This window comes from Ahaetulla prasina, chromosome 2, assembly GCF_028640845.1.
Source record: "Ahaetulla prasina isolate Xishuangbanna chromosome 2, ASM2864084v1, whole genome shotgun sequence".
Taxonomy (NCBI): Eukaryota; Metazoa; Chordata; class Lepidosauria; order Squamata; family Colubridae; genus Ahaetulla; species Ahaetulla prasina.
In genome coordinates, this window is record NC_080540.1 from 10,386,500 (window position 1) to 10,458,143 (window position 71,644).

A 71,644-nucleotide genomic window follows, 5' to 3' on the forward strand; every position below is an offset into this window, starting at 1 on the left:
GAACAGATGTTGGCACCGTCATTTGAAATCATGCTTCATGATCGGGCTGCTTAGTGACACAGATGCTAGTCCCAATTGCAGTCAGTAAGTGAGGACTACTTCAATTGGGATGTCACCAAAGGGGTTGTGGAAAGTATTTTCTGCCTTCACTGCAGCTCAGTGCTTCCATGGGCAAAACTGGTGCTTCAAATCTTGCAGAGGCTAAAGGCATCATTTCATCAGTTAAAACCCCAAATCTGTAAATCTAGTGCCATGCAGATTGACAGGTTTGGCTCGATAAAATAAAAGAGAGTCCAAGCGTGTGTGTTGATAAGCCAATGCATTTATTGGTCTGAATAAAGATGGGTCCCTCCTAAGAAGAAAGGAACCCAGAACATAGTGCTAGACAGATACTTATAATTTGTTTGCTTTCACTTCATTACATACAGTAAGAGGCAGCTGGCACATGACAGGCAAGATACAGAAATTCTAAAAATAGTCAAGCATGCCTTCTGTGGTTTTGGTCACTTGCCTAACCCACAGGCTGGTGGTTTCCTGTGAAAGTTTCCATGTCCTCAGAAGCCTGTTGGGGCCTGAACTTCAGCCTTGCCATCTCAACCTATGAGCAATCATCCAATTCATCCAATTCCTGGTTAACAATAGTACAGAAGGTTTGATATGTTTTTCAGTCTTGAAAGACATGGATTTTCTCCATATTGTAGGTTTGTGTATTTTTATTTCTCTCTGAATGTATCTATCGCCAAATGTATAATCTCTCCCCAGGACTTCCAGATATACAGTCATGTGAAAAAGAAAGTACACTCTCCTTGATTTCTATGATTTTATACATCAGGACGTAGTAAAAATCAGTTGGTCGTTAGAAGTTCTTAAAAGTTGGTAAATGCAACCGCAGATGAACAAAAACACATGACATATTACATCAGGTCATCTTTTATTTTGTAAAAAGAAAGTCAAAACGGAGAAGTCACGTGTAAAACATCGTATGATTCAATATTTTGTAGAACTATCTTTCGCAGCAACAACTACAAGTAATTCTTTTCTGTATGACTTTATCAGTCTCTTATAGTGTTGTGGAGGAATTTTGGCTCACCCTTCATTACAACATTGCTTCAGTTCATTGAGGTTTGTGGGTATTTTTTTATGCACAACTCTCTTGAGGTCCTGCCAGTCGGGTTGAGGTCTGGACTTTGATTGCCATGGCAACACCTTGATTCTTTTCTTTTCCAGCCATTTTTTTTGAATCAATTTTTTTTTATTTTTTTCCCCACCCACCCACCCACCCACATATTTTATGAACAGAGTATTGACCATATCGTATTTTATACAACTTAACATATCCAAATACATTTTACTTAGTTACAATTTCTGCCAAAATGTTCTTTTTCCATATTTTTAATCATATCTTAATATTTCTATGCTTGTTTACAGAAACCACATCTTTCGCCCTAAAGTTCTAATTTCTCCATTTTTACTAATATATATTCTCTTTTATTATTTTTTAGATAATTCAGTTTTTATCCTGATATATTCAAACACGTTTGGGGTTGCCTTTCTTCCATTTCATCTTTTTCGTTTTACAGCAATCTTTCTTCTCTTTCTCTTTCCTCTCCCTCTCCTTTTTTGTCCTTCCTACTTTCTTCCCTCCTCTCCTACTCCTTCTCTACTTCCCCTTCCTTTCTCCCCCTCCTCCTGTCTTCCTCCCTAACCTTTTCTCTTACTCTTATTTCCCCTCCCTTTCTTCCTCTCCTCTTCCCTTTCTTCTTTTCTTCTCCCTCTTTCTCCCTTTCTTCTCTCTGCTCCTTCTTATCTCTCTCTCTTGCTGTATTCATTTTCAATTCAGTATTTTTCACTTTGGTGTCCAGACAACCCTGGTTTTTTCTCCATTTATTGAGTGTATTTCTCAGGATTCCCCTCAGTTTAGGTTTTAACAATGTCTTTCAACTTGTTCTATTTTTACCTTACAACCTTTTAGTTAATTCAACTTTCCACCTCTTTTTTTCTTTAAATTCTTATTTCCAGTTCAATAATTAGTTTTCTCTTTCATTAGCATACATCATTTACTAACATTTCAATTTTGTTCAATTTTATGTCTCGCTTTCAATTATTATTTTCACCTATAAACCATTCTATCTTTCATATTTCATCTGCTGGTCTATTTTTCTTAAACAGTATATGTCTTCCTTTTTTACTTCTTGCATATATTTTATTTCATTCTTGTATCATTTACTAACTTTTCAGTTTTATATTTTAATTTCAATTAATTTTTTTCCAATATTTAAAACATATTTCTTTACCATCCACTATAGTTCTCTCCAATCCATGCATCCTCAGACAACAAAACATAACCCATTTTATCTTTCACATTTCATCTACTTCTCCATTTTACATTAAACAGTATATTTCTTCTTTTTTGCTTCTTACATACACTTCATTTCATTTTTTCTTACTTCCGTTTTATAATAATCTATATATTTCTTCTAATTTACTTCTTACATACAATTTCTACTACTACTATCCTTCCCTTAAATCAACCTATTGATGTTTTAATTTCCTTTCTGCTATCCATTTTTCTTCCCCTTTTAACCATTTTCTTTCGGTCTCTCCAAAATTCCAATTCTTAATGTTTTCCTCCCTTTCTCCCATTCTCTTATCTTTTTCTTTTTCTTGTATCTTCCTTTCTGCCTCCTTTCTCTAATTTTTACTCTAATAATAATAATAATAATAATAATAATAATAATAATAATAATAATAATAATAATAATAATAATAATAATAATAATAATAATATTTTAATTTTTATACCGCCCTTCTCCCTGCTCGGAAGAATAGGTACGTCTTCAGCTCGCGGCGAAAAGTCCGGAGGTCAGGAAGTTGTCGAAGTCCTGGGGAAAGCTCGTTCCAGAGGGTAGGTGCCCCCACAGAGAAGGCTCTCCCCCTGGGGGTCGCCAGCCAACACTGTTTGGCTGACGGCACCCTGAGGAGACCCTCTCTATGGGAGCGTACCGGTCGGTGGGAGGCATGTGGTAGCAGAAGTCGGTCCCGAAGATATCCTGGTCCTATGCCATGGAGCGCTTTAAAGGTGCTGTTGTGACCCAGGTTCCTGGACCCGGACTCCTGGACTCGGATGATTCAGAAAGTGAGGGAGAAGACCTGGCCAGCCCTGCTTCTCTTGAGCCCTTTCCCTCCCTGGCACCCACTCAAAGGGAGGAGGAGGGGCCGGCAAAGCCTGATTCCCTGGAGCCTCCTCCTGATTTGGCAACGCCCCAAGAACAGTTTTGGAGTGATGCAAGATTACGCAGACGTGACCGGCGTGCACAGCAGCGGAAGAGTTGGGACAAAGCCAAGTCATAATTGTCATGCAGTGACATCTGCAGAGACTATAAATAGGAGGCGGGACTTCCTGGTTTTTTGTCTTGGACAAAGCAATGAATTGGCGCGAGCTAACTGTCTCAATGGAGGGAAGAATATATTCGTGAGTAATTCTGGCCTTATCTATAATTTCCTCGTTATCTCCAGAAACTTGGCAGGCCCGTGGGTAGACGTGGCCAGGACATGTATCTATGTAAATAAAAGGAGAAAAGAAGGCCTCTGACTGATTCTTTGCTGGGAGTATTAGGGGGAGGGAAACAGAACAGGTGATAACCAACACCTTGAAGTGCACCTGGAAGACCACAGGTAGCCAGTGCAGCCTGCGCAGGATTGGTGTTATATGGGAGCTACGAGTGGCTCCCTCTATCACCCGCGCAGCTGCATTCTGGACCAACTGAAGCCTCCGGGTGCTCCTCAAGGGGAGCCCCATGTAGAGAGCATTGCAGTAGTCCAGGCGAGAAGTGACGAGGGCGTGAGTGACCGTGCATAAGGCATCCCGGTATAGAAAGGGGCGCAATTGGCGCACAGGCGAACCTGGTAAAAAGCTCTCCTGGAGACGGTCGCCAAATGATCTTCAAAGGACAACCGTTCATCCAGGAGAACACCCAGATTGCGCGCACCCTCTCCATTGGGGCCAATAATTTGCCTCCAACAGTCAGCTGCGGTTGCAACTGGCTGTACCGGGATGCCGGCATCCACAGCCACTCAGTCTTGGAGGGGTTGAGCTTGAGCCTGTTTCTCCCCATCCAGACCCGCACGGCTTCCAAACACCGAGACAGCATTTTGACAGCTTCATTGGGGTGGTCAGGGGTGGAAATGTACAGCTGGGTGTCATCCGCGTACAGTTGATAACTCACCCCAAAACCACTGATGAATTTTCCCCCTCAATCTTTTCCCCCTCCTCTCTTCTTCATTGAGAGATATTTTCCCCTAACCATTTTTATTCTGCCACTGTCAATCCCAGTGTAATCGTCTATCTTTTTATCTTCAATTATTTCCTTTTCAACATTGTATTCTTGCTCCTCCCATCTCTCACTCATATTTCCTTTTCAGCAGTGTATTCTTGTTCCTCTTGTTTCTTCCTCATAATTTCTTCATCTTTTTTTTTTTACTTTTTAGAGTAGAGTAGAATAGAATAGAATAGAATAGAATAGAATAGAATAGAATAGAATAGAATAGAATTTTTATTGGCCAAGTGTGATTGGACACACAAGGAATTTGTCTTGGTGCATATGCTCTCAGTGTACATAAAAGAACATTGTTTCCCTTAAATGATTCTCTCACCATTTGAAGCATCTCCCTTAATTCCTCATCCTCATCCTCCCAACTCTCCATATTCTCAATTTAAGGAGAAATGATTTTTAAATTTATTATTTTAACTTATATATAGTTCAAATCCAAATCCAAATATTGTCTCTTTTTTTCCTTTTCTATTTCCAAATAATGTCCAGTTCAGATGTTTCTTTAAGTCATTCCAATTCATATCTTTAATCTTCCCAGTTCTTTTTTGAAGTTATACTTCAGCTGTTTAAACAAACACTCCTCCAACCTTTCCCATGATAGCCTAAGCAATGCAATGTTTTCTCTCTCCTCCAGCCAATGTCTGTCTCCAATACACAAAGCCCTGGCAACAAAATGTCGCTTTTTAATCCACAAAAATAGTTACTCCGTCTTTCTCAATTAAGCCCTTTTGTTAATAAAAGATGCTTTCCCTCAATTTTCTTCTCCTTTTAGTATTTTTAATTTCTTCCAAATCCACTTTTAAATCCAGATGGAAAGTTATTTATTTTAGGGCTTTAGTCTTTTGAGTTCCTCTTTGCTTTTTGTTTCCCTTGACTTTGAATTTCCGTGTGCCCATTAGCCGCTAATTTCAGGTTGGAAAGTCTTTTCAGCTTTAACAATGTTTTCTTCTTACCTGTGAGTTGGCCAATCACTCATCCGGTAACAATACTCCATTCAAATCACCGCTCCTTATCAATTCTTTTGTGTGGCCACCCTGACTTTGACAGCTCCTAATGGCTGTCTTTCCTAGCCGCTGGGTCAGAGGCTAATGCCGGTGCTCCAGGGAATTTGCAACTTCCCAGTTCGCATTGGCTAATGCCTTCTTTCTTCGCTGTCCCTCCAGGACAGCTATGGTCCATAAAGGACCCCCAAAACAACTGGAATTTCGGCGTTGTCTCTGGAGCACCGGGACACACCGTCCCGTCGCGACGCTGGCCAACTTATGCATGATGGTTTGTATGAGATATTTGTGCTGATATGCTGTGTTTGGTTTTCGTCAAACGTGTCACTGTGCATTACGGCCAACCATCTCACTTTGGTCTGGTCTGTGCAAAGGACACTGTTCCAGAAGTCCTGTGATTTGTTCAGATGCAACTTTGCAAACCTCAGCCGTGCTGCTATGATTTTTTCAGAGAGAAGAGGGTTTCTCCTTGTTGAGTTTGGGCAATGAAGAGGCAGGAGACGATGCAAGTGACAACAGCTCTTTAGTTTATTGTGAATCCCAACAAAAGCCAACAGGCAAAAACCTCTCTTTATATAGTATTTAGGCTGAGGCATCAACCAATCAGCAACGTGCATTTTCCTACCCAATTTTCCCTCCTAAAATTCAAATATATTACACTCCTCCCCTCCCAGAACACATTTAGCCATATTTACATAAAATTTGCATGTTATTTTTCCATGTAGTCACGCAGGTAGACAGGGCGTCTCCTAACTCTTTCTGACCTGCGCAAATCATTCCCTGGGAGTGAGTCGAGCTGGTCGGAGGGACTGTTTGTTCCTCCCAGCTCCTCCTCTGGGCCCTCCGCCCCTGGATTATTGGCAGAGTCGTCCCTGTTGTCCTCTGGAGGAGCCGGTTGGCGTCACTGGACTTCCTCTGAATCAGCTAAGTCCTCCGATCGCCTTGGGATTGAGCTAGCTGTTGGTTCAAATATTTGGAAGTCAGGGTCTGGCTGTTTGGTTTCTGGATTGTTTTGCATTCTTTTTCGTAATTGATCTATGTGGCGTCTCCACACTCGGCCATCCCCCAGGTCCACTAAGTATGACTTTGGGCCCGTCACTCCTACAATTGTTCCCCTTAGCCACGCTGGGCCCTCACTATAGTTATGTGCCCATACCGGGTCACCTGTTGTCATTGTTCTGGTTTTTCCTTTTGTGCTCTGGTACCCATCAGGGGAGTATATTGGGTTTAACCGATCTAGGGGGCACCGGAGTCTTCTACCCATTAATAACTCCGATGGGCTGCGGTCGGTGGTCACACAGAGAGTTCTATGTTGGACTGCCAGGAAGGTGTCAATTTTGGATTGCCAATCTCCTGGGCTAATTCTAGATAGCGCTTCCTTGGCACTGCGTACGAAACGTTCTGCAAGTCTATTCGTCGCCGGGTGGAAAGGTGCCGAGAGGACATGCTGGATGCCCTGTCCGGCCAAGTACCCCTCAAACTGGGTGGCCGTGAATTGTGGGCCGTTATCAGACACTATGGTATCGGGCAACCCGTGAGTCACAAATAAACGCCTCAAAACTGTAATTACAGCTTCAGCTGTTGTGGTTTTCATGAGTATAATTTCTAACCACTTCGAGTAGGCATCTACCACAATTAAGAAGGTCTGCCCATGGAACGGCCCGGCAAAATCTATGTGGATCCTGGACCAAGGACCCTGGGGTTTTTCCCAATCCCTTATGGGGGCTGTTGGGGGTAGTGGCCTTGATTCCTGGCAAGCTTGGCATTTCCCTACCCGGTCGCTAATGTCTTTATCCATTTGTGGCCACCACACATAACTTCTCGCTAGGCTTTTCATCCTCACAATCCCTGGGTGGCCCACATGCAATAGTTCCAAAACATGCCCTTGTAATTTCTCCGGAATAACCACTCTATCCCCCCATAACAGACAACCCCCTTGTACCGACAGTTCCGAATGCTTCTTTGTAAACTCTTTAAAACGATCCCCTGGTGCAGTGGGCCATCCCCTCTGCACCCAACCGATCACAGTCCTTACAATAATATCTTTGTAGGATGCCCTAGTCACTTCCGTGGATGTGACCGGGCCAGAGTCCAAAGAGTCAATTAACAAGACAGGTGTCCCTGGGGTCAGGTCTTCAATAGTCTCTGGCAATGGGCATCTACTTAAAGCGTCCACATGTCCCAAGTCCTTGCCCGGTCAGTGATACAGTTGGTACGAATATGCTGCCAGGAAAATAGTCCAACGGGTCAGCCTGGGTGATAATGCAACCGGTGTTGGACGGTCCCCCGCCAAGAGTCCCAATAAAGGTCTGTGGTCTGTGACTATTTCAAATCGCCGCCCAAACAGATACTCGTGGAATTTTTTAACCCCAGAGACTATAGCAAGCGCTTCCCGGTCTAGTTGGCTATAGTTCCTTTCTGTTGCGGACATTGTGCGGGAAAAATATGCGATAGGGGCTTCCGAACCATTCGGTAACTTGTGGCTGAGGACAGCCCCTACCCAGTAGGGTGATGCATCACAAACTAGTACTAATGGCAACGTCCCATTATACTGAATTAAAAGGCTATCGCTAGACAAAAGTTTCTTAACGCCTTCAAATGCCTTAGCCTCAACCCTGTCCCAAGCCCATACAGATTTTTTTGCTAGCAGTTTATGTAGTGGTTCGGCTACCGTTGCCTTATTTTTTAAAAATAGAATAGAATAGAATAGAATAGAATTTTATTGGCCAAGTGTGATTGGACACACAAGGAATTTGTCTTGGTGCATATGCTCTCAGTGTACATAAAAGAAAAGATACCTTCATCAAGGTACAACATTTACAACACAATTGATGTTCAATATATCAATATAAATCATAAGGATTGCCAGCAACAAGTTATAGTCATATAGTCATAAGTGGAAAGAGATTGGTAATGGGAACTATGAAACGATTAATAGTAGTGCAGATTCAGTAAATAGTCTGACAGTGTTGAGGGAATTATTTGTTTAGCAGAGTGATGGCCTTCAGGAAAAAACTGTTCTTGTGTCTAGTTGTTCTGGTGTGCAGTGCTCTATAGCGTCGTTTTGAGGGTAGGAGTTGAAACAGTTTATGTCCAGGATGCGAGGGATCTGCAAATATTTTCACGGCCCTCTTCTTGATTCGTGCAGTATACAGGTCCTCAATGGAAGGCAAGTTGGTAGCAATTAATTTTTCTGCAGTTCTAATTATCCTCTGAAGTCTGTGTTTTTCTTGTTGGGTTGCAGAACCGAACCAGACAGTTATAGAGGTGCAAATGACAGACTCAATAATTCCTCTGTAGAATTGGATCAGCAGCTCCTTGGGCAGTTTGAGCTTACTGAGTTGGCGCAGAAAGAACATTCTTTGTTGTCCTTTTATGATGTTTTTGATGTTAGCTGTCCATTTGAGATCTTGCGATATGATAGAACCCAGAAATTTGAAGGTTTACCGCATAGAAGTTTACAAGCCCCAAAAATGCTTGTAATTCTGCTTTGTTTTTTGGGGGTGGAGCCTTTCTAATGGCTCGCACTTTGCTCTCCGTTGGGTGGATGCCTTCCTTATCTATCCTGTAACCCAGGAATTCTACAGATTCAACTTCTATCTGGCATTTGTTGTGTTTAAGCCCTGCAGACCTGAAAATGCCCAAAACCTTCTGCAATTTGACCCCTAATTCTTCCAAGTTTTCTGCTGATATCAGTACATCGTCAAAATATGGGACTACTCCCGGTAGACCCTGTAGGAGCCGTTCCATGAGGTTTTGGAATAACCCAGGGGCTACACTAACTCCGAACTGAAGTCGAGTGCATTTATTTATTTATTTATTTTTTTTATAAAATAGAATAGAATAGAATAGAATAGAATAGAATAGAATAGAATAGAATAGAATAGAATAGAATAGAATAGAATAGAATAGAATAGAATAGAATAGAATAGAATAGAATAGAATAGAATAGAATAGAATAGAATAGAATAGAATAGAATAGAATAGAATAGAATAGAATAGAATAGAATAGAATAGAATAGAATAGAATAGAATAGAATAGAATAGAATAGAATAGAATAGAATAGAATAGAATAGAATAGAATAGAATAGAATAGAATAGAATAGAATAGAATAGAATAGAATAGAATAGAATAGAATAGAATAGAATAGAATAGAATAGAATAGAATAGAATAGAATTTTATTGGCCAAGTGTGATTGGACACACAAGGAATTTGTCTTGGTGCATATGCTCTCAGTGTACATAAAAGAAAAGATACCTTCATCAAGGTACAACATTTACAACACAATTGATGGTCAATATATCAATATAAATCATAAGGATTGCCAGCAACAAGTTATAGTCATATAGTCATAAGTGGAAAGAGATTGGTGATGGGAACTATGAAACGATTAATAGTAGTGCAGATTCAGTAAATAGTCTGACAGTGTTGAGGGAATTATTTGTTTAGCAGAGTGATGGCCTTCAGGAAAAAACTGTTCTTGTGTCTAGTTGTTCTGGTGTGCAGTGCTCTATAGCGTCGTTTTGAGGGTAGGAGTTGAAACAGTTTATGTCCAGGATGCGAGGATCTGCAATATTTTCACGGCCCTCTTCTTGATTCGTGCAGTATACAGGTCCTCAATGGAAGGCAAGTTGGTAGCAATTAATTTTTCTGCAGTTCTAATTATCCTCTGAAGTCTGTGTTTTTCTTGTTGGGTTGCAGAACCGAACCAGACAGTTATAGAGGTGCAAATGACAGACTCAATAATTCCTCTGTAGAATTGGATCAGCAGCTCCTTGGGCAGTTTGAGCTTACTGAGTTGGCGCAGAAAGAACATTCTTTGTTGTCCTTTTTTATGATGTTTTTGATGTTAGCTGTCCATTTGAGATCTTGCGATATGATAGAACCCAGAAATTTGAAGGTTTACCGCATAGAAGTTTACAAGCCCCAAAAATGCTTGTAATTCTGCTTTGTTTTTTGGGGGTGGAGCCTTTCTAATGGCTCGCACTTTGCTCTCCGTTGGGTGGATGCCTTCCTTATCTATCCTGTAACCCAGGAATTCTACAGATTCAACTCCTATCTGGCATTTGTTGTGTTTAAGCCCTGCAGACCTGAAAATGCCCAAAACCTTCCGCAATTTGACCCCTAATTCTTCCAAGTTTTCTGCTGATATCAGTACATCGTCAAAATATGGGACTACTCCCGGTAGACCCTGTAGGAGCCGTTCCATGAGGTTTTGGAATAACCCAGGGGCTACACTAACTCCGAACTGAAGTCGAGTGCATTTATTTATTTATTTATTTTTTTTATAAAAAAGTTTTATTTTTACAATCTTATCAAATAATTCATCCAATGTACAGTTATATACAATTAGTCGGGCCTGCCCAGTCACCCCCTTTTAACCATTTTCTTCCCTTTTAACCATTTTCTTCCCTTTTAACCATTTTCTTCCCTTTTAACCATTTTCTTCCCTTTTAACCATTTTCTTCCCTTTTAACCATTTTCTTCCCTTTTAACCATTTTCTTCCCTTTTAACCATTTTCTTCCCTTTTAACCATTTTCTTCCCTTTTAACCATTTTCTTCGGTCTCTCCAAAATTCCAATTCTTAATGTTTTCCTCCTTTCTCTAATTTTTATTCTTTTAATTTTCCCCTCAATCTTTTCCCATTTGTTCCTCCTCTCCTCCCTCCCCGACTTCCCAGAACAAAATGCAGGGTATCAAAACTAACAATCATAATCTAAAATAATTCCTAAATTATAATCTCTAGTCTCTCCACGCTTAGAGTTGAGTGCATTTAAAAGCGCCCCGGTGTGTGACAATCGTCTGTGCTTCGCCTGTTTCGTTGTCAACTGGTAATTGTTGGTAGGCTTGAGCCAGGTCGAGTTTGGGAAAGACCTGTCCTTGCCCTAACGAGTGCAACAAATGTTGCACAATGGGGACGGGGTAAGCACTCTTTTGCAATGCTTTGTTAAGCGTTGCCTTATAGTCAGCACAAATACGGACTGATCCTTCCGGTTTGACTGGGGTCACTATTGGTGTCTCCCATTTTGCATGGTCGACGGAGACTAATATTCCCTGGCTTACTAATTTATCTAGTTCCCTGTCAATCTTGGGTTTGAGAGCGAACGGAACCCTCCTAGATTTTAATCTAATGGGAGCTACCTGGGGGTCTAAATTGAATGAAATGGGGGTCCCCACGTACTTGCCCAGGCTGTTTTGAAAAACGTCCTTGAATTCCCTCAGCAATTCATCATTCAGGTTGACGCCACTTCTGTGAACTCCGGTTATGTCCATTCCCAAGGCTCGGAACCAGTCCAGACCCAGTAAGCTGGGCAGGTTTCCATCTACGATGGTGATCGGCAGGGTTTTCTTGAAATGTCCATATCTCACTTTGACCGACGTGACTCCTCGAACAGGGATTCGGTTTCCTTGGTAGTCTTGCACTCTCAGCTTTTGGGGTTGCAGCTGGCGTTTTGCGACTTCCGGCAGGTCCCTCGCAATTGTGTCCCAAGACATAATCGTGATTGATGAGCCGGTATCCACCTCCATTTTACACTGCACTCCTTCGATGTAGGTCTTAGTGAATATTTTCTTTTCTAGCTGTGTCGATGCGTGGCCCACTCACATAGTGGTGTGATTCGACTTCGCGCCTTTTTTGAACTGGCCAATCCCTGGCAGCTTCGCGGAACCAGCGCCCTGTTGATTGGCCGATTTGAATTTTTGGCGGGAAAGTTGGGAGGCTCGGCAGGCCTGAGCTATATGTCCTTTCTTTTCATTCTTGTATCATTTACTAACTTTTCAGTTTTATACCTTAATTTCAATTAATTTCTTTATTTTTTCAATATTTAAAACATATTTTCTTTACCATCCAGTATAGTTCTTCCTTGTTTGCTTCTTGCATATATTTCTTCTTTTTGCTTCTTGCATATATTTTCTTTACCATCCAGTATAGTTCTTCCTTGTTTGCTTCTTGCATATATTTTCTTTACCATCCAGTATAGTTCTTCCTTGTTTGCTTCTTGCATATATTTCTTCTTTTTGCTTCTTGCATATATTTCTTCTTTTTGCTTCTTGCATATATTTCTTCTTTTTCTTTTCTTTTGTTATTTTTAATTTCTTCCCAGTCCAATTTTAAATCCAGATGGAAAGTTTCCTTTTAGGGCTTTGATCTTAAAGGTCCTCTTTGTTTTTTATTTTCCTTCACTTTGAGTTTCCGCGTGCCAATTAGCCACTAATTTCAGGTTGGAACTTCTTTCAAGTTTTAAGAATGTTTCCTTCTTAGCTGTGAATTGGCCAATCACTCACCTGATAACAATACTCTGTTCAATCACCACTCCTGCTCAAATCTTCCATGTGGCGCCTGTAGCACTGGCCATGGCACCGACTGGACAGGCGTTGGTTCCGACAGCAGCCGCCTGTAGCACTGGCCATGGCACCGACTGGACAGGCGTTGGTTCCGACAGCAGCCGCCTGTAGTCGGATGTCCCTGACCCCACAAATGAGTTGTTCTAATAAGGTGTCCTCCAAGTTCCTATACTCACAGTGGGTTGCGGCTTTCCTTAATGTACACGCTTATCGATTCGCCCTCTCGCTGAACTCTTTGCCTTAGCTCGAAATGTTGTACGAACTTCGATGGCACCGGCGCATAGTGTGCTCGTAGCGTCGTCTGTAGCACTGGCCATGGCACCGACTGGACAGGCGTTGGTTCCGACAGCAATTCAGCGGTATCGAAGACTTCTGGCCCACAGTGACTCAGGAAGTAAGCGCGCTTCCGATTATCCGATACTCCTTGCAGTTCGTTGGCTTCGAGAAAACACTCGAAACGAGCCATGTACGACCCCCATTTCTCCTTGGCTGGGTCGAATGGCGCTGGTGGCGTATAGCTAGACATCGCTATGTATCCGCTCAGGATGACTGGCTGGGTTTGAAACTAAGTTGCTCCTTCAGCTCTTTTCCTAGTCTCACTGCCTTCAATATCCCACCTTCGTCGCCAATGTTGAGTTTGGGCAATGAAGAGGCAGGAGACGATGCAAGTGACAACAGCTCTTTAGTTTATTGTGAATCCCAACAAAAGCCAACAGGTAAAAACCTCTCTTTATGTTATCTTCAATTATTTCCTCTTCTTCAATTAAATCCTTTTATTAAAAATACTTTTCCTCAGTTTTCTTTTCTTTTATGTACATTGAGAGCATATGCACCAAGACAAATTCCTTGTGACAATTTAAATTTCTGAAAATATACTATTTGTATTGTCCACGCATAAGATTAGTTCACAGTACGTAAGTGAAACTAAATGGTGCTATAGTGCGACCGCAAACAAAAGAGCCTCGTCCCAGAATAGCTCGCATATCTGCCCCCAAACCACCCAGCTGTAACAGACAAGCAGAGGCATACACGACGCATTACTGTGGAACCGGTGGGTGGTTAGAAAATTTTACTACTAACAGAGATACAAAAGTGGGTGGTAGGTATAAAAAGGTTGACTACCCCTGGTATAGGGTCTCCTGCTTGAGCAGAGGCTGGATTAGAAGACCTGCAAGGTCCCTTCCAATTGTGTTATTCTCTTCTGTTCTGGTCTGCTGATATTTATGATACCCTGATAAGTAAAACCATAGAAATGATAAAGGGTTTAGTTTCTTTTTCACTTTACTGTATGTGAAAACAACCCTTTGCACTGCTAAGAATTTGTGATTGACCCAGTCAACAAGTGAATTTCATCATTGAATGGATATTCAAACTTGGATCTGGGTAGTCTTCCATGTGGCCGCCCTGGCTTTTGACAGCTCCTAATGACTGTCTTCCCATGCCACTGGGTCAGAGGCTAATGGCGGCGTTCCAGGGAATTTGCAACTTCCCTGTTTGCACCGGCCGATGCTTCCTTTCTTCGCTGTCCCTCCAGGACACCTATGGTCCAGAAAGGACCCCCAAAACGACTGGAATTTTGGCGTTCTCTCCAGAGCACTGGGACACACCGTCCCGTTGCGACGCTGGCCAACTTACGCATGATGGTTTGTATGAGATGTTTGTGCTGATATGCTGTGTTTGGTTTTCATCAAACGTGTCACTGCACTATGGCCAACCATCTCACTTTGGTCTGGTCTGTGCAAAGGACAATGTTCCAGAATTCCTGTGATTTGTTCAGTCTTTTTCTAATTGCACTGTCATGAATCTTAACATTTAACATGCTGACTGAAACCTTGAGAGTCTGAGATAAAAGTCTTTGTTTTTATTTTCCTTCACTTTGAGTTTCCGCATGCCAATTAGCCACTAATTTCAAGTTGGAACTTCTTTCAAGTTTTAAGAATGTCTCCTTCTTAGCTGTGAATTGGCCAATCACTCACCTGATAACAATACTCTGTTCAATCACTACTCCTGCTCAAATCTTCCATGTGGCCGCCCTGGCTTTTGACAGCTCCTAATGACTGTCTTCCCATGCCACTGGGTCAGAGGCTAATGCCGGCGCTCCAGGGAATTTAGAACTTCCCTGTTTGCACCGGCCGATGCTTCCTTTCTTCACTGTCCCTCCAGGACAGCTATGGTCCAGAAAGGACCCCCAAAATGACTGGAATTTTGGCGTTCTCTCCAGAGCACCGGGACACACCGTCCCGTTGCGACGCTGGCCAACTTACGCATGATGGTTTGTATGAGATGTTTGTGCTGATATGCTGTGTTTGGTTTTCGTCAAACGTGTCACTGCATTATGGCCAACCATCTCACTTTGGTCTGGTCTGTGCAAAGGACAATGTTCCAGAATTCCTGTGATTTATTCAGTCTTTTTCTAATTGCACTGTCATGACTCTTAACATTTAACATGCTAACTGAAACCTTGAGAGTCTGAGATAAAAGTCTTCATTTTTTAGCAATTTCCCTGCCCGTTGCATTGTCTGACCCTGGGGTGCATTTTCTTGGATGTCTATTCCTGGGAAGATTGGCAACTGTCTGGTATGTTTCCCACTTATGAATAATCTTCCTCACTGTAGAATGATGGATTTTAAATTGTTTAGAAATGGCCGTTTAAACTTTCCCAAATTGATTGGCACCTCAATGCCAAAGACCAGGAAACTCCTACAACTTCAGCTTTTATAGATGTAGTCATACTAGCTAATGTTCAATTGATCAAGGGCACTTTATTAGCAGTACTTGGCTGCTAGTTCACCTCTTTATACAATGGAGGCAGTGATAAATTTCTTAATAGTGAGAACAATTAACCAGCAGAATGGCTTGCCTTCAGACATTGTGGTGCTCCATCACTGGAGGCTTTTCAGAAGAGACGTAATAGCCATTTCTCCAAAATGGAATAAGGTCTCCCGGTTGACCAGGGCTTGCATTAGAAGTCCTGCAAGGTCCCTTCCAATTCTGTTATTCTCTTCTTTTCTGTTGTGATATTTAGAATAGAATAGAATAGAATTTTTTATTGGCCAAGTGTGATTGGACACACAAGGAATTTGTCTTGGTGCATATGCTCTCAGTGTACATAAAAGAAAAGATACATTCATCAATGTACAACATTTACAACACAATTGATGGTCATTTGTGTTGTTATCAGGGTATCAGATACCCTGATAAGTAAAACCCTAGAAATCAAAGAGGGTGTAGTATCTTTTTCATTTGAATGTATGTGAAAACAACCCGTTGCCCTGCGAAGAATTTGTGATTGAATTTCATCATTGAATGGATATTCAAACTTGGATCTGGGTAGTCTTCCATGTGTCGTGAGTAATGTAAGAGGTTCTTTGAGTATTGTGGCATGTTTGCTTTTTCATTGTAATGTAAATGTTTTTCTTTTTTCTTTTCATTTGAATGTCCTGATTGTGAGAAAATTGAATGTCCTGATTGTGAGAAAAGTTTGTCTCAGAATTCCCAGCTCATGAAACACCAGAGGACTCACACAGGAGAGAAACCATTTGAATGTATTTGAAAAAAACCTTTGCACTGCTAAGATTTTGTGAGTGACCCAGTCAACAAGTGAATTTTATCATTGAATGGATATTCAAACTTGGATCTGGGTAGTCTTCCATGTGTCCTGAGTAATGTAAGAGCTTCTTTGAGTATTGTGGCATGTTTGCTTTTTCATTGTAATGTAAATGTTTTTCTTTTTTTCCCCATCTTCTGCAACCATTTTATGCACAATTAAAAATACATTTTTATTTGAATCTTATAGACAAAGAGGACGGCAATAAGAGCGCTTTGGACAACTGAGGATAACAAGCAACATTGAATAGGAAAGCAAGTCAGTCCCGAAATCAAAATATTTTCCATTTCCTTCACAGAGCCTACAGTTCTTCACCTTCCTCAGCAAGTGAGAGAGAAACGAGAGAAAATCAGGAAGAGATTTCTAGCTCGGAAAAGAAGAGTGTGAAATTCAAGCATACATTACATGAAAAGTCAAGGGAGATTATTCTTCCATTAGGCAAAAGACAGAAATATCTGGGGAGGAAAAGGTCAATTGGAAAGCCACGTAGAGCAGACAGTCCTGATTGTGAGAAAATTGAATATCCTGATTGTGAAAAAATTCACTACCAATTCCAACCTGGTGATACACCAGAGGATTCACACAGGTGAGAAACCCTTTGAATGTCCTGATTGTGAGAAAATTGAATGTCCTGATTGTGAGAAAATTGAATGTCCTGATTGTGGGAAAAGTTTCAGTCAGAATTCCCAGCTCATGAAACACCAGAGGATTCACACAGCAGAGAAACCCTTTGAATGTTCTGATTGTGGAAAAGTTTCAGTACCAATTCCAACCTTATTAGCCACCAGATGATTCACACAGGAGAAACCCTTTGAATGTCCTGATTGTGGGAAAAGTTTCAGTCAATTCCAGCCTGGAGAGACACCAGAGGACTCACAGGAGAGAAACCCTTTAAATGTCCTGATTGTGGGAAAAGTTTCAGTCAATTCCAGCCTGGAGAGACACCAGAGGACTCACACCAAGGAGAAACCGTTTAAATGTCATGAGTGTGGGAAATATTTCAATAGAAATTCCAACCTCATTAGACACCAGAGAATTCACAGAGGCGAGAAACCCTTTGAATGTCCTGACTGTGGTAAAAGTTTCGCTCAGAATTCTCAGCTTATGAGACACCAGAGGACTCACACTGGTGAGAAACCCTTTGAATGTCCTGATTGTGAGAAAAGTTTCTCTCAGAATTCCCAACTCATGAGACACCAGAGGACTCACACAGGTGAGAAACCCTTTGAATGTCCTGATTGTGAAAAAAAATTCACTACCAATTCCAACCTTATTAGCCACCAGATGATTCACACAGGTGAGAAACTCTGTAAATGTCTTGAATGTGGGAATAGTTTTAGTCGGAATTCTGACCTTATTGCACACCAGAGGACTCACACAGGAGAGAAACCATTCGAATGTCCTGTTTGTGGGAAAAGTTTTAGTCGTAATTCCAGCCTGGTGATACACCAGAGAACTCACACAGGAGAGAAACCCTTTGAATGTCCTGATTGTGAGAAAAGTTTCAGTACCAGTTCCAGCCTGGTGAAACACCAGAGGACTCACACCGGTGAGAAACCGTTTCAATGTCCTGTTTGTGGGAAAAGTTTCAGTGAGAATTCCAGCCTAGTGATACACCAGAGAACTCACACAGGCGAGAAACCCTTTGAATGTCCTGATTGTCAGAAAAGTTTCAGTACCAATTCCAGCCTGGTGAAACATCAAAGAACTCACACAGGAGAGAAACCCTTTGAATGTCTTCACTGTGGGAAAAGTTTCAGTGAGATTTCCAGTCTGGTTAAACACCAGAGGACTCACAGGAGAGAAACCGTTTAAATGTCCAATCTGTAGGAAAAGTTTCAGTGAAAATTCCAGCCTAGTAATACACCAGAGGATTCATACAGGAGAGAAACCCTTTCAATGTCCTGATTGTGGGAAAAGCTTCAGTAAGAGTTCCCACCTCACTAGCCACAAGAGGATTCACACAGGAGAGAAACCCTTTAAATGCCCTGACTGTGGGAAATGTTTCAGTCAGAATTCCCACCTTATTAGTCACCAGAGGATTCATACAGGAGAGAAACCCTTTGAATGTCCTGATTGTGGGAAAAGTTGCAGTAAAAGTTCCAATCTCATTAGCCACCAGAGGATTCACACAGCAGAGAAACCCTTTGAATGTTCTGATTGTGGTAAAAGTTTCACTCAGAGGTCCCAACTCATGATACATCAGAGGACTCATACAGGAGAGAAACCCTTTAAATGTCCTGATTGTGGGAGAAGTTTCAGTCAGAATTCCAGCCTGGTGAGACACCAGAGGATTCACACAGGAGAGAAACCCTTTGAATGTCCTGATTGTGGGAAAAGTTTCAGTCAGATTTCCAGTCTGGTTAAACACCAGAGGACTCACACAGGAGAGAAACTGTATGAGTGTCCAGACTGTGGGAAAGATCTCAGTACTAGGTTTAACCTTCTAAATCATATGCTTATACACATAGGGGAGAAACCATTTAAGTGTCCCAAGTGTGGACGGTCCTTCAGGCAACATTCCACCCTTATTGCACACAGGAAAATTCACCTCACATGATGAGTGTAGAGAAGGCTTGAATTTCATTTCTAATGTCCCGTTTTAAGTCCAGCTGAAAAACTGACTATTTAATTTGACTACAAAGAATTTATAATGGTATTGGGCTGATTTTTATTTTTGCAAATATGTAATGATATTAGATAGGAGAAATAAATTGCAACATAGCGTGATAATGGTTATCTGGCCATCAGCAGAAGTGGTTGCTGGATATTTATTTTTGCAGAAATTGTGCAATTTTGTAAAAATATTTTGGGAGCGTTTTTTTGCATTTTTATCATGGGAGATGATAGAAATGCCACCTACAGAGTCCCAGCCTTTTTCTTCCTTGCCTATCCTAAGATTTTCAGCCTCCAAATTCCCCAGCCAGTATCTCTTGGGGATTGGAGAACTCGGACTATAGTTAGAGCTTGTGGCTCCTCATATAAGGAGAAAGCGAGAGAAGAGAAGTAGAGGAGTTTCAACCTTCATTTTTTCCTAACAGTTCCAGGAATTCAATCACGACTGTTCAGATTGTGTCACGAATGAGGCACGCAAGTGGAAGAAACCATATGAATAGCAAATATATTGGGGAGTTTGGGGCAATGACTAAATCAGTGTAAAATTTCAGATGTAAATGCCGTTGTGCCTTGCAGGTGACTGTCAAAGGTATGGTATGGGGAAAGTAGGATACATGGTTACTTTCAAAGACACTATATAAGAAATGTTTTTTTGTTCATTTGGGAGAAAATTAGAGAACAGCATTATTTGAAGATACCACTTTGGCTTTCAACAATGGAAGCACTTGTTCATCCAAATTTATATATATAAAAGCAAAAAGCACTCACGCCATAATCATGAAATCTCCAGAACGTAAAAGCCTACAAACTTGAAATTTACCATGTATGTTCCTCTTGGGTTCTAGGTGCTCATTAAGAAAGGATTTTTTGAAATGATCATCAGATCATTAGTATTTCCTATATTATTATAACACACACTGATGTTATATGTTAAATGTTCTACTCCCCCTCCCAACTTGAAAATAACTCTGGAGAGAAGGAGATAGTATAGGACAGGCTTCCGTCGGGCAAAGCTGAGGGAGAGAAGGCTAGAAAGCCTGAGGGAGAGAAGAGGTGTCAGGGAATGTAGATTTAATAGCTGTAAGCTGATGGAAAGTTGTAAGCGGAAGCAACTGAAAGCTGATGCAATGGGAATGATTCAGCAATTGGAATCGCTGGTTTAAAACTCTGATGGGGTCCACACAAGACTGTTACCATTTTAAGAGGTGTCTATATATAGAATAGAATAGAATAGAATAGAATAGAATAGAATAGAATAGAATAGAATTTTATTGGCCAAGTGTGATTGGACACACAAGGAGTTTGTCTTGGTGCATATGCTCTCAGTGTACATAAAAGAAAAGATACATTTATCAAGGTACAACATTTACAACACAATTGATGTTCAATATATCAATATAAATCATAAGGATTGCCAGCAACGAGTTATAGTCATACAGTCATAAGTGGAAAGAGATTGGTGATGGGAACTATGAAACGATTAATAGTAGTGCAGATTCAGTAAATAGTCTGACAGTGTTGAGGGAATTATTTGTTTAGCAGAGCGATGGCCTTCGGGAAAAAACTGTTCTTGTGTCTAGTTGTTCTGGTGTGCAGTGCTCTATAGCGTCGTTTTGAGGGTAGGAGTTGAAACAGTTTATGTCCAGGATGCGAGGGATCTGTAAATATTTTCACGGCCCTCTTCTTGATTCGTGCAGTATACAGGTCCTCAATGGAAGGCAGGTTGGTAGCAATTATTTTTTCTGCAGTTCTAATTATCCTCTGAAGTCTGTGTTTTTCTTGTTGGTGACCATTAGAGGGCATATCTCTCTCTCATCGTGTATCTCATTGCTCTCCTTGTGTCCGTAGCTGTATGATAAGGTATCTTCCACATATAAGTATGTATATATTTCGTTATATATAAACCACTGTTAATTATCTAAAGGCTCTGTGTTCTGTGTGCTGTGTTTTGCTCCTGGGTTTATCTCATAATGCTAGTCACAGCAAAACTCTGATAAGGTGATAGGATAGGAGATGTTTCTGTGTGGCAAGCCTGAGGGAGAGAAGAGGTGTCAGGGAATGTAGATTTAATAGCTGTAAGCTGATGGAAGGTTGTAAGCGGAAGCAACTGAAAGCTGATGCAATGGGAATGATTCATCATTTGGAATCGCTGGTTTAAAACTCTGATGGGGTCCACACAAGACTGTTACCATTTTAAGAGGTGTCTATATATAGAATAGAATAGAATAGAATAGAATAGAATAGAATTTTATTGGCCAAGTGTGATTGGACACACAAGGAGTTTGTCTTGGTGCATATGCTCTCAGTGTACATAAAAGAAAAGATACATTTATCAAGGTACAACATTTACAACACAATTGATGTTCAGTATATCGATATAAATCATAAGGATTGCCAGCAACGAGTTATAGTCATACAGTCATAAGTGGAAAGAGATTGGTGATGGGAACTATGAAACGATTAATAGTAGTGCAGATTCAGTAAATAGTCTGACAGTGTTGAGGGAATTATTTGTTTAGCAGAGCGATGGCCTTCGGGAAAAAACTGTTCTTGTGTCTAGTTGTTCTGGTGTGCAGTGCTCTATAGCGTCGTTTTGAGGGTAGGAGTTGAAACAGTTTATGTCCAGGATGCGAGGGATCTGTAAATATTTTCACGGCCCTCTTCTTGATTCGTGCAGTATACAGGTCCTCAATGGAAGGCAGGTTGGTAGCAATTATTTTTTCTGCAGTTCTAATTATCCTCTGAAGTCTGTGTTTTTCTTGTTGGTGACCATTAGAGGGCATCTCTCTCTCTTGTGTATCTTATTGCTCTCCTTGTGTTCGTAGCTGTATGATAAGGTATCTACCATGTATATGTATGTATATATTTAGTTGTATATAAACTACTGTTAATTATCTAAAGGCTCTGTGTTCTGTGTGCTGTGTTTTGCTCCTGGGTTTATCTCATAATACTAGTCACTGTGCAAAACTCTTATAAGGTGATAGGATAGGGGAGGATTCTGTGGGGCAAGGCTGAGGGAGAGAAGGTGATAGTATAGGACAGGCTTTTGTGGGGCAAGGCTGAGGGAGAGAAGGAGATAGGATAGGAGATGTTTCTGTGTGGCAAGCCTGAGGGAGACAAGGCTAGAAAGCCTGAGGGAGAGAAGGAGATAGTATAGGACAGGCTTCCGTCGGGTAAGGCTGAGGGAGACAAGGGGAGAGGAGAGGCTGATTGTAACTACTCATTAATTTTCAAGCTGTAAGGCACATAGTTTCATAACGAAGCACAGATATCCATCTAATATCACTAGTATGGGAAATATCATTAGATATAAAGACATTCTGAATGAAATGGGTAAGCTCAAAAATAAACAAGAATTGAAAGAGCAAGGGATTGATAAGGTTTGCAAATACAATTGCAAATACAATCTAGATATGAAAAAGTTACTAAATTATATGGTTCTTATATGGATTTGACAGAATTGGGTAAGATATTAACAGGAACAGAAGAGAGGGTGATAAAGGAACTATAGCTATTTATTGGGTATCAAATTAGAAGAAGAACAAGTGAAGAATGATAGCATGGGCAAAAAAAATTTGGTTATACAATAGAATTAGAAAAATGGCAACAACTATGGGATAGAAACTACAAATCAACGTCAACCGCATATAAAGAAAACTTGTATAAGATGTTTTGTAGAGGGCATTTTCCGCCAACAAGATTGGCAAAGATGTTTGAAGATAAATCAGCTAAATGTTGGAAATGTCCCCAGACACCTGGGTCTCATTATATGTGGTGGATATGCACAGAAGGCAAAAAATACCGGGCAGAAATATGTGATTGGAGAAGATGATACAACAACATATTCATTTGAAACCCGAAATATTTTTGTTGAGGATTTTACCAGAAGCTTATAGTAAAGAAAATGTAATAACTGAAGCTAGAATTATATTTGTACAAAATTGGAAAAGTGAAGAAATTCCTACGGATGAGAATGTGATTAGGAAAATATTTGAATGTGCAGAAATGAATAGGTTAACACTTGCAATTAAAGAGAAGGAACAAACTAAATAATATTGTATGGGAGCTATTTTACCGACGGTTAGAGAATAAATATGAAAGCTAGAAGCAAAAGTAGATTAGTGAAATATAGAAAATATATTCATGAATATGGCTGTAAATTTTAATTGTTATTGCACAAGATATTTGTACCCAGACGACACACTGTTTAATGGAAGATGGATTGTTTGTATTAAAATAAAATAAAAAAAATTATTGAAAAAAAAAGTTGTGATGCTCCATCACTTGAAGCTTTTCAGAAGAAATGATAGAGCCACTTGTCTGAAGTGGTATAGGGCAGTGATGGCTAACCATTTTGCTATCATGTGCCAGGAGGGGGTGGGTGGGAGGGTCACGTGCATGAGTGGGAAGTTGGCAAACGGGCCATTTTCAGCCTCTAGAGGACCTCCGGGGGGGAGGTCGGGAAGGCCATTTTCACCCTCCCCAGACTCCTAGAGAGGCTCTGGAGCCAGGTGAGAGAGAAAAATGGGCCTTCCCCACCACCCCCCAGAGGCCCTCCGGAGGCAGGAAACAGTCTGTTTCCCTACTTCTGGTGGGCCCAGAAGGCCCGAAAATCAGCTGGCCGGCACGTATATGCGCACCAGAGCTGAGCTCGCGTACCCACTGATATGGCTACGCGTGCCACCTGTGGCATGCGTGCCATATGTTCGCCATCACGGATATAGGGCATCCTGCTGAAGCATAGGTTGGAATAGAAGACCTGCAATTCTGTTATACTCTCCTGTTCTGTTGCGATGATATTTATGATACCCTGAGAAGTAAAACCATAGAAATCAAAGAGAATGTAGTTTCTTTTTCACTGGACTATATTTGAAAAAAACCTTTGCACTGCTAAGATTTTGTGATTGACCCAGTCAACAAGTGAATTTCAACACTGAATGGATATTGGAACTTTGATCTGGGTAGTCTTCCATGTGTCAAATGAATGAATCATGATTAATGTAAGAGCTTATTGGAGCATTGTGGCATGTTTGCTTTTTCATTGAAATGTAAATGTTTCTGTGATAATTCCAGCCTGGTGAAACACCAGAGGACTCACACAAGAGAGAAACCCTTTAAATGTCCTGATTGTGGCAAAAGTTTCAGTCAGAATTCCTACCTGATGACACACAGAAGGAATCACAGAGAAGAGAAACCGTTTGAATGTGGTGATTGCGAGAAAAGTTTCAGTCAGAATTCCAGCCTGGTGAAACACCAGAGGACTCATACAGGAGAGAAACCATTTGAATGTCCTGATTGTGAGAAAAGTTTCAGTCAGAATTCCAGCCTGGTTAGACACCAGAGGATTCACACAGGAGAGAACCCTTTGAATGTCCTGATTGTGAGAAAAGTTTCAGTCACAATTCCAGGTTGGTGACACACCAGAGGAGTCCCACAGGAGAGAAACCTTATGAGTGTCCTGATTGTGAGAAAAGTTTCAGTCAGAATTCCAGCCTAGTGATACACCAGAGGAATCACACGCGAGATAGACCTTTTCAATGTCCTGATTGTGGGAAAAGTTTCAGAGATAATTCCAGCCTGGGGGTACACCAGAGGACTCATACAGGAGAGAAACCCTTTGAATGTCCTGATTGTGAGAAAAGTTTCAGTCAGAATTCCAGCCTGGTTAGACACCAGAGGACTCACACAGTAGAGAAAGACTTTGAATGTCCTGATTGTGGAAAATGTTTCAGTGAGAATTTCAGCCTGTTGAAACACCAGAGGACTCACACAGCAAAGAAATGCTTTGAATGCCCTGATTGTGGGAAACGTTTCAGTTGGAATTCCAGCCTGGTGAAACATCAAAGGACTCACACAGGAAAAAAACAGTTTGAATGTTCTGATTGTAGAAAAAGTTTCAATCACAGTTCCCAGCTTGTGATACACCAGAGGACTCACACAGTAGAGAAAGACTTTGAATGTCCTGATTGTGGGATACATTTCAGTCGGAATTCCAGCCTGGTGATACACCAGAGGACTCACACAGTAGAGAAAGACTTTGAATGTCCTGATTGTGGGATACATTTCAGTCGGAATTCCAGCCTGGTGATACACCGAAGAACTCACATAGGAGATAAACCCCTTGAATGTCCTGATTGCGGGAAAAGTTTCAGTCATAGCTCCCACCTTGTGAGGCACCACAGAACTCATACAGGAGAGAAACCGTTTAAATGTCCAATCTGTAGGAAAAGTTTCAGTGAAAATTCCAGCCTAGTGATACACCAGAGGAATCACACGCGAGATAGACCCTTTCAATGTCCTGATTGTGGGAAAAGTTTCAGAGATAATTCCAGCCTGGTGATACACCAGAGGATTCACACAGGAGAGAAACCGTTTGAATGTCCTGATTGTGGAAAATGTTTCAGTCAGCATTCCAACATGGTGACACACCAGAGCATTCACACAGGAGAGAAACCATTTGAATGTCCTATTTGTGGGAAAAGTTTCAGTAAGAATTTCAGCCTTATTGGCCACCAGAGGACTCACACAGGAGAAAAACCCTTTGAATGTCCTGATTGTGGAAAACATTTCAGTCAGCATTCCAACATGGTGGCACACCAGAGCACTCACACAGGAGAGAAACCATTTGAATGTCCTATTTGTGGGAAAAGTTTCCGTAGGAATTCCAGCCTTATTGGCCACCAGAGAACTCACACAGGAGAAAAACCTTTTGAATGTCCTGATTGTAGAAAAAGTTTCAGTCAGCATTCTAACCTGGTGACGCACCAGAGGACTCACACAGGAGAGAAACCCTTTAAATGTCCTGAATGTGAAAAAAGTTTCAGTCAGCATTCCAGCCTGGTGAAACACCAGAGGACTCACACAGGAGAGAAATCCTTTAAAAGACCTGACTGTGGGAAAAGTTTCAGTCTGAATTCCAGCCTTATTGGCCACCAGAGGAATCACACAGGAGAGAAACCCTTTAAATGCCCTGACTGTGGGAAATGTTTCAGTACCAATTCCAGCCTGGTTAGACACCAGAGGATTCACACAGGAGAGAAACCCTTTGAATGTTCTGAGTGTGGAAGACGTTTCAGTCTGAATTCCAGTCTGGTTAAACACCAGAGGACTCATACAGGAGAGAAACCTTTTGAATGTCCTGACTGTGGAAGAAATTTTAGTCTGAATTCCAGTCTGGTTAAACACCAGAGAACTCACACAGGAGAGAAACCCTTTAGATGTCCTGACTGTGGGAAACGTTTCAGTCAGAATTCCAACCTCATTTGCCACCAGAGGATTCACACCGGAGAGAAACCCTTTGAATGTCCGGACTGTGGGAAAGATCTCAGTACTAGGGTTAACCTTATAAATCATGTCCTTATACACACAGAAAGTTCATTCCTTGGACAGTGCTTCAGGCAACAATCCACCCTTATCGCACACAGGAAAATCCACATGAGGCCTCAAGTAAGAAGTGTAGAGAAGTGTAATTTGACTACAAAGAATTTGTAATGGGGAAAAGAAAAAATTGGAACATATTACTTTGATAATGGTTATCTGGCCTTCAGCGTAAGTAATTGCTGGATATTTATTTTTGTAGAAATTGAGCAATTATGTAAAAATCTTTTTGGGTGTGTTTGCATTTTTGTGATGGTAGATGATAGAATTTCCATGTTCCAGGAGTCCCAACCTTTTTCTTCCTGGGTGCCCCAAAGATTTTCAACCTCAGAATTTTCCAGCCAGCATCTCTTGGGGATTGGAGCTGTGAGACTATAGTTAAGAGATCGTAGCTTCTCATATAGGGAGAAAGCAAGAGGAGAAGAACGGGGGTTCAAAGTTTATCTTTTCCTAACAGTTTCAGGAATTCAGTGCACCAAGTATGTATGTTCAGATTGTGTCAAGAATGAGGCACACAACTGGAAGAAACCATATGAACAGCAAATACGTTGGGGAGGTTGGGACAGTGACAAAAGCAGTGTAAAATTTCAGATGTAAAGGCTGTTCTGCCCTGCAGGTGACCTTCATGGTTCAAGAGCCATAAGAAGCAATTAGATTGAAACATGTCAGTTTCTACATTCTCCTCAGATTTTATTCCATTGGTGGTACTTGCTTTAAAATGGGTTCTCCTTCATATTATGGTTGACTTGTGATTTTATGGACTTTTTCTTTTCTTGGAAACAATACGGAACTGATAATGCCACTGTTGTCTTCTGTGATTTTTTTTAACTTCTATACCTAGAAAACAAACACAAGGTTTCCTAGTGTGGTGCACCATCCATTTATTATCCTGGACCTAGTAAAGGAATGTACCTGACCACCCAGGTACAATAGCGTGTTTCCCTCCTTCGGGGCAAAAGTTTCTTACCTGGGCCAGTGCACTGGGTTACCTGGTCCTGGGCCTTCAGTTGTTGACTCTCCCTCCTCCTTTGATTTTGTGGACCAGAGTTGTCAATTTAGTTTGGCTGGGAGCTTGCAATTGGAAGCTAGGTCTCAGATAACTCTAAATCAACCGGCACCCCTCCAGAATTTACTGAGAAAAGCAACCCCTTGAGGCCCTTGAGCTCCACATTGGATGCTGTGATTGTGAGATATAAAACCCCCAAATGGTATACTCACAATGTGAAGACAGATCTGGTTCACAATTCAAAGGTTTATTTCAAAAAGCGTTTGCGAAGGCGGCCTCCAAGTCTCTTCCCAAGCGGATTGAGTACAAGGAGAGCAAAGCACAATTTTCAATCCATACATTTTATAACCTCCCCACAATGCACACCATGCCTAAGAAACTCCCCCTAAACCCCCCTATTCTACTAAGTCACTCTTTTAAGTCATATATTCTAAAGGGTCATCATGACAATTTCTCCAGAGGAACAGATATTTTATCTTTTTTACCAGTATTTTCGTCCTGGGCGGATGTTCCTATCTAACTGAATTGTGGCCTTGCCTTGGGTGTATCTTCCTGTTTTCCAAGAAACATTTTTAGCAAGTCATCCTGTACCGTTTCACTGATTACAATTTGTGGTTAGTTTGCAACAGGAAGAGTGTCATAGCTTTTTAATACATTAAACACTTTTATAAAAGTGTAATTTATTATTCATTTCCTTCACACTGGTGCTGAAAAAGTAGACTTACAAGTGTTCCTCAAAGTTGTGGCTATCATAGTTATTTGGGGCTGGCCCGATAGTTGCGGTGTTCCACAGTCATGGACTCACTATTTGGAACCTTCACAATTGACTTTCAACAAATGAAATTCACAGGAAGTTGCAAGTCACACTCATGGTACATTGCACTGAACAGAAAATGGTGATTCGCTTAATGACCACAGCTAGAACAGATATCGTAAGGTGGCATGGTTAAATGAAGAGATATTTAATGACCACACCAGTCAGGAATGGACTTGCTGATCCCAATGGCTGTCGTTAAGTGAGGACTACGTTAATCAGCATGGTTGTGCACAGTATTTGTTGCCTTTTTTCTTACAGTCAGTCCTCAACTTACAACAGTTCATATAGTGACCACTCAACAGCACTGTTTTTTACATGACCATTGCAGCATCCCCATAGTGAGATGATCAAAATTCAGATGCTTGGCAAAACACCCATATGTCATCTCTGAAGCCTTTTCGGAGCATCTTCAGGGCTGACACAGCAAGGCTTGTTGGAGCTCTGGGAATGGGAGGGGAGAGTAGAGATAGCTGGGGACTTGTAGCCAAAATAAAATTCTTTCTCCTGGGAACCAAGGACAGTCTCACCAGGTGCTGGGGAGGCGTGGACTGAAACCAACTGGAGTTGAGACTGTGACCTGGTTGGACCATTTGATGGACATGTGGACTGGGAGAAAGAACTTTGAATTTCAATTTGGGTGGGGAAAACCTCTGGGCCTTCAGAGTCTGGTTTTCACGAGATGTACCAATATGACATACCTAATAAATTTGGACTTTGAGGAACATCTTGGCCTTGGAGTTTTGATTGCATTGGGTCTGTTACTTGGAACCCTGACACCATATTTATGATGGTTGCCGTGTCCCGGAGTCATGGGATCCTCTTTTGTGACCTTCAGCAAAGTCAACAGGGAAGCCAGATTAGTTTAACAACCATGTGACTAATTTAACAACTGCAATGATTCACTTAACAACTGTGGCAAGAAAAGTCGTAAAATGGGACAAGACTTACTTAACAGATGTCTCACTTAGCAACAGTGAAAATTTAGGCCCAATTGTGGTTGTAAATTGAGGACTACCTATATTTACACAAAGCATCAGAGTTGGAAGGGACCTTAGAGGTCTTCTGATCAAGACAGGAGACCCTATTCCATTTCAGACAAGAGATTATCCAGTCTCTTCTTAAAAGCCTCCAACTCGAACCCTGTCCTTTAATCTTTCTGAAACTTTTGGGATTATTTCATCAATTAACATCCTACCCTTGCTCTAAAGTTAGATCAAAAAGTGAGAGAGAAACCGGAAGCGTTGAGGCGAGACCAGCTGGAAAAATAGCAGACTCTGACAAGCTCCACGAAAATCCAGTCAAATAAACACTGTCGGAGATCTTCGGACCAGAACTGTCCTGTAGAGACGGTGAAGGAGGAGAGATGTCTCGGAAGACCAAGAGGAACAGATAAGTTCCTCGAAAGTTTGGAGGCAGCTCTTTTAACCAGCAGCGAGGGTGGTGGCCATTGTAAAATGACCGCTCTGAAGCTGGGGCAACCAGACTAAGGTTTCTGTGCAGGAGTGGTGTTTAAAGGGAGTGATGGTACGGATGAGTGATTGGTCAACTCACAGGTAAAAAAGAAAAAAGCAGTTAGATGATTTCACTGGGATTTACAGTGGCAAAAAAAGAGTGGACAGGGGGGAATATCCCCCCAAAAAGAATCAATCAAAGGGTAAAGAGAGAAATAATGGAGATTAGGAGAACGCTTGGGGAGAACTACCCGAGTAATATAGCTAAAAGTGAGGCTGCCTGTGGTCTTTCGGGTGCACTTCAAGGTGTTGGTTACCACCTTTAAGGCGTTCCATGGCTTAGGACCGGGTTATTTACGGGACCGCCTACTCCTACCACTTGCCTCCCACCGACCTGTGCTTTCTCATAGGGAGGGCCTCCTCAGGGTGCCGTCAGCCAAACAATGTCGGCTGGCGACCCCCAGGGGGAGAGCCTTCTCTGTGGGGGCACCCACCCTCTGGAATGATCTTCCACCAGGACTTCGACAACTTCCTGACCTCCGGACCTTCCGCCGCGAGCTGAAGACATATTTATTCTTCCGCGCAGGACTGGCATAAAATTATTATTATTGCTAATTTTAATGGGGTTTTTTAATGATAGTAATGTATTTTAATTATGGGCCAAATTGAATAAGCTTCTTAACATTGGTTTTAACTGTATTGTATTTATTTATTGTTGTTTTTACCTGGCTGTAAACCGCCCTGAGTCCTTATATAACAAATATAAAAAGAAAAAACGAAAAGGAAGAAGTTAAGAGGATAAAAAAAGAAAATTATTAAGAAGTGGAATTTTGGAGAGACCAAGAGAAAATGGTTAAAGAGGGGAAGAATAATGGAAAGGAGGAAGGGAAATGAGGTATACATAAGTAGATTTAATGGAAGTATTAATATTATTAATTGTGGATGGTCAATTAAGTTAAAGGGTTTTAATGTAAGAATTGAATATGATGATGTATATTGCTTATAGTAAAACAGAATATCAGATGAAATATGAAATGGCAATTTGGTTTAATTATGAAGACAATTTAAATTAAACAAAATTGAAATGTTAAAAAGTGGGGTGGGGATTTTGAGAAATATATTTTGTACATGGAGAAATAAGATAATTGATATTATTGAAAGAGATTAGGAATTAAGGGTGAATAGTGATAATGTATTATGTTTTAAGAAGAGATTAAGATAAGATAAAAAGTATGGAAAAAATATGGCTGAAATTGAACATGTAAAATGTATTTGGGGAAAAAAAGAATAATATGATAGAAACTGAAATAACAAGATATGGTAAAAAATGATTAATTTGTGATAAAGAATTATATAAAAGAGATGAAAATGGAAAAAGTAGGAAGATTGGAATATCTTCCTCACATATAAGATGTCATCCAGTCAACACTGTTCATAAAATATGTAGGATGGAAGAAAAACTCTAATAAAACTTGTTTACAAAAAAAAAGTTTGAGTGTACTGTAAGAAGTAATCATGCTCCACCCACCCCCGAATGAAATATTTTGGGAAATTTTCAAAGAGGTAGAATATTAAATTCCCCAAAAGAGGAATGGAGAAAAAAAATCTTAACAAAGGCAGAAAGCAGCCCCAACAGCTTCCTGAAATCTTTAGAGGTGGATATTTTGTGCCCATTAAGATATCCAGGCCAGGTATTCAGAAACAAAAAACCTTCAACTCCAATTATGGGATTAAAATTTGCATTCCCCCACCCAAATTCTAAGGACAGGACATGACCTTTTAGGGTTAGGATTAACCCACCACCACTGAAATCACAAAACACAAAAGCCCCTTCATAGCACAAGTGTCCTGAGAACACTTCATACTTCAAAGTCACAGAAACCTATAAAGCTCCATCCACTCATTCAGCCATTTTGTCAGCTTTCTCAGAACTACATGATGATGTTGGTTCTGCTCATCAATAAACAGAATCTTTTTCAATCGGCCTCCATTTTATTTCCAGTGTCCTTCTCCTGGCTTGTAACCGGACCAAATTTTTCTTCCAACAGTAGCCACATTTATGGGTGTATGTATAATCTCTCTCCAGGATTTACAGATACATAACTCTACCAGTAAAAGAGGGGAATTGGGTTTTTTTTTGACATGTTTTCAACAACAACATGTTGAAAAATGAAAACCCTTAAAACGGGAGAAGAAAGCTAGGACATGGATCCTCCTACTCAGCACAACACATTCTCCACAGAATTGTGAAGAGACCCTGTAAGTCTACGATGAGCAAACCTCAGAAGGCATTGAATTGCTCCTTTGCAAACTAAGACATTTTGTGAAAAGTCTTGCAGGAGTTGTGTCTTTTGATACAATGGGCTAGAAAAGGTGCTACCAGACTCCTCCTGACACGCTTTATAAGGTTTAGTTATTGACAAAAAGGCAGCATCTCCAGCCAGGAATTGCATGGGTGAAAGATGGTGGGCCTTGTAGTCCAATGGCATCTACAGGTCTGCCTCATTCCTCTTCAACATCAATGCATTGCTAATTTGCCATTACTGCAGATGGATTAGCGGATGCACATGCAAGTTTCTTTTACTATTGCAGTGATTTTCAGTCTATTTTTTTAAAATCTGGGTGCTTACTTTTCAAACCTTGGCTTTTCTTGGGGTTGATATGGGTGACTCTCTCTTGCGGGACCCAGATGGAGGACTTTAGTGTTGTCCAGTGGCACCCCAGTCGGCCCCTCTCTGCAACGGCTTCAGCGAATGGGTTAAACGCAGGGACCTTTCCTCTTGCGCCTAGAGAGAAGGCAGGAAAAGGAAGCTGGGAGCCCAGATTCCACTTCCACCCATTCCTTTGCCAGGTTATGCCAGGATATGCTGAGGTGATCCCCTCACAGGGAGAGTCAAACAAAGCTATCTATATAAACAATCTAGACAAGGGGATAGAAGGGGAACTTATCAAATTTTCAGATGACATTAAGCTGGCAGGAATTGCCAATGCCTCAAAAGACAAGCTCAAGATCCAAAAAAGACTTGACAGACTTGAACAGTGGCCCCATCTAACAAAATGATATGACACAGATAAAAGTTTTACACTTAGACCAGAAAAGCAACTGCATAGGTATAAACTAGGTGAATTGAGCCAGTATAAACTGGTTTAATGCCGGTAACTGTGAGGGGGATCTTGGGAATCCCAGTGGACGATCACTTAAATGTGATCCAACAATAAGTGATAACAGCCAAAATAACCAGTACAATCCTAGGCTGCATTAATACTTGGCTCAGTTGCAAAGGTCGGTTGCTAGGAGTCGAAAAGGACCTGCTGCCACGTAATTACTGAAAATATTTTCCAAACGACTTGGTGGAGACTGGACAAACGTGTTTTTCCACTTCAGGTCGCTAGATGGCGATCAGGCAACATCTTTGCCTAGAAAGCCACACATACTTTAGTGCCACCCGCGTTTGAGCTTGCTTGAAAGAGGAGTTTTTTAAACCATCGAGTACTGCATTGCTAGAAAGGATGGGAAGAGAGAAGTGCAGAGAAACTTCCTCTTCCGGATGACTCGTGGGAGAAAAGTGGTGTGCAGAGCGGCTTTTCTGCTCTTGCGAGGGTCGAAGCAGCAGCTGGCAGGTGAGTTGAGGGCAGCAGGTGGGAGGAAAGTCCGGGAGCAAGTCGGGCTGTTCGGTTCCCTCCACGGCCTGGAAGCAGAGAAGCAACTGGGCTGAAGCAGGTCAGCTGCTGCTGCTGCAGGTTCCTTCCCTCCCCAAATGGAAGCCCACTGGGGCTGCAGGCTGTGAAACTGGTGGCTGGAATTTTCTGCTGCTGGGAAGATTGAAAAAGTCTCTTTTAAATTAAAGTTGATTCTTTGGGAATGGCTTCCCTCCAGAGGTTGTGGCTGCTCCGTCACTGGAGGGTTTTAAGGGGAGATTGGACAGCCATTTGTTCAGAATCGAATAGGGTCTCCTGCCAGAACAGGGGATGGACTAGAAGACCTCCAAGGTCCCCCCCCAACTCCATTATTCTGCTTTGGACCTGATTTCTCAGGGCAACAAGTTCAGACTGATGTGCCTCTGGTTTTTTTAGGTTGTTGACAAAATGAGGTTGGGATAGGAGGGTCTTTATACAGTCTTTGGGGTTCTGTGATTGAAATGCTCCATTTTAATGGTGGTGGGTTAATCCTATTATGTCCTAAAAGTCTTGTCCCCGTACCTCTTAATCCCATCAACTGGAGCTGAAGGTGTTTTGTTTGTGAATAGATTAGCCCGCTCTTTCTAAATGGGCACAAAATCTCTACTTCTTCAGGCATCTGTTGGAAACTGTTGGGACTGCTTTCTGCCTTTGTTAAGATTTTTTTTCCTCCATTTCTCCTTTGGGTAAATACAATATTCTGCCTCTTTTAACATCTCCCAAAATATTTCATTCTTGGGGAGGGGGCTTCCCATAAAATTAATACCGAAGATTAAAATCAAGGACCTATGGGAAAGGCAGGAATTGAATGGGGGGAGGGTAGAGGTGGGATCTACTACTTGATCAAGGACAAACATAGGTAGTCCTCACTTACCATTGGCTCACTGAGCCTTTCAAGTTACAATGTCATAGAAGCAGATGTATTTATGAAGGTGCAGGAAAAGGAATTGTACCAATTCGGATTCTGGCAACTGATGCACTTTTATGATGACTTCAGCATCCCAGACTCATAATCCCAATATGGGACCTTCCCAGCTGGCTTCTGACAAGCAAACTCAATGGGGATGCCAGCAGAAAGGTGGAAGCCAGAGTAATGTGAAATTGCCTTTAACAACCCACAGTGATTTGTTTAAGAACTGCAGAGGAACAGATGCAAGTTGGCACTGTCATGTGACTTCATGATTGGGCCACTTAGTGACACAGATGCTAGTCCCAATTGCACTCAGTAAGTGAGGACTACTTCAATTGGGATGTCACCAAAGGAGTTGTGGAAAGTATTTTCTGCCCTTACTGCAGCTCAGTGCTTCCATGGGCAAAACTGGTGCTTCAAATCTTGCAGAGGCTAAAGGCATCATTTCATCAGTTAAAACCCCAAATCTGTAAATCTAGTGCCAGCAGATTGACAGGTGTGGCTCGATAAAATAAAAGACAGTCCAAGCGTGTGTGTTGATAAGCCAATGCATTTATTCGTCTGAATAAAGATGGGTCCCTCTTAAGAAGGAAGGAACCCAGAAGATAGTGCTGGGCAGATATTTATAAATTTTTTACTTTTACTTTACATACAGTAAAAGGCAGCTGGCAGATGAAAGATAAGATATAGAAATTCTAAAAATAGTCAAGCATGCCTTCTGTGGTTTTGGTCACTTGCCTAACCCACAGGCTGGTGGTTTCCTGTGAAAGTTTCCATGTCCTCAGAAGCCTGTTGGGGCCTGAACTTCAGCCTTGCCATCTCAACCTATGAGCAATCATCCAATTCATCCAATTCCTGGTTAAGAATAGCACAGAAAGTTTGACATGTTTTTCAGACTTGAAAGACATGGATTTTCTCCATATTGTAGGTTTGTGTATTTTTATTTCTCTCTGAATGTATCTATCGCCAAATGTATAATCTCTCCCCAGGACTTCCAGATATAGTCACGTGAAAAAGAAAGTACACTCTCCTTGATTTCTATGATTTTATACATCAGGACTTAGTAAAAATCAATTGGTCGTTAGAAATTCTTAAAAGCCAGTAAATACAACCACAGATGAACAAGAACACATGACATATTACATCAGGTCACCATTTAATTTATAAAAAGAAAGCCAAAACAGAGAAGTCATATGTGAAAAAACGTATGATTCAGTAATTTGTTAAACCACCTTTAGCAGCAACAACTAGAAGTAATCCTTTTCTGTGTGACTTTATCAGTCTCTTTTAGCATTGTGGAGGAATTTTGGCCCATTTTTTTTTACAAAATTGCTTCAGTTTGTTGAGGTTTGTGGGTGTTTTTTTATGCACAACTCTCTCGAGGTCCCTGTTGTAGATTTGCTGATCCGTTGTGCGACCACTGTCCTGTTGCATAATCCTATGTCAGCCTTGCTATAGCTATTGGACAGATGGCCTCTGGCCCAATTGCATTATGGTCTGGTCTGTGCAAAGGTCAGTGTTCCAGAAATCATGTAATTTGTTCAGATGCAACTTTGCAACCCTCAGCCCTGCTTCTATGACCCTTTTAGAGAGAAGAGACTTTCTCCTGACAACCTTTCCAAACAAACCATACTTGTTCAGTCTTTTTCTAATTGCACTGTCATGAATCTTAACATTTAACATGCTAACTGAGGCCTGTAGAGTCTGAGATAATAATAACAACAGCAACAACAACAACAACCGAGTTGGAAGGGACCTTGGAGGCCTTCTTGTCCAACCCCCTGCCGAGGCAGGAAACCCTACACCATTTCAGACAAATGGTTATCCAACATTTTCTTAAAAATTTCCAGTGTTGGAGCATTTACAACTTCTGCAGGCAAGTTGTTCCACTGATTAATTGTTCTAACTGTCAGAAAATTTCTCCTTAGTTCTAAATTGCTTCTCTCCTTGATTAGTTTCCACCCATTGCTTCTTGTTCTACCCTCAGGTACTTTGGAGAATACTTTGACTCCCTCTTCTTTGTGGCAACTTCTGAGATAAAAGTCTTTGCTTTTTAGCAATTTTTCTGGCCATTGCATCGTCTGGCCTTAAGATTAATTTTCTTTTATCTTTACATATATATACATACATACATACATATATATATATACATACATACATACATACAAAACAAATATAACCCCCCCCAAGCACATCCTAGATCTGACCAACCACTGCCTATCCAACACATACTTCATCTATAATGGACAAAAATACAAACAAGTAGAAGGAGCACCCATGGGATCACCCCTCTCACCTGTCATTGCCAATCTCTACATGGAACACTTTGAAACCCAAGCTCTAGAAAAATCTGATCACAAACCCAAACTCTGGCTCAGATATGTAGACGACACCTTCATAATCTGGCCACACGGGAAAGAAAAACTTGACAACTTCCTTACACACCTCAATAGCCTACACCCCAAAATACAGTTCACCATGGAAACAGAAGTTAATAACCAACTTCCCTTCCTGGATGTCTTAGTCTACAGGAAACCCAATGGCTCCCTAGGACACACCATCTACCAGAAGAAAACACACACAAACCGCTATCTGCACGCACTCTCACACCACCACCCAGCACAGATCAACTCCGTAGCCAAGACACTCATCTCCAGAACAAAATGCTTAGCTGATGAACAACACCTAAAACCCGAACTAGACACTCTCACTAACGTACTAACATCCAATGGATTCCAAACAAATAAGATTACCAAGCTAATCCAAAAAGAACCCCCCACTAAAATCCAAGACAGAGAACAAGAAAACGGCACAGCCCTCCTCCCATATATAAAAGGCACCACAGACAGAATCAGCAAGATCCTCCACAAACACAACATCAAGACAGCATTCTGCACCAACAGGAAATATGCACCGTCCTAAGAAACCCCATACACAAAATTGAGTTAGAAAATCAAGGAGTATATGAAATCCCATGGCCCGGCTGCCCCACCACATACATTGGACAAACCAACAGAAGAATAAGTGCACGCATTGAAGAACACAAGAACTCATTCAAAAAAGAGGAACCAACTTCTTCCCTGGTCCAACACTTTAAAGTCACAGGACATGATATTGACTTTAAAAAGACCAGAACTATCGCCAAAACTGAACACTTTAACAACAGAATAATCAGAGAAGCCATTGAGATAGAAAAACGGCCACACAGCATGAACAAACGAGATGACACCTCCCGCCTACCAGTCATTTGGAAACCCGCCCTTATTGACAAACAAGTCCCTAACACAAGGAATGACACCAGACCCACACTCACAAGGTCCACACAGGATGTCACCACCACACATCCACCCAGAAAGCAGACCCAAACCCACACTGATCATGAAGCACGACCAAGGACCAGAAGCCAGACCGCAGCTGCAACATTAGCCATTTCAAACCCCTCCAATCCATTCATGCAGCAGACTGACACCCACTATGAAGATGTAGCACGACCACAAAGCCAAACAACAGCTATGCAGCTCACCAGCTCAAATCCCCCTGCAGCACAGACTAGACTGAGCACAACCAAGCCCCCACCAACACAGGACACACCCCCAGCCAATCAGAGCACAGAAAAACCCCCATCCAATCAGAGCACAGCCAAGCTCCCACCCAATCAGTTCAAACCCCCACTAGCAGTTAAAAGGAAGAAACAGCTGCGATCACACATTGCTCCCAGAAGCACGAAGCTGAAGCCTGAAGATGACGAATGAGACTTCGTCGAAACGTCGCCAAGACACTTCCAATTTTACACGGGAGAAAACCCGAACAACCAAAGACCTATATACATACATACATACATACATACATACATACATACATATATATAACTCTCCCCTGGCTCAGCTGATAAAGGGAGGAGAACTTGTGGCTCAGAGGTTAGTACAACCAATGGTGAAATGTAAAATTTGTTATTACTGGTTCTGTGGGCGTGGCTTGGTAGTGGGGATAATGTGACTGAGTGGGCATGGCCAACTTTTTTTTTTTAACTTTTAAAATAATTTTTTCTACAACCTCTTCGGCCGAAAAAAAACATATTTTTTTTGCCTTTAAAAGAAAAAAAAAGCCTCTGACGATCAGGCAACTCAGCTGGGATCATCAGAGGAGCCTTTTAAAAGCATTTTTTCTACAACCTCTTCGGCGGAAGAGGTTGTAGAAAAACTGTTTTTAAAAGGCTCCTCCGACAATCCCTGCTGTGCCGTGCAATCATCAGAGGCTTTTTTTTTTCTTTTAAAAGCATTTTTTTGGCCAAAGAAAAAATGCTTTTAAAAGTGGAAAAAAACCTCTGATGATCGTGCAGCTCGGCTGGGCGGGGGCAGGGATTTTTGCTACCGGTTTGGGTGACCCAGTCCGAAGCGGGAGCATTTCACCCCTGAGTGCAACAACCTAATATGCAGGCAGCCCAAATTTGAATCCAAGTAAGGGTATGGCTAATTGATGAGAACTAAATAGCTTGAAATAGATCTATATTAGTCTCCCTTTATTTCTTTATTAGCAAAACACAAATTTTAATTTTTTTTAATATATATACATACATACATTTATATGTATGTATGTATGTATATGTAGGTCTTGGCGTATTCGGGTCTTTTCCCATGTAAGGTTGAAAGTATCTAGACGACGTTTCGATGAGGTCCTATTCGTCATCTTCAGGCTGGTGCTTTCGGCTTCGTGCCTGTGTGAGCAAAGCTACATACCTATACCAGTGAAAATTAGGAACTATTGTATAATATTCTGCCATCCTGGGACAATATCATCTCCCGTCGACTTCTATCTTCTAGCGACGTGATATTTTTTACGATTTTTATACACTATTCGGTACAGGAACTCTTGCGCCTGCGAGGTGCCCCCGCCTCGCAGGAATGGCCCGCTTTATTACCAAGGGCCGGCCTCAATGACGGGTCTTGGGACCCACAGAGGTGGCATGCGTCGAGGAAGAGCCTTTGGGGTTTTTTAGATAGGGAGCTTTTAAGGGGTGGGAGGGCAAGGGCGGGTGGGGGTAGCCCGTCGGGGGGGGTCCAGTTCCTGCGTGTGCTCGCGGTGTCCATTTAACAGGTTCGAAGGTTACGGGGGAAGATTGCGTTCCTTTTGGTGAGGGTGGTTCTATTTGTACGGTAAGTGGGAGGGGCAGATATGGCGGAAGCGAGGGATCACATCATTTCCCGGGGACGCGCGCTCGATGTTTGAAGGCGATCGCGCGTCCCGATCCCTCAGACTTCTCCCGTTCCCCGGATGGTCGAGACCCTCAGAGCCTGGGCCTTCGGCTGATGTTGTGCAACGCACAGTCCGTGGTCAATAAGGCCCCCCTAATATATGATCTTATCCAGGGGGGTGCCGCGGACCTTATGGGCATTACGGAAACCTGGTTGGGCGCAGAAGGGGGCGTGCCCCTTGTTGAAATGTGCCCACCGGGTTTCCGGGCATTCCATCAGCCGAGGGCCCAGGGTAAGGGTGGGGTGGCGGCGGTTGTGATTAGGGAGAGTCTAGAGCCGAGGGAGACCACTGTACCTCAGATGGCCGGGTGTGAATCCCTCTTTGTGAGGTGGGGCCATAGGTGTCAGATGGGCTTGTTTGTCACGTACCTGGCTCCTTGCTGCGTGACAGCTGCCCTGCCCGAGCTCCTGGAGGTGCTTGCTGGGGTGGCAGTTGAGACCCCCAGACTTATTGTCATGGGGGATTTCAACTTGCCATCGACCGGCATGTCATCTTCAGTTGCTCGGGAGTTCACGGCTTCCATGACGGCCTTGGACCTGACTCAAGTAGTTGATGGCCCTACTCACAGTGGGGGTGGCACACTGGATTTGATTTTCATCTCTGGTCAGTGGTTGAAGGATCTGGATTTGAGGGATTTAGTCATCAAACCTTTGTCATGGTCAGATCACTCTCTCCTTTGCCTGGACTTTCTGACCGCCACTCAACACCGCAGGGAGACGGAACCAATACGTTGGTTCCCTCCCAGGCGCCTGATGGACCCGGAGAGGTTCCAGACGGAGCTTGGGCCGTTTCCTGAGGGTCTGGCTCACGGCACGGCCGAGGAACTTGTCGCGGCTTGGGAACGGGCTGCGGCGGGGGCCTTGGACCGTGTCATGCCTTTGCGGCCTCTGACCCGGCGTAGGTCTCAACCAGCTCCCTGGTTCTCCGAGGAGCTGAGGGGGATGAAACGCCGGAGAAGATGCCTAGAGAGTTCCTGGAGGTCCAGTCGTTCGGAGGCTGATCGGACACTAGTTAGGTCCTATACGAGGACCTACCTAATGGCAATGAGGGAAGCGAGACATTGCTACGTCTCCTCCCTCATTGCGTTGGCAGATAACCGCCCGGCCGCCCTGTTTCGGGTTACTCGCTCTCTCCTTCAACAGGGGGAGCGGGATGACCCGTTGCAGGGACGTGCTGAGGAGTTTAGTGGTTATCTATACGACAAAATCGTTCAGCTTCGGGACGGCCTGGACCAAAATTGGGTAAATCCAGGTGGGATGTCAGAGAGCCGTCTTGTTGAGACTATTTGGGATGAGTTTGACCCTGTAGCTCCCGAGGACATGGACAGGTTGCTGGGTAGGTTGAATGCCACCACATGTTTACTGGACCCGTGTCCCTCCTGGTTGGTGCTGGCCGCACAGGAGGTGACACGAGGCTGGCTCCAGGGGATTACGAATGCTTCCTTGTTGGAGGGGGTCTTTCCGGCCGCCTTGAAGGAGGTGGTGGTGAGGCCTCTCCTCAAGAAGCCTTCCCTGGACCCAGCTGTTTTAGGTAATTATCGTCCGGTCTCCAACCTTCGCTTCGCGGTGAAGGTTGTAGAGAGTGTGGTGGCATGTCAGCTACCCCAGTACCTGGAGGAAACCGTCTATCTAGACCCGTTCCAGTCCGGTTTTCGGCCCGGTTACAGCACTGAGACGGCTTTGGTTGCGTTGGTGGATGATCTCTGGAGGGCCAGGGATAAAGGTTATTCCTCTGCCTTGGTCCTATTAGACCTCTCAGCGGCTTTTGATACCATCGACCATGGTATCCTGCTGCACCGGTTGGAGGGATTGGGAGGGAGGCACCGCTCATCGGTGGTTCTCCTCCTATCTCTCCGATCGGTCGCAGACGGTGTTGACGGGGGCAGAGGTCGCCCCGAGACGCCTCACTTGTGGGTGCCTCAGGGTCGATTCTCTCGCCCCTCTTGTTCAACATCTATATGAAGCCGCTGGGTGAGATCATCAGTGGTTTCGGTGTGAGGTACCAGCTGTACGCTGACGATACTCAGCTGTACTTTTCCACACCGGACCACCCCAACGAAGCTATCGAGGTGTTGTCCCGGTGTCTGGAAGCCGTACGGGTCTGGATGGGGAGAAACAGGCTCAAGCTCAATCCCTCCAAGACGGAGTGGCTGTGGATGCCGGCATCCCGGTACAGTCAGCTGCAGCCGCAGCTGACTGTTGGGGGCGAGTCATTGGCCCCAATGGAGAGGGTGCGCAACTTGGGCGTCCTCCTGGATGGACGGCTGTCTTTCGAAGACCATTTGACGGACGTCTCCAGGAGAGCTTTTCACCAGGTTCGCCTGGTTCGCCAGTTGCGCCCATTTCTAGACCGGGATGCCCTATGCACGGTCACTCATGCTCTCATGACATCTCGTCTGGATTACTGCAATGCTCTCTACATTGGGCTCCCCTTGAGGAGCACCTGGAGACTCCAGGTAGTTCAGAATGCAGCTGCGCGGGTGATAGAGGGAGCCCCTCGTGGCTCCCACGTAACACCTCTCCTGCGCAGACTGCACTGGCTGCCTGTGGCCTTCCGGGTGCGCTTCAAGGTTTTGGTAATGATCTTCAAAGCGCTCCATGGCATAGGGCCGGGCTACTTACGGGACCGTCTGCTGCCACCGAATGCCTCTCACCGACCCGCGCCTCACAGAGAGGGACTCCTCAGGTGCCATCGCCAGGCAGTGCCGACTGGCGACACCCAGGAAGGGCCTTTTCTGTGGGGCCCCACCCTCTGGAACGAGCTTCCCCAGGACTTCGCCAACTTCCTGACCTTGAACCTTCCGCATGAGCTTAAGACACATCTATTTATCTGCGCAGGACTGGACTAGAATTTTAAATTTTTAAATGTTTAAATTTTAAATCTGGTTTTAAATGGGGTTTTATTATTTATATCTCTATTTTAAATATTCGGCCTATGTAATAAGTTTTTTAAATTAATGTTTTACCCTGTATATATATATATATGTTTTTTATGTGGCTATAAACCGCCCTGAGTCCCTAGGGAGTGTGAATAATAAATAAATAAAAAATCTATGAAAACGTGTGTGTGTGTGTATATGTAGGTCTTGGTTATTCTGGTTTTCTCCCACGTAAAATTGGAAGTGTCTTGGCGACATTTCAACGAAGTCTCATTCGTCATCTTCAGGCTTCAGTTTCGTGCTTCTAGGAGCAATGTGTGATCGCAGCTGTTTCTTCCTTTTAACTGCTAGTGGGGGTTTGAACTGATTGAATGGGAGCTTGGCTGTGCTCTGATTGGATGGGGTTTTTTTGTGCTCTGATTGGCTGGAGGTGTATCCTGTTTGGGTGGGGGCTTGGTTGTGTTCAGATTAGTCTGAGTTGCAGGGGGATTTGCTGAGTTGCAGATGATACCTCCCGCCTACCAGCCATTTGGAAACCCGCTCTTATTGACAAACGAGTCCCTAACACGAGGAATGACACCAGACCCACACTCACGAGGGCCACACAGGATGTCACCACCACACATCCACCCAGAAAGCAGACTCAAACCCACACCGATGATGAAGCACAACCAAGGACCAGAAGCCAGACCGCAGCTGCAACATTAGCCATTTCAAACCCCTCCAATCCATACATGCAGCAGACTGACACCCACTATGAAGATGTAGCACTACCATGAACACGAAGCCAAACTACAACAATGCAGCTCTGCAAATCAGCAAATCCCCCTGCAACTCAGACTAATCTGAGCACAACCAAGCCCCCACCCAAACAGGACACACCTCCAGCCAATCAGAGCACAAAAAAACCCCATCCAATCAGAGCACAGCCAAGCTCCCACCCAATCAGTTCAAACCCCCACTAGCAGTTAAAAGGAAGAAACAGCTGCGATCACACATTGCTCCTAGAAGCACAAAGCAGAAGCCTGAAGATGACGAATGAGACTTAGTCGAAACGTTGCCAAGACACTTCCAATTTTACGTGGGAGAAAACCCGAATAACCAAAGACCTACATACAAACACCCACGAACACCTCAGAAAACAAATGTATATGTATATGTATATGTATATATATGTATATATATATATATATGTATATATATGTATGTATGTATGTATTAAGATATAATCCTTCATTATTTAGTTGTTTACTGTTTCATTGCCATTCTAATGCCAATCACAATATTATTTGAACATACATAGTAATACCCTCTTCCAATTTCTAATCTTCCCATCTAGTTATTACTTTTATTCTGTTATATAAAAATGTGTATACTAATAGTCCCTCTATCTCTGATTTCTACCTCAATTCTAACTTTTCAGTTAGAATTCAGTTCTAACTTAACAATTCAGTTAGTCCACCATTATATTAAAAGTCCTTTCTTTTCTATCCATCATCTCTTGTCCATTTTAATGCTTCAATTCTTATTCGCTTTTTGGGTTGCCTCCCATACTTCTCTCTTGGATCTTTGCCTCTATCGACCTCTACCTTTTTGCTACTCAGTCTATATATTTCTCCCATCTTATACTGCCAAGCCTCTAGAATGTCTGCCCAAATTCCTAACTCTCCTGTCTCTCTTTCAAAAGTATCATCCTGTTTGTTCCTATCCATTTTAAAATCTCTTAAAATATTTTTTCCTTGCTTTATTTCATCAGTCATTTTTCTTTACTGTCTTCTCCTTCTTATCTTCTTGCTTTATTTTCTGATTTGTCTGTTCTATCTTTTCCTCCATTCTTTCTGTTATTGCCTCCCTTTCCTGGACATAGTGATCTTTATTCATTGTCCCTTGTTGAATGTTTTCTGTTTTCCCATCTGTGCCATGCATTAGGTTCTTTATCTCTCTAGAGTTCTTTGTCATAATGTTCTTAATGTTTTGAAACATCAAAGGCATTTGTTCCAAAAATCCACTCATTTCCCCCTGATGGAGCAACTCGTCTTGTTTTAGTCAGTCTCACTGTTGCTCAATAGTCCAAAAATCATATATTCAGGCCTAATGTTGCTCCCTAGAGAATACAGTAGTCACCGTTCTTTATATTCCACAGTTAATCAATCAGTTCCATTTAAGTAGTCCAGAAAGCTTTCTAGGTGTCTTCTTAAATCCACTTTATAAATTTAGTAATATGTCTTAACATTCAAAGGTTGCTTTAATTAGATCTCTTCCTTTGTCTTACAGTTGAGTCTCTAATGATCATGGAGTAGATAAATATAAAAAAATAATTATAAGGTCTCCAGATAGATGATGTTTATTTCTCTTATCAGAAATTTTCCCAGGCTTGTAGGGGTATATTTTCCATTCAACAGTAGGTGACACCCGCAGCATAGGTTTCAACACCTCAATTCTAACTTTTCAGTTAGAATTCAGTTCTAACTTAACAATTCAGTTAGTCCACCATTATCTTAAAAGACTTTCCCTTTCTATCCTTCATCTCTTGCCCATTTTAATGCTTCAATTCTTATTTGTTTTTTGTATTGCCTCCCATACTTCTCTTTTGGATCTTTCCTTCTATCGATCTCTACCTTTTTGCTACTCAGTCTATATATTTCTCCCATATTATACTGCCAAGCCTCTAGAATGTCTGCCCAAATTCCTAATCTCCTGTCTCTCTTTCAAAAGTATCATCCTGTTTGTTCCTATCCATTTTAAAATCTCTTAAAATATTTTTTCCTTGCTTTATTTCATCAGTCATTTTTCTTTACTGTCTTCTCCTTCTTATCTTCTTGCTTTATTTTCTGATTTGTCTGTTCTATCTTTTCCTCCATTCTTTCTGTTATTGCCTCCCTTTCCTGGACATAGTGATCTTTATTCATTGTCCCTTGTTGAATGTTTTCTGTTTTCCCATCTGTGCCATGCATTAGGTTCTTTATCTCTCTAGAGTTCTTTGTCATAATGTTCTTAATGTTTTGAAACATCAAAGGCATTTGTTCCAAAAATCCACTCATTTCCCCCTGATGGAGCAACTCGTCTTGTTTTAGTCAGTCTCACTGTTGCTCAATAGTCCAAAAATCATATATTCAGGCCTAATGTTGCTCCCTAGAGAATACAGTAGTCACCGTTCTTTATATTCCACAGTTAATCAATCAGTTCCATTTAAGTAGTCCAGAAAGCTTTCTAGGTGTCTTCTTAAATCCACTTTATAAATTTAGTAATATGTCTTAACATTCAAAGGTTGCTTTAATTAGATCTCTTCCTTTGTCTTACAGTTGAGTCTCTAATGATCATGGAGTAGATAAATATAAAAAAATAATTATAAGGTCTCCAGATAGATGATGTTTATTTCTCTTATCAGAAATTTTCCCAGGCTTGTAGGGGTATATTTTCCATTCAACAGTAGGTGACACCCGCAGCATAGGTTTCAACACCTCAGTTCTAACTGTTACTTAATCCAATTTTAATTTGATTTATACAAACAAAGTCAGTTATTTAAGTAAAATGTTCCAGCATTTTAAAATACCTTTCCAAAACAGCACCTACCCAGCTTCGAGGTTCAATTTTCTATATTTTATTTTATTTTATTTTATTGCTTTTTCCCCCTTGGTTCCTTTCTTTTGGGTCTGAAATTTTTCTTTGAATTATTGTTTGTTGCTTTAATAAATAGTTCTAAGAGTCTCTTTCCTGGATATGTTTTCCTTTTAGGGTTAAATTTTAGGTAGCAAAAGAATCATCTCACCCAGTTCAAGTCACTATTCATTTACGCCGCTCCTGTACTTTCTTTGTTGCCTCGGATGTCCAGCTTCACGGCAGCCATGATGACTGCCTCTCCTTATCAAGAATGAGAGGGAAGAGCCCTGGATCAGGCAGGAGAGTTGCAACTCCCCCGCAACCTGCAGGGCACCCCCCCTTTCCTTCACCACCCCTACAGGGTGGCTTTAGCTCCTTTTGGAACCCTCCAAAGGGGAAAACTCAGTGCGGGCGGATGGAGATCCACACCTTGCATCCGATATTGCCGCAACATCAGTCGGACATCCCGAGATGAATTTTCTTGGATGTCCATTCCTGGGAAGATTGGCAACTGTCCTGAATGTTTCCTACTTGTGAATAATCTTCCTCACTGTAGAATGATGGATTTTAAATTGTTTGGAAATGGTCTTTTAAACCTTCCCAAATTAATCTGCAACAACAATTTCTTCTCTAAGATAATTGCTGATGTCTTAACTCTTTGGGATTGCATTAACACACACCTCAAGTCTGGAGACCAGGAAACTCCTACAACTTTGGCTTTTATAGATGTAGTCCTACCTCCTGATGATCAATTGATCAAGGGCACTTTATTAGCAGTACTTGGCTGCTACATGGCCTCTTTATACTATGGAAGCAATGAGAAATTTCCTAATGGTGAGAATAAGTAACCAGCAGAACAGCTTGCCTTCAGAAGTTGTGGTGCTCCATCACTGGGCTTTTCAGAAGAGATGAAAGAAACACTTGTCTGAAATGGTGTAGGGTCTCCTGCTTGAGCAGGGGCTGGATTAGAAGACCTGCAAGGTCCCTTCTAATTCTGTTACTCTCTTCTGTATATTATAACCTGATAAGTAAACCATAAAAATCAAAGAGGGTGTACTTTCTTTTTCACTTGACTATTTGAAAAACCCTTTGCACTGCTAAGAATTTGTGATTGACTCAGTCAACAAGTGAATTTCATCATTTTTCATTGTAATGTAAATGTTTTACTCTTTTGCTTATCTTCTGCAATCATTAAAGATACCCTTTTATTTGAATCTTATAGACAAAAAGGATGGCAATAAGAGCACTCTGGACAACTGAGGATAACAAGCAACATTGAACAGCAAAGCAAGTCAGTCCAGAAATCAAAATATTTTCCATTTCCTTCAGTGAGACACACAATTCTTCACCTTCCTCGGCAGCTGAGAGAGAAACGAGAAAAAATGAAGAGATTTCTAGCTGGGAAAAGTAGAGGGTGAAATTCAAGCAAACATTACATGAAAAGTCAAGGGAGATTATTTTTCCATTGAGCAAAAGAGGGAAATATCTGGAAGTTACTGGAGAGGAAAAGGTCAATTGGAAATCCACGTAGAGCAGTGTTGCAGGCCTCACTCTGGAAGAAAATAACCAGTAAATCAAAGCATCACTAAATAAGAGATCATCCACATTTTTTGACTTCCTCAAGAATATTAGTTGTGGGAAAGATACAACTTGCGAATCACAGCTGATTATGCCTGGAAAGATCAAGACTGGAGAAAAACCATACAAATTCTCTGAATGTGACAAATCCTTTGATCAGAACAACTCTGTTTTCTTTCATGGAAGGACCCACACAGGAGAAAAGCCCTGCAAGTGCTCTCAATGCAGTAAATGCTTTAGGAAGCATGGCAATATGGATTCACACCAAGGAGAAACCATTTGAATGTCCCGAGTGTGGGAAATGTTTCAGTAACAATTCCAGCCTGGTGAAACACCAGAGGACTCATACAGGAGAGAAACCCTTTAAATGTCCTGACTGTGGGAAAAGTTTCACTCAGAATTCCAGCCTTATTGGCCACCAGAGGATTCACACAGGAGAGAAACCGTTTGAATGTCCTGTTTGTGGGAAACGTTTCAGTCAGAATTCCCATCTCATGAAACACCAGAGGACTCACACAGGAGAGAAACCCTTTAAATGTCCTGACTGTGGGAAAAGTTTCACTCAGAATTCCACCCTGGTTCAACACCAGAGGATTCACACAGGAGAGAAACCCTTTAAATGTCCTCAATGTAGGAAAGGTTTTAGTCAGAATTCCACCCTGGTTCAACACCAAAGGACTCACATAGGAGAGAAACTATTTGAATGTCCTGTTCGTGGAAAAGTTTCTCTCAGAGATCCCAGCTCATGGTGCACCAGAGGACTCATACAGGAGAGAAGCCTTACAAATGCTCCCAATGTGGTAAATGCTTTAGCAAGCATGGCAACATGGACTCACACAAGAGAGAAACCCTTTCAGCATCCTGACTGGGGGAAAAGTCTCAGTACCAATTCCAGCCTGGTGACACGCCAAAGGAGTCACACAGGTGAGAAACCCTTTAAATGTCCTGACTGTGGGAATAGTTTCAATCGAAATTCTCACCTCCTTTCACACCAGAGGACTCACACAGGAGAGAAACTGTTTGACTGTCCTGTTTGTGGGGAACGTTTCAGTAAGAATTCCAGACTCGTGAGACACCAGAGGATTCACATAGGAGAAAAACCCTTTGAATGTCCTGATTGTGGTAAAAGTTTCAGTCACAATTCCAGCCTGGTGAACCACCAGAGGACTCACACAGGAGAGAAACCCTTTAAATGTCTTGACTGTGGGAAAAGTTTCCGTCAGAATTCCACCCTGGTTCAACACCAGAGGATTCACACAGGAGAGAAACCATTTGAATGTCCTCTTTGTGAGAAAAGTTTCAGTCAGAATTCCCACCTCGTGGAGCACCAGAGGACTCACACAGGAGAGAAACCCTTTAAATGTCCTGACTGTGGGAAAAGTTTCACTCAGAATTCTACCCTGGTTCAACACCATAGGATTCACACAGGAGAGAAACCCTTTAAATGTCTTGACTGTGGGCAACATTTTAGTCAGAATTCCACTCTGGTGAAACACCAGAGGACTCACACAGGAGAGAAATCCTTTGAATGTCCTGACTGTGGGAAAAGTTTCAGTAAGAATTCCAGCCTGGTGATACACCAGAGGACTCACGTAGGAGAGAAACTCTTTGAATGTCCTGATTGTGGAAAGGTTTCTCTCAGAGATCCCAGTTTGTGGCGCACCAGAGGACTCACACAGGAGAGAAGCCCTACAAGTGCTCCCAATGTGGTAAATGCTTTAGCGAGCATAGCAACATGGACTCATAGCAAGGAGAAACTGTTTGAAATTCCTGATTGTGAGAAATGTTTCTGTGATAATTCCAACCTGGTGATACACCAGAGGATTCACACAGACGAGAAACCCTTTAAATGTCCTGACTGTGGGAATAATTTCAGTCGAAATTCTGAACTCGTTTCACACCAGAGGACTCACACAGGAGAAAAACCCTTCGAATGTCCTGATTGTGGTAAAAGTTTCAGTCACAATTCCAGCCTGGTTAACCACCAGAGGACTCACACAGGAGAGAAACCCTTTAAGTGTCTTGACTGTGGAAAAAGTTTCAGTCAGAGCTCCACCCTGGTTCAACACAAGAGGATTCACACAGGAGAGAAACCGTTTGGCTGTCCTGTTTGTGGGAAAAGTTTCAGTAAGAATTCCAGACTCGTGAGACACCAGAGGACTCACACAGGAGAAAAACCCTTTGAATGTCCTGATTGTGGGAAAAGTTTCAGTCATAATTCCAGCCTGGTGAACCACCAGAGGACTCACACAGGAGAGAAACCCTTTAAATGTCTTGACTGTGGGAAAAGTTTCCGTCAGAACTCCACCCTGGTTCAACACAAGAGGATTCACACAGGAGAGAAACCATTTGAATGTCCTTTTTGTGGGAAAGGTTTCAGTCAGAATTCCCACCTGATGGAACACCAGAGGACTCACACAGGAGAGAAATCCTTTAAATGGCCTGATCATGGAAAAGTTTCTCTCAGAGATCCCAGCTCGTGGTGCATCAGAGGACTCACACAGGAGAGAAACTGTATGAGTGTCCCGTTTGTGGAAAAAGTTTCAGTTGGAATTCCAACATGGTGATATACCAGAGTACTCACACAGGAGAGAAACCATATGAGTATCCAGACTGTGGAAAAAATTTCAGTATTAGGACTAGCCTTCTAAATCATATGATTATAACCATTTGAGTACCTTGAATGTGGATGGTGCTTCAGGAAACATTCCAGCCTTATATGCACACAAGAAAATCCACTTGACACCCCAAGTGATGACTGTAGACAAAGCTTGAATTTAATTTCTTTTTTTTCCGTTCTTTTTTTTTAATTAAGTTTTTTATTTTTTCCAATATAAACATACATGGTTTTTGTTTTTTTTTTATTCAAAAAGTTTTACACACAAAAAAAATCCCCCCCCTTTTCCCCCAACCCCCTTCCCTTCACTAATACCCTCCCCCCTCCCCCCTGACTTCCCGGAACAAGCACAAGGTATGGTTAAAAATAAAACAAACATATGCTAAGAAAATTTTCCCCCAAAACTATTATACCAATTTTCCCTCTCTAGCTCTGACTTCCTCCTAACATAACCAAAATCCTTCAAAAAAAATTAACAATAAACAGTAATAAAATATATAAATCAATAGAACAAATTAATCCTAAAGTATTTAAAACCAGCTAAAGCATAAAAATCCAATCCAATTCAGAGAATATCTCCTTATAGCTTCTATAACCATATAATTTTCCCCAGGTCTTTCTTACATAAGATCTTTCGAGAATATTCTATTTAAAATTCAGTGCAACACATTATAAAATTTCAATACAGAAAATTACAATATCTATTCAACTTTAGTCCTTCCTCGTCAAAATCCAGTATAGATCCAAATATCTAGTCTTTTATGATAGATATAAAACATATAATCAACCCATTTCTTCCAGATCTTCCTCACATATTGTCTTTCCGGGACACTAATATTTTTGTCTGTTAATATTTCAAAAAAACCTTGTTTCAAGGATAATACTTTTGTCTCTTGCCATTTTTTTTGATGCATTAATCTCTGTCTTTCCTTCATTACTCCTTTTGAAAAGTCAGTCACAATATTTCCTAGTAGTTCCTTATGTCCAGGAATCCACAAATTACTGCCGTATATTCCATCAGTCCAAAAAGAGAACTCTTGGAAAGCATTAACCCTGTGAGTTTTTTCGGTTCGGGAGACAGCCTCCTGTAGCACAAATTCAGGCATTTCATCCAAACTATTTAAAGAAAACTTCTTTACATCAACTTGTTTATTCACGATCATATCTTCATATTTATCCACTTTTGTTTGTATCTCCTCCATTCCATTTTCCAAGTCCTGATTGCACTGGTTAATTTCCTCCAAGCTCTCATCCAAAACATCCCCATTTTTTATCAATTCGTATTTTTGAATAATTAAATACATTCTTTCTGTGTAATCCTGTATAAAGTCACGAATCCATTCTTCTGAAAGAACCTTCATGACAAAGTTCCTGCTGGGAATCCTCTTGTGAAATACTTAAACAACGTAATATAATCCAACAATCCACAGTCCAACACAATAAGATAAAATCTCCAGTTTCGATTCCGCAGCAAGGCTCCCTTTCATTTATCACTCTGCTTTCAGTTGCTCTCAAACGCCATTTTAAACAATTAAAAGAAGGAGGGGGGAAAAATTTCTCTTTTTAAAAAAGGTGGAAGTCAGGAAATCAAAAATACTTGCAAACCAATAATTGTTCACTCATGCTTCTTCCGTCTGCTTATAGAAATCCACAAAAAGAAATCAATTGTTAGCAGAAGTGGACACCTTCCTCTTTTCCTGCTTTTGCAGGAGCGCAGTGAATACTGGAGATTAAGGGAGGATTCAATGGGATTCGACCTTTCGGGACTTTGCATAACAAAAACAAAGCCCCTAGGGAATCTACCACTCTCCCCCCCCCCTGCTCTTTCTCTCTCTTTCAACCAGAGAGGGAAATTGAAGCCGGGAACAGCTGTTCGTTGCTGTTTTCACCGGCTTTTACCATATCCAGTGCGGAGTGCCATAAATTAGCACCCAGCGAGAAAGGTGGCGCCACCCGAAGTCTTAAACATACATGTTTTGTGGACAGTATATTGATTGGGTCAGGTCTTTTTTATATAACGTTAATAATAACACTAATGGTATGTAGAATTCTAATCTTCCAACTTCAAACAATACTAGTCTCATTTCATATTCCTTTTATATTTTCCCTTTAATTTATTTAAGCATAAATTTCTTCACACCCTGTGTTTATTATCCCTTAGTATATGTTGTCATCCAATATTTTAAAAATCACTCATTCATTCAATGTGTCTCTTCATTCTACAACAATTCCACCATAACATCAATATTTCAGATGTACAGGATTACAAATAACACCAATTATTAACAATATTCAATCCATCACGGGAGTATATCTCAAAGTACTCGCCATTTCTAATCCTTAATGTTGAATTTCATTTCTAATGTCCCATTGTAAGTCCAGCTGAGATATCGACTGTTAAAATTGCCTACTAATTTTTTGTAGGCAAATATGTAATGGTATTAGAAGGAAAAAATGGCAACATACTAGTTTGATAATGCCTATCTAGCCATCAGCAGCAGAAGTTGCTGGATATGGGTAGTTCTTGGGTTACAAATGCAATGGTTTCTGCCCATTCCATTCGTAACTCAAGAATTTGTGGGAGTGAATTTCTTACATTGAACGACATCACTTCCTGCTTTTGCTCTTGCATTCGCTGCTTTCTCACCCCAGATCAGCCTGATGAGGCCTCCAGCGCTGAGAAAGCAACCGCTGGAATGGGGTTGAACCCCGTGGCCTCTCAAGGCTACTTTTTTGTCAGCAAAGCGCTTAAGATTGCATTCCTGTAGGCTTTGGCTGCCCTTTGCAAAAAACCTTTGCCCGTAGGAACAGGGCTTCGGAGGGGCACGTCTGCTCCTCTCAAGCTCTGCTGGTACCAACAAAGGCTTTTTGCAAAGGGCTGCTGAAGCCTACAGGAACACAATCTCCCTGCAGGCTTCGGCAAGGAAACGGCAAACAGAGGGAAGGGCTGAAGGACAAAAGTCTTCCCTCAGTTTATAAACTTCCAGGTCTCAATTCACAGAGAATAGAGGCCAAGATCTCACGCTACTGATCTCGCAGTACGTTAGGCCTCTGTTCTCACTGAATACGGGCAAAGAAACCGCAACAGAGAGGAGGGCATTGCAAAGTAAGTGACTTTCCACAGGCGAAGTGCCTGTGAAGACCCGGCGGGGGGTGGTGGTGAGGGGGGGAACGGAATATGCGGGGTGAATGTTGCAGAGCCTCTGCAGTTATTTGTAAGGGTGAACAACTGCTGTGGTGCTGCAATATTCATAATCTCGGGATTTGTTGGTAAACTCTAGGGCGCGCTTATCACATAACTTCAAACATTCGCTAAGGAAACACTTGTAACCTAGGGATTTTTGTAGAAATTGTGCGATCATGTCTTTTTCGGAGTGTTCTTTGCATTTTTATCATGGTAGATGATAGAAATACCACCTACAGAGTCCCAGCCTTTTTCTCCCTGGGTACCTCCGAAATTTTCAGCCTCAGAATTCCCCAGCCAGCATCTCTTGGGGATTGGAGCACTCGGACTATAGTTAATTGATTGTTGCTCCTCATATAAGGAGAAAGCGAGAAGAAAAGAGAAGTAGAGGAGTTTCAACCTTCATTTTTTCCTAACAGTTCCAGGAATTCAGTGCACCAAGCATGTCTGTTCAGATTGTGTCAAAAATGAGGCATGCAAGTGGAAGAAACCATATGAATAGCAAATATATTTGGGGAGTTTGGGGCAATGACAAAACCAGTGTAAAATTTCAGATGTAAAGGCTGTTGTGCCTTGCAGGTGGCCTTCATGGAGAAGAGCTGTAGGAATATTGAGTTGAGAAAACAGATTGTGGTTTTAAACACAGGACCTCAAGATTTATTTGCAACTCCTGCTGTGATCTTTGTTTTTAGAGGCCTCCTTGTTAGCCTTTGAGAGCTGGTGGGTCAGAGCAGCACCAAGGGATTGATACTTTTATGGTCCCCCTCCCCTCCCCCCATGGGTACATGTGAGGGGGAAAATTGTACATTAGTTAATGTTTAATGTCTAAAACAGCATTGCATTAAGAATCTTGAATAGCTTTTGAGAAAGACAGATTAAAGGAAAGTGTCAGAATATCTGTAAACAGAAGGTGTTTCCTGTTCTTTCATTTGTCTCACAGGGCTCCGTAATTTTTTTTTCTTCTTCAAAAAATTATCCTTCAAATATGGGGGAGGAACATGATTTGTAGCCGCAAAAGTGACATTTTAGCTCTGGAGATGAATGGTCCCAATTTTCTGGGATTGGAAGACACCAAAGAATTCCAAGGTGGTTCATTTCATTTCACTATTTTTTTAGTAGCTCTCATTACATGAAGGACACCGTCAGATCCCTAACAGGATACTGCCATTCTCCTGCGGCAAGTGGGGGGCTGAATGGATTAGTCACTTATTGTTTTCTTCTTTTCCTTGTAACCTTTCACTTTAGAACAGGGGTGTCCAAACTTGGTCCCTTTAAGACTTATGGACTTCAATTCCCAGAGTTCCTCAGCCAGCTTTGCTGGCTGAGGGACTCTGGGAGTTGAAGTCCACAAGTCTTAAAGGGACCAAGTTTGGACACCCCTGCTTTAGAACCTTATCCTGGTGCCTAGCTGCCCTGGGATTTTCTCACCTTTTGAGGAATGTGTGGGAGGGAGGGCCATGTGGGCTGTATCATTCTGAAGCATGACCCTGAGATGACCCTGAGAACGTGCACTCATCAAATTCTCAAGAAAGCATCTCACACCTTTGGATTGGCCAAATCCACATCGGACCGAAGGCAGGGGCTTCTAATTCCTTTATCCTAACTGTATTGCCTGGGGAAACCTCAGAGTCTGCTTTCCTTTGTCTTGCTATCACTTCTGTTCAATAAAATGTTCCTTTTGATATGCTAAAGTTTCAAGAGTCTTTACTTTCTTGAGCAAGGAGGAGCGGCTGGACCTTGCAGGCATGTAACAACCAGGACCGGGCCAACCTTGAAGATGCTGTGTGTGGAGAAACCAAGAGGCTCTTGGCTTGAGTCTTAAGTCCAAATGATTACAAATTTAAACATATGCAAAATTTCTAAAATTTAAAACCGGAAAAAATATATTTAATCAATTTTCCTTTCCCCCCCCCCTTTGATGTCACAGTTTAGTGCACTATCTTTATCATGTCTCATCTTATTATAGTTAGGAGTTGGAAATGCTTGCAATGATCCCAAAGCCTCTGAATCTTTTACAGGGCTATATAACAATATCAAGCAAAATTAAATACACATAAGAGTCGGAGGGGATGGTCTACAGAGCGAGGTCAAAAGCCATAAATCCTCACTCAGACGAACAGTCCATTTCCTCAGAATCAAAGTTTGAAGCTCAGATTGAAAGGTGTAAAATGTGTGTTATTTGGAGGATACTGGATGTTGGAAGCTGCAGCCTTGGATTTGGGGCTGGAGTAGCAGGAACAGCTGAATGGATAAATTTTGTGGGGAGGAAGAAGGCCCAGTTTGGTGGTCACCAGCCTAGAGCCTGACAGTCGCTCATTTCCAGTCCTGCTTTAGGCACAAAGCCATCTCAGAGACGTTTGCCTGTCGCGTACTCTCAAGTCTTGGAAAGGGAAAATCTGCTTTCAAAAAACCTTGCCAAGGAAACTACAGGGAAATGGAAGTGCAGGATAACTCCCCAAAAACTACTTTTGCAACTGAGTGAACCTTGAAGAGTGACGTACTTAGCTTCTCAAGATTAGGGAGGTGGTGTGCTTTAAATATTTATGAAGTTCTTGTTTGTGTGCACAGCCGTTAAATGATTTCCAGCTTTTTTCTATCAATAGAATAATGAAACGTGGAACAATAATTGGAAACATCCACTCTCCTTGCTTCCAAACCACATCTAGATAGGAGAGATTCTTTCTATTTGCATTCTTGCAAAACCTAAATCTCACTAGAGGGAGGAATTGTTCTGAACAGTCAATCTCCACAGGGGTTAGATTTATTATTTCCAAACAGTGGGCAAAAGATTTGGAGGGCACAAGTGTAGAAAGATGATGTATAAATTTTCTGTGGATCTTAAGGATTTGGGACCCAGGAGAATTATATTTTTTATTATTATATTTATATTTGTATACCGCCCATCTCCCGAAAGACTCAGGGCGGTTCACAGCCAAAAAACAACAGAAAACATATAATACATATAAACAGCTAAAAGAATAGACAGTTAAATTCAATTGATGCCCTAAAACTTTTAAATACAAATTTAAAACCTCAATTAAACCCCTTTTTTAAAAATCCCAATTTAAAAACTACGTTCAAGCTAGTCCTCACTAGAATCAGTGGGTCAGAGGCTCAAAGGGAGCCAGCTTCATTTGTGTTGGCCAGAAATGCTTCTGTTGGAAGAAATATGTTATTATTTATTTTTTTATTTTTATTTTTATTTTTTTGAATTTATATCCCGCCCTTCTCTGAAGACTCAGGACGGCTTACACTATGTTAGCAACAGTCTTCATCCTATTTGTATATTTATATACAAAGTCAACTTTATTGCCCCCAACAATCTGGGTCCTCATTTTACCTACCTTATAAAGGATGGAAGGCTGAGTCAATCTTGGGCCTGGTGGGACTTGAACCTGCAGTAATTGCAAGCAGCTGTGTTAATAACAGACTGCCTCAGCAGTCTGAGCCACAGAGGTCCCAAGAGGCCCCAGGTTCAGTTCCAAGTGGGAAGAAAGACACTGGAAACATGGAGGCTGCTTGGAAGGATGGTTTAATGGTGAAGTAGAACCATGAAACGTGTGATTCTGGGTAGCTGAGCACATGGAATGGAGATATATATATATTTATATCCTCTCTTGGGTCTTGCCCTAGAGCTTCCTATTCCAGTGCAAGAAACATATCCTATTGGCTGTAAGACTCCCAGGGGGCGGGGATCTTAGCTAATTTTGTACGCTGGCTGTGTCCCAGGCTTGGTTGAATCTTGCTGGGTGATGTAATGAAGGCGCTTGGTTGTGCCATTTGGTAAGGTAGATAATCCTATTATGTTCTGGTCATGTCTTAATCCCATCACCCTGGAAATGGAGGCCTTTTGTTTTGTAGATAGGCTGGCCCAGTCTTAATATGCACCAAATATTTGCTGGGGGCAGAGAGCTGCTCTTTATCTTTAAAAATCTGTTTCTCCTTTTTTCATCTAGGGAAATATAATATTCTGACTTTTTAATGTTTCTTAAAATATTTCATACTTCTAGGAAGTGTGGCTGCTAACTTTCTTCAATCTCCCTTTTTTGCCATAATATGTGGGTGGCACACACATCTCATTGACAAAAGATTTTTTAAAAATGATCAGATTGGGAGACCTGATGGGTGCTTTTAATTTTTCTGATGCAAAGGGGGAGGCATTGATAGAGGCAGCAGAGAGGATTTCTTCAGTGGCTCCCCAAAAGAGAGCTTTTAACCATGAAGATCTAGCAGCCAGGGCAAAAATTCTGGAAAAAAATTTGCAATATCCAGTTTTCTATGCCAATTATTTTCAGAGGTTTGATGTCACTTTCTGTGAGCTTACAGTGAGGTTTCAAGCAAGCACAAGTCTCAAAATTCTTCACAGCCATGGTTTTCCTTTAAATAACTCCAGGCTGCCCATTACTAACAGTTTTTTTGGAGGGGGGGGTTGGGGTTGTTTTTTTTGCATCCAGAGTTTTTGAGGCCAAATTGAGGTTAGCCATTGTGCAATCCAAACTATTTAGTATTTTTTTCAAATTGGGCACAATGAGCCCTGGGACTCCTACCAATGAGACCACCAGTGCAACATATCCTGCTTTACTGGGTAACTGGGCAGCATCATTTGTGAGTCACAATCAGGGCTTGGGTTTTTGAGATCTCTTTTCTGCTACTTCTTCACTGAGGGAATTGCCTGAGGAGGATGCCCCCTCCCCCATGGAATTAGCAGGGAAATATCAGTCTGATTCTGAATGGGATGTCTGTGTATATGTATCTGTGTGTGTGTTTGTGTAGCTACTTTTACAATACAGGCAATACAAACATGCTGGACAAATTTCCCTCCCACCAGATAGAACTCCATGGTGTTCAGAACTTGCTGTGCCAACCACTCCCAAATGCAATCCCTCCAAGAATCCATTTAACTGATTACAACATAAATGAGACAAGAAAGAAAACCTTACAATGAATTTCCACCTTCCCCCATAATCTTTCCAGCTGTTTTCTGGGGATTGAAGAGTCCTTGAGTCTTTATTTGTCCATCTCAGGGTCCTTTTTTTCATGTCTGCTGGGTGGCATTAGACTTGGGTTGGTGGTAAGGCTGGTCAATCAGGCTTGGGTAGGTCTGCCCCACTCTTGACTGCTGGGATGACTTTCTTATGGAGGGCTGGATCCAAATGAGGACCCAGATTGTTGGGGGCAATAAAGTTGACTTTGTATATAATATACAAATGGATGAAGACTATTGCTTAACACAGTGTAAGCCGCCCTGAGTCTTCAGAGAAGGGCGGGATATAAATTCAAAATAAAAAAACAAAAACCAATTTCTGGCTCAATGAATGGAAGGTCTCTGGAGGCAGCATCTGGATCAGCATTATCTGCTTCCACAGGTTGCAGAGTCATCTGTGCAGGGCTGAAAGACATGAGAACAAAATCCCCTCCCCCCTTTCTGGGTAATCCTCCCAGGAAAGGCATTGTAATAGGATTAAAGATAGGGAGGTGGATTTGGGGTGGGTAGATAGCTTGCAGGCAGAGTTTGAGGGGGGAAATTGGTACTGCAGTTATTAAACAAATAGACCAGTTATAATAAAATGTGGACGTCACAGATGAGAAAAAAAGAAGCTGGATTCACATGCTTCAGAAAAAGGATGGAGAGATGAAACCATTTAAACACACAGTAAATGCAAGAATGAGACTTTTTGGTAAATATTCTGTAACTTAAAACATTCCCTCATAACTTTGGGCTGTTCTTACAAGTACAGAAAGGGAAGAAAAATGAACTCAGTTTTCTTCACCCCGTTTTGTGGGCCAGACAAAATTGGGTGAAGACACTTTCTTTCAGTGCTTTTAACTCTTTTCTAACAATTTAAAATTCATATCTCTAGGGATCAGAAACATTTAACAACTGCAATCACCTCAAGGGTCCACAAAGACATACACACACAACAGCAAGGAGAAAAAAGAGAGGCAAACACAAGAGAGGTTTACACACACTGGTCATTCCCACCATTAATCTCAGTTAAATTAGGGAAGGAGATATTTGTGACAGCTGAAAACCCCCCCACCCCACCCCCCTCCAGTTTGAGCAAAGCTGGCTTCAAGAAGCATTGTGCAGTGTTGATGGTGGGAGCCTCCCAGAAATACAAGCAGGTTAGAAGGACATTAAGTAGGCTGCAGAAAAAGTTAATCCTTTGGAGTGGCACTCAATGCCTGGTGATTTAAAGGATTCATTATTATAGGTTTCTTGACAGCAACACACAAACTCTCGTTTCTTTCTTCAGGGTGTTCTCTCTCTCTCTCTCTCTCTCTCTCACACACACACACACACACACACAAACACCAGAGAAAGCAACCTGACTACTCCCTGGCAGTCAATAGGAAGAGAGTGAAATGGGAGAAGTATAAAGGAAGGAAATATTATGGCCAAATCCTGCCTCACCTAAAACAAACAATCACTTGCAAGATTCAACATATATTAAGCATGCAAACAATCACTGTTCACGCTGGATTCCAGCAAAACATTGGCATCTTTCTGAGCAGCCCTGACCTAAAGCAGAACCGCAGCTTATATACTGTTAGCCCATTATATTACAAAGATATAGAAAAAGCACCTTATAGAAGTGATGGCGAACCTTTTAGACACAAAGTGCCCAAACTGTGTGCGCACGCATGCCGAAACTGAAAGGTGCACACATGGACATACACGGACAAGAGCATGCATGGACATGTGCACGGACATGCATGCATACGCAGCAGAGACCCAAAGGCCACCTGGCTGGTGGGAGGCAGGGCATCCCAACTCCAGTAGCACAGCAAGAGGTAAGATCTTTACCTTTCATGAGGTTACAGGAATTGGGTATGTCTAGTCTAATGAAAAGGACAAGGGGAGACATGATAGCAGTATTCCAATATTTGAGTGGCTCCCATAAAGAAGAGGGGGGTCTACTTATTTTCAAAGCACCCGAAGACAAGGAACAATGGATGGAAACTAATGAAGGAGATAAGCAACTTAGGGTCTCCTGCTTGATCAGCGGTTGGAGCAGTGGTAGAATTCAATTTTTTTACTACTGGTTCTATGGGTGTGGCTTGGTGGGCATGACTTGGTGAGCGTGGCAGGAATATTGCAAAATCCCCATTTCCCTACCCACTCCTGGGGGAAGGATATTGCAAAATCTCCATTCCCATCCCACTCTGGGGCCAGCCAGAGATGGTATTTCTACTACTGGTTCTCCAGAACCTGTCAGAACCTGCTGAATAGTACCCTTGGGTTGGAGTCAAGACCTCCAAGGTCCCTTCCAGATCTGTTCAGATTGATTGATTGATCTTAAAAACTGCATCCCAGAATTTGCTGTTGGAGTTTGGTGTAGTGGTGAAGGCACCAGGTTAGAGACAGAGAAATGCTCAGTTCCAGTCCCACCTGAAGGGCAAAACTTTGGCCAATCCTCTGAGGTCTAGGAAGCAGGAAAGGGGGGAAACCTCTTCCAAAAACCCTTGCCAAGGAAACTGCAAGCCCAGGCATCAAGACTGACCCAAAGGCACCAAAAACGAAGGTAAGTAACGTTAATTTTACACTATTTCACTCGGCTCAGTTGCAAAGATCGGTTGCTAGGAGTCGAGAAGGACCTGCTGCCATGTAATTACTGAAAACATCTTCCAAACGTCTTCGTGAAGCCTGGACAAGCGTGTTTTTCTATCTCCCGTCGCTAGATGGCGGTCAGGCAACATCTTTGCCTAGAAAGCCACCCACACTTGAGTGCCATTACGCGTGAGCTTAAAAAAGGAGTTAAAACCATTGAGTATGCATTGCTAGAAAGGATGAGAGTAGCGAGGAAACAGTAACTTCCTCTTCCGGATGGTTCATGGGAGGAAGTTGGAGTGCAGAGCGGCTTTTCTGCTCTTCCCAGGGTCGAAGCAGCAGCTGGCAGGTGAGTTGAGGGCAGCAGCTGGGAGGAGAGTCCGGGAGCAAGTCGGGCTGTTCGGTTCCCTCCACGGCCTGGAAGCAGAGAAGCAACTGGGATGAAGCAGGTCAGCTGCTGCTCCTGCTGGTTCCTTCCCTGACCAAATGGAAGCCCACTGGGGCTGCAGGCTGTGAAACTGGTGGCTGGAATTTTCTGCTGGTGGGAAGATTGAAAAAGTCTCTTTTAAATTAAGGTTGATTCTTTGGGAATGGCTTCCCTCCAGAGGTTGTGGCTGCTCCGTCACTGGAGGGTTTTAAGGGGAGATTGGACAGCCATTTCCTCTGGATGGAATAGGATCTCCTGCCAGAACAGGGGATGGACTAGAAGACCTCCAAGGTCCCCCCCTCTCAATTATTCTGTTATGGACCTGATGTTTTCTGAGCAACAAGATCGGACTGATGTGCCTCTGGTCCTTTCTGGGTTGTTTTACTTCCATTTCTAGCTTACAAGCACCGTGCTTTCCTATTAGTGCCCCCATCAGTGTATTAACTAGGTTCAACTGTGCTTAATGCAGCACTTTTTAAAAAAATAGCTATTGATCAGGTGGCTTAATGACACAGATGCTAGTCCCAATTGTAGTCAGTAAGTGAGGACTACTTCAATAGGGATATCACCAAAGGTGTTGTGGGAAGTATTTTCTGCCCTTACTGGAGCTCATGGCTTCCATGGACATAACTGATGCTTCAAATCTTGCAGAGGCTTTAGGCATCATTTGGTCAGTTAAAGCCCCCACATCTGCAAAGTTAGTGTCATGCAGATTGACAGGTGTGGCTTGGTAAAACAAAAGACAGAGTCCAAGTGTGTGTGTTGATAAGCCAATGCATTTATTCATCTAAATAAAGATGGATCCCTCCTAAAGGAAGGAACCCTGAGTATAGTGCAAGGCAGATAATTATACGTTTCTTTGCTTTTGCTTCATTACATAACAGGGAGCTGGCACACGACAGATAAGGTATAGAAATATAGAAATTATAACAATTATAGAAATAGTCAAGCATGTTTTGTGGTTTTGATCACATGCCTAACCCACAGGCTAGTGGTTTCCTGTGAAAGTTTCCATGGCCTCAGAAGCCTGTTGGGGCCTGAACTTCAGCCTTGCCATTGTTGAAAAAAACATCCATCTGGGTTCAGTTCCAAATGGGGGAAAAGACATTGGAAACATGGAGACTGCTTGGAAAGATGGTTTAATGGTGGTCAGGATCACATGGTTTGAGTTTCTGAACAGAAAAGGGGCCGAGATGCTGAGCATGCCTTGGTTTTATGCCCTCTCTGAGCTTTGGACTTCCTGGGGCACAAGAAGAGTACCCTAATCAGTTGTCAGACTCCCAGGGGATGGGGGTCTTAGCTAGCCTTGCTGATTGATATAATCTTCCCAGGTGCCAGGTGGTGAGTTTCTGTTGCTAGATGGGTCCTTTTGTGTTGCAGATGATGGTCCATTGACAAAGGTGGGGAGAATAAGTTTCTGCCTCTGGCCCATTGACAAAGATGGGGGGAGGCAGGAAGCTGCAGGGAGCTGCTTTGTCTTTGAAACATGTTTCTCCATTTCTCATTCAGGGAAATATAATTTTCTGCTCTTTTTAATATTTTCATTATTTTCATATTTCATTCTTCTAGGAGAGGGGTGGGTGCTAACTTCCTACACCATCTCAACAGATGAGCAATCATCAAATTAATCAGATTCCTGATTAACAATAGCACAGAAGGTTTGACTGTAACCATTTTGAGTTGTTTATCAGGCTTGAAAGCATGGATTATCTCCATATTGTAGGTGTGTGTATTTTTATTTTTCCCTAGTGTATATGTCTGCAAATGTATAATCTCTCCCCAGGACTTCCAGTTACATATTCGTGGAAAAAAAAGTACACTCTCCTTGACTTCTATGATTTTACATATCAGGACGTAGTAAAAATCAGTTGGTTCTTGGAAGTTCTTGAAAGTAGGTAAAATACAACCACAGATGTACCACAACACATGACATATTACATCAGGTCATCATTTATTTTATAAAAAGAAAGCCAAAACGGAGAAGTCATGTGTGAAAAATCTTTGATTCAATAATTTGTAGAACCACCTTTAGCAGCAATAAGTAGAAGTATTAGAATTCTAGAATTCCCTCAACATTGTCAAACTATTACTAAATCTGCACTACTATTAATCTTCTCATTGTTCTCATCATCCATCTCCTTCCACTTATGACTGTATGACTGTAACTTTGTTGTTTGTATCCTTACAATTTATGTTGATATTGATTGGTTCCTGATTGCTTATTTGTACCCTATGACTAGCATTAAGTGTTGTACCTTAGAATTCTTGACGATCGTATCTTTTTTTTTTATGTACATTGAGAGCATATGCAGCAAGACAAATTCCTTGTGTGGCCAATCACACTTGGCCAATAAAAAATTCTAGTCTAGTCTAGTCTAGTCTAAAGTAATTCTTTTCTGTATTACATTATCAGTCTCTTGCAGCATCGTGGAGGAATTTTGGCCCATTCTTCTTTACAACATTGCTTCAGTTCATTGAGGTTTGTGGGTGGTTTTTTTATGCACAACTCTCTGGAGGTCCCGCCAATCCTCTCCTCCTCCTTGTCCTCCCCGCCCAAGCGGCAGCGGGCTCTGTGGGACAGGGAATAAGGCAAACTCCCTGTCAAATAGCAAGGCCAGCCATGGAATTGGAATCGGTCAGGTGCAGGAACCAATGCTATCCATTGCCCTGGTGTGCTGCTCACTTACATGGCCCAGCCTTACTCTTTGAAGGATTGAAGGATGAATGAAGCCTTTAACTGAGTGAGGAAGCACTGCGGGGCCAGCCCGGTGGAGTTTGCTGTGCTGGGGTAGGAATGAGACCCTGTCCTGTGGACCCCACTGCCGCTTGGGTGGGGAGGAGGAGGAGGAGAATGGCGTTGCTTTGCGCAGGCTGGCCAGGGAGGGAGGGGGCAATCATGGCTACCGCCGCCAGCAGCTTGAATGCCCCGACCGCTGTGCCGGGGGAGAAATGAGAGGCCCTGCTGTCCCGTAGAGCCTGCCTCTGCTTGAGTGGGGAGGACGAGGAGACCAACGGCTGCTCAGGTGGCTCCTGCTCTACCCCACCCCGCTGCCTCTGCCAGCAGCTTAAATGCCCTGACTGAAGCAAGGATCGCGCACTCTCCCTCTCATAAACACACACACAAACAGAGTTTGGAGAGCCCCCCTCCTCTCTCTCTCTGTCTCGCTGCGGCAGCTGTTGCACTGCTTCAGTGCCTGGCTGGCACTGGCTGGCACTCAAGTAAGCTAGTGTGGGGCGTGGGGGGGGCAGCTCCGCACCCACCCATCCACCTTGCTTCGTGCTCCACTTCCTGGCCGCCTCGCTGCCCAGGTGGCTCCTGCCATCCGCACCACTGCCAGCAGCTCAGGTGCCCTGACTGAAGATCGCTCTCTCTCTCTCTCTCTCACACACACACACACACACACACACACACAGAGATTGCATTGCGCTATCTCTCTCTCTTCCCCCCCCCCATCATTTGCATGCAAGCTTGCTCAGTGGGACAACGAGGTCTCATTAAGTGAAAAATAGTTGTTGTTTTTTGGAGGGGGGGAGCAGGAGCTTGTAAACACTTTTCGCACCGAGAATGAAAGTTTCTGGGTCCCTGTCTATCTGCAAAAGAGGATGGGTGCCTGAATCTGCGCAATATTATAGCACCCAGGAACGTCCATTCTCGGCATGAAAAGCATTTCCAAGCCAAATCTCCTTTCCCTTCCTCGGAGGCAAAGAATAAAACAGTAAAGACAGAGGAGCTCTGATCAGCTATCAGAGCCATCCTTTTGACAGTTTTGCTGTACTGTAGTCTGTGGACGCCCCCCCACGAAATGCAAGCATGGGATAAACTGAGTGTGGTTTGTTCTCAGTCTTTTAAGCGGCCACAGACTACTAGCAAAAGTGGCATTTGATCACAAGGTGAGAAACGTTTCCCCCTTTTGCATTTGAGCACCCAAGAAGGGACAGGAAAGACAAAGAAAAAGAGGGGAAGAGAGCAAGGAAGGAAAAAGAAGGAAAGAGGGAAAGGAAGAAGAAAGGAGAAAAGGGAAGGAAGGAAGGAAGGAAGGAAGGAAGGAAGGAAGGAAGGAATGAAATTATAATGAGAGAGAGTGTGAAGGTCTGAGGTAAATCCTGCCTTAGCACTTTCTCTTTCCACTTATGACTGTATGACTATAACTTGTTGCTGGCAATCCTTATGATTTATATTGATATATTGACCATCAATTGTGTTGTAAATGTTGTACCTTGATGAACGTATCTTTTCTTTTATGTACACTGAGAGCATATGCACCAAGACAAATTCCTTGTATGTCCAATCACACTTGGCCAATAAATTCTATTCTATTCTATTCTATTCTATTCTATTCTATTCTATTCTATTCTATTCTATTCTATTCTATTCTATTCTATTCTACTGTCTACTGAGGATGCTTTGGTTAGAAAGCCTGGTCTCCTCGTAAGGAGATGGAGTGGGCCTCCCTCTGACCCACACACTTTGTCCTCCTGCGCATACCATGAACAACCTGGCCAAGGAGAGTAAGCACAGCAGCAGTGGGAGCTGCCCACACCTACTCTGGCCCCGCCCTCCCCAGCCCCCTGAAGTCAACCACAATCCTGATGCCGCCCTAAATGAAATTGAGTTTGACACCCCTGCTGTAGAATGATGGGCTTTAAATTGTTTGGAAATGGCCTTTTAAACCTTTCCAAATTGATGGGCAGCAATGATTGCTTCTCTAAGATCACCGCTGATATCTTTACTCTTTGGCATTGCGTTAACACGCACCTCAATGCCGGACACTAGGAAACTCCTACAACTTCGGCTTTTTTAGATGTAGTCACACTTGCTGATGGTCAACTGATCAAGGGCACTTTATTAGCAGTACTTGGCTGCTACTCGGCCTCTTTATACTATGGAAGCAGTGATAAAATTTCCTAATGGTGAGAACAATTAACCAGCAGAACGGCTGGCCTTCAGAAGTTGTGGTGCTCCATCACTTAAGGCTTTTCAGAAGAGATGTAATAGCCACTTGTCCAAAATGGTATAGGGCAGGGGTATCAAACCTGCACGCAATATCATGGGGTATTGCAATGTTTTTTACCTTTCCGGAGCTGGGGTGGGTGTAGCCAGTTTTACACACCTGGTATTGGGTCTCCTGCTTGAGCAGCGGTTGGATTAGAAGACCTGCAAAGTCCTTTCCAATTCTGTTCTGTTCTGTTGCGAAGACATTTTTTATGTCTGGATAAGTAAAACCATAGAAATCAAAGAGGGTGTACTTTCTTTTTCACTTGACTGTATTTGAAAACAACCCTTTGCACTGCTAAGAATTTGTGATTGACCTAGTCAACAATTGAATTTCATCATTGAATGGATATTCAAACTTGGATCTGGATAGTCTTCCATGTGTGGTTAATGTAAGAGCTTCTTTGAGTATTGTGGCATGTTTGCTTTTTCATTGTAATGTAAATGTTTTTCTTTTTTTGTCATCTTCTGCAACCATTTTATGCATAATTAAAGATAGCTTTTTATTTGAATTTTATAGACAAAGAGGAAGGCAATGAAGAGTATTCCGGATAACTGAGGATAACAAGCAACATTGAACAGCAAAGCAAGTCAGTCCAGAAATCAAAATATTTTCCATTTCCTTCAGAGACCTATACAATTCTTCACCTCCCTCAGCAAAGTGAGAGAGAAACGAGAGAAAATCAGGAAGAGATTTTTAGCTGGGAAAAGTAGAGTTCAAAAGTAGAATTCAAGCATACATTACATGAAAAGTCAAGGGAGATTATTTTTCCATTGAGCAAAAGAGGGAAATATCTGGAAGTCAGTGGTGAGGAAAAGGTCAATTGGAAAGCCATGTACAGCAGTCAGTGTTGCAGGCCTCACTCTGGGAGGAAGAAAACGGCTTGAATCAAAGCACTGCTAAACAAGGGATCATCCATATTTTTGTCCTGCTCAGGAATATGAGTTGTGGAAAAGCTCCATAGACGTTCCTGTTGTGGGAAAGATACAACTTGCAAATCACAGCTGATTATGCCTGAGAGGATCCAAACTGAAGGAAATCTTTATATATACTCTGAATGTGGCAAAAATTTTGATCAGAACACCTCCATTGTGGTTCATGGAAGGACCCACACAGGAGAGAAGCACTACAAGTGTTCCCAATGCAGTAAATGCTTTAGCAAGCATGGCAACATGGACTCATACCAAGGAGAAACCCTTTGAATGTCCTGATTGTGAGAAATGTTTCTGTGATAATCCCAGCCTGGTGATACACCAGAGGATTCACACAGGTGAGGAACCCTTTAAATGTCCTGACTCTGGGAATAGTTTCAGTCAAAATTCTCACCTCGTTTCACACCAGAGGACTTACACAGACGAGAAACCGTTTGAATGTCCTGACTGCAGGAAAAGTTTCAGTCAGCGTTCCAGCCTACTTACACACCAGAGGAGTCACAGAGGAGAGAGACCGTTTCAATGTCCTGATTGTGGGAAAACTTTCAGTTGGAATTCCAGCCTGGTGAGACACCAGTGGACTCACACAGGAGAAAAACCCTTTCAATGTCCTGATTGTGGGAAAAGTTTCAGTCGGAAGTCCAACCTGGTGACACACCAAAGGATTCACACAGGAGAAAAACCCTTTGAATGTCCTGATTGTGGGAAAAGTTTCAGTCAGAGTTCCAGCCTGGTGACACACCAGCGAACTCACACAGGAGAGAAACCATATGAGTGTCCAGACTGTGGGAAAGATTTCACTATTAGGACTAGCCTCCTAAATCATATGCTTATACACACAGGGGAGAAACCATTTGAGTGTCCCGAGTGTGGATGGTGTTTCAGGAAACATTCCACCCTTATTGCACATAAGAAAATCCACGTGAGGCCCCAAGTGATGAGTGTAGAGAAGGTTTGAATTTTATTTCTAAAGTCCCACTGTAAGTCCAGCTGAGAAATTGATTACAAAGAATTTGCCTAATTTTCTGTAGACAAATATGTAATGGTATTAGACGGGAAGGAGGAAGGAAAAAATGGCAACATGCTAGTTTGAAAATGCCTATCTGGCCATCAGCAGCAGAAGTTGCTGGATACAGGAAATCCACGAGTTGCGAATGTAATGGAGCCTGCTCATTCCATCCATTACTCGAGAATTCATGGGAGTGAATCTCGTTCATTGAACAACATCACTCCCTGCTTTTGCCTACGCATTCGTTGCTATCTCACTCAAAATCAACTTGATGAGGCCTCTGGTACCAAGAAAGCAGCCCCAAGTGGCTGTGCACGACTTCTCAGGGTTGCTTTCTTGTTGGCAAATCACTTGAGGATTGCATTCCTGTAAGCTTTGGCTTACAGCAGCCCTTTGCAAAAAGCCTTTGCCTGTAGGGACAGGGCTTTGGAGGGGTGCATCTGTTCTACCCAAGCTCCGCTGGTGCCAACAAAGGCTTTTTTCAAAGGGCTGCTGAATCCTACAGGAACGCAATCTCCCTGAAGGCTTTGGCAAGAAAAAGGCAAACGGAGGGAAGGCCTGAAGGACCAAAGCCTTCCCTCTGTTTGCAAACATCCATGTCTCAATTCTCAGAGAATAGAGGCCTGAAGTGTGAGATTACACAAGATCTCGGACTACTGACCTTGCATGATCTTGCGGTATGTTAGTGTTGTGGTCCGTTAGCAGCTTATGCAGCTGGCAATGGAGTCGGACAGCGAGGAGGCTGAGGTGAGTCCAGGGCCATCGGGAAGTGAGGTGCGGACTCCAGAGCCTCCAGAGACTAATATCAGTGAGGAAGAGGAACAGGAGGAGCCTGTTCCTAATGCATGCATGAGAAGAGCTGCCAAAAGGCAAGAGCAGCTCAAGCAGAGATGACAACTCTGGAGTACGGCCAAGAGATGATTGGCCCCTCCCATAAGGCTTAATAACAGACCAGCACCGGTGGTTCAGCTTGCCGGAAAACAACGTTGTAGCTGTGTCCTCTGCTTCATTTATATCTGTTTTTTGTGGCTTCTGGACATTTGCTAGGAAGGGCCTTTGGCTGTTTGCCTAATTGGACTAAGGTTTGTGATAACTGAAGAATTTGTGTTTGGGTGGCATTTGTTTTACTTTGAGTTGAATGACGCTGGCAGTGAAGTAATTCCCAGCTGTTCGAATAAAGTTTATTTTTCCACGGACTGAGTTTGTTGCTACCTACTTGGGTCTGGGTCACAACGGTTAGGCCTCTTTCATCTGTGAATGCAGGCAAAGAAAGCACAACAGAGAGATCTTTGCAAGGTAAGTCACTCTCCACAGGCAAAGTGAACACCCGGCTTGGGGGAGGGCAGAATAGGGTTGGATGTTGTGGTCGTTCGTAAGGGTGAACAACAACCGTGGTGCTCCAGTATTCATAATTTTGGGTTTGTTTGTAAATGCTAGGGGGCGCTTATCGCGTAACTTTGAACATTCGCTAAGGGAACGCTCGTAACCCGGGGATTACCTGTATTCATTTTTGTAGAAATTATAAAAATCTTTTTGGAGTATTTGTTGCATTTTTACCATGGTAGATGATAGAAATGTCACCTACAGAGTCCCAGCCTTTTTGTCCCTGGGTACCTCTGAGATTTTCAGCCCCAGAATTCCCCAGCCAGCATCTCTTGGGGATTGGAGCGCTCAGACTATAGTTAGAGATTAGGGCTCCTCATATAAGGAGAAAGCGAGAGGAGACAAGAAGTAGAGGGGTTTCCAAGTTTATCTTTTCCAAACAATTCCAGGAATTCAGTGCACCAAGCATGTCTGTTCAGATTGTGTCAAGAATGAGGCACGCAAGTGGAAGAAACCATATGAACAGCAAATATATCGGGGGGAGTTTGGGGCAGTAATAAAACCAGTGTAACCAGAACATGGGTTCTTGGCAGCTGACCACATGGAGTTGAGAGGGAGGGGTTTTTATACCTTCTTTAGGTGTTGCACTTGAACTTCCTGTTCCTGTGCAAGAACATGTATTCTATTGGCTATGGTCAGACTCCCATGGGGCCATGTAGGGGTCAGCTGGCTCTATAGGCAAAGTACAAATCCTAGGTGTTTGTCTGAGCTAAGTTTGGTTGACGTTTCTGAGGGTGATGCAATGAAGGGGTTTGTGTTCTGAAAGGGTGTTGGGCAATTCCTATTGTGGCTTAATGGCTTTTGTCCTGTTTTGGCTCTTGGGTTGAGGCCTGCAACCTTAAATACCCAAAGAACAATTTGGACCCGTTTCCTACAGAAAAGAAAACACCAGGAGCCACAAAACCTGAGTGGGTGTGGCCAACTCAATGTCACTTACTTCCACCAGTCACATGACCTCTAGCCATACCTACTCAGCCGGTCATTAGGGCAGAGAACTAGTTGTTAAACACCGGGAACCACAAAATCCTTTTGACATATCTCTCCCCTCCCCCCCCCACTTTCTCTGTATCTCTCTGTCTCTTTATCTCCCCCTCTCTCTGTATCTCTCTGTCTCTGCCCTGGCCACTTCTCCATCCCCCACCATCGCCCTTACCTTCTCAGTCCAGGCGAGAAGTGACTGGGAGGGGAGGGGGAGAGGCCAGCCAGTGGTGGGATCACCTGACAGGGAGCCACAGCAAAGGGGCCAAAGACCCACATGCGGCTCCGGAGCAGCAGGTTGCTGACCCCTGGTCTAGATAATCACTGAGGACTTTCCCTGACTGAATGGAGAACACAAACTTTATCTCCCTGCTTCTATCCCAGCACTGTCACCCACCCTTTTCCTATGCCCAGAGGCCCCCAGTGCACAGACTAAAGAAAATGCCTTGGGAGACTCCATTACTAAAGAGGTGAGGGAAAAATATCTCCTAAGTCGGCAACACGTGGATCCTATTACAGAAGAGACGTAGACACCACCCTAATTCACAGGAATATAAGAAGGGGGGAGAAGGTAAAAAGAAGATACTTTGCATGTGTTTTCACCCCAAAAGAAAACATGACTCAATTTATCAAAAACAGAACTGTAACTGACAGGTTAAGAATGCAAATTAGAATATGCAAAAATAAGGTTAGAGAATACCTGTCAGCTCTAGGCCAATTCAAATCACTGTTTGGAAGTTGTGAAAGAATTAGCAAACATGATTTGAAAACCATTGTAACATGTTTCAGAGTCCTTGGAGCACGGGAGAACTATAGGTATTCCTAGAGTTACAGTAGTTCATTTAGTGACCGAAGTTACAATGACAGTGAAAAAAGCAACTTATGACCGTTGTAGCGATTTACATTCAGATGCTTGACAACTGACTTAGATTTATAATCTGATTTATAATTTATAATTTATAATGATTATTATTATTATATTATATTATTATATTATTATATATACTATATATATATATATATATATATATATATATATATATATATATATATATATATATATATATATATATATATATATATATATATATATATATATATATATATATATATAGGT

General features: G+C 42.4%; 4 protein-coding genes across 5 annotated transcripts in view; all 4 read left to right on the forward strand.

Moving 5' to 3' along the window:
• The first annotated feature begins 17,249 nt into the window (after positions 1–17,249).
• LOC131193537 (zinc finger protein 84-like) lies at positions 17,250–22,018 on the forward strand. Its single transcript, XM_058173791.1, has 3 exons — positions 17,250–18,096; positions 18,158–20,108; positions 20,952–22,018. Exons 1-2 carry the CDS (start codon positions 17,392–17,394, stop codon positions 18,845–18,847), a joined length of 1,395 nt encoding a protein of 464 aa, XP_058029774.1. The 5' UTR covers positions 17,250–17,391; the 3' UTR covers positions 18,848–20,108; positions 20,952–22,018.
• LOC131190356 (zinc finger protein 271-like) lies at positions 19,461–26,923 on the forward strand. The gene is made up of 3 exons (XM_058167678.1): positions 19,461–19,492; positions 24,573–26,349; positions 26,897–26,923. Exons 1-3 carry the CDS (start codon positions 19,461–19,463, stop codon positions 26,921–26,923), a joined length of 1,836 nt encoding a protein of 611 aa, XP_058023661.1.
• Positions 26,924–33,113: 6,190 nt separating this feature from the next.
• On the forward strand, positions 33,114–50,411 carry LOC131193467 (zinc finger protein 850-like). Of its 2 annotated transcripts, none has more exons than XM_058173641.1 (2): positions 33,114–33,175; positions 47,096–50,411. In XM_058173641.1, the coding sequence occupies exon 2, from the start codon at positions 47,631–47,633 to the stop codon at positions 50,016–50,018; it is 2,388 nt and encodes a 795-aa protein (XP_058029624.1). In that variant the 5' UTR covers positions 33,114–33,175; positions 47,096–47,630; the 3' UTR covers positions 50,019–50,411. The 2 variants fall into 2 exon arrangements, with proteins under 2 accessions (XP_058029624.1, XP_058029625.1); XM_058173642.1 differs by lacking the exon at positions 33,114–33,175 and adding an exon at positions 33,211–33,275.
• Positions 50,412–61,152: 10,741 nt separating this feature from the next.
• The window catches only part of LOC131193521 (zinc finger protein 850-like), a 21,984-nt gene continuing 11,492 nt past the window's right edge, over positions 61,153–71,644 (forward strand). Inside the window, exons 1-4 of the mRNA XM_058173779.1 lie at positions 61,153–61,253; positions 62,801–62,954; positions 66,745–68,079; positions 68,781–68,796. Coding sequence (XP_058029762.1) covers positions 67,324–68,079; positions 68,781–68,796 — 772 coding nt within the window. The 5' untranslated portion in view covers positions 61,153–61,253; positions 62,801–62,954; positions 66,745–67,323. The remainder of the gene's footprint in view (positions 61,254–62,800; positions 62,955–66,744; positions 68,080–68,780; positions 68,797–71,644) is intronic.

Coding starts and splice junctions, on each gene's coding strand:
- LOC131193467 (XM_058173641.1), top strand. CDS start 47,631: ATGGAAGGACCCACACAGGAGAAAAGCCCTGCAAGTGCTCTCAATGCA.
- LOC131190356 (XM_058167678.1), top strand. CDS start 19,461: ATGCCGTTGTGCCTTGCAGGTGACTGTCAAAG. Junction 19,493..24,572: donor CTTGCAGGTGACTGTCAAAG/GTATGGTATGGG, acceptor CAGCCTGGTTAG/ACACCAGAGGACTCACACAG. Junction 26,350..26,896: donor AAATCCACATGAGGCCTCAA/GTAAGAAGTGTA, acceptor TCTGCCCTGCAG/GTGACCTTCATGGTTCAAGA.
- LOC131193537 (XM_058173791.1), top strand. CDS start 17,392: ATGAGACACCAGAGGACTCACACTGGTGAGAAACCCTTTGAATGTCCT. Junction 18,097..18,157: donor GGACTCACAGGAGAGAAACC/GTTTAAATGTCC, acceptor GTAATACACCAG/AGGATTCATACAGGAGAGAA.